We start from the raw sequence: 72,089 nt of genomic DNA, 5'->3' as shown, positions 1-72,089 counted from the left end.
TTATTTATTTATTTATTTATTTATTTTTTAAACCCTAAACAAGATTTCTTCGACCTTATGTCTTACATAAGTTTTCTTCAACTAAACAGTTTTTCTTCGACCTTGTGTCAACTAACAAATTTTCTTCGGCCTTTTGCCAATTTAATATTTCTGTACTTCAATCATTGTCACTAATTTCTTGGATTTCGTTTTCTTCTTCACTACTATCATATATGTCAATAACAGGTGGAATTACTAAGTAAGTCCACTCAGGAGACTTGTATTTTTGGTTTGGTCTTACTATTCTCTTCCCTTTTCTCGATATCACTTCAATTTTTCTTCCAACTCCAACTTCTTTTCCAGGACTCTTTTGACTACTGATTTCTTCAACTTGTTCTTTTGGTTTCTTGATTAATCTGACTCTCAATCTTCCACCAGGCCAGTAGTCTGCTTTTCTCACGTACTTCTTCTTTGGTTCAGAATTATTTGATTCTGACTTCCAAGTCCTTTTCTTTCTGTTTTCACTTTCACCATCCACGTCACTTTCTTCAGTTTCGTAGTCTGAAATTTCAATTGACTCAGGAACTTCTCTATTCGGCAATTTCACTCCTTCAGGAACTTCACTTTGTCTTCCATCACTGGTACTCGGTAATTCGTCTTCCTCCTCTTCCTCAATTACCCCCAACTTCCCAGATTTCGGATTTCTGTTCCTTACTCCAGAGTTTGTTCTCTGCCTTTCGATACTCTCCTGGTCTGAAACTTCTTTTTGTTCTGCTTCTTTGTCTTCAATAGAGACAACCGAATCCTCAGTTATCTTTCCTTTTAACAGATTCTCTTCACCTTCAGAATCTATTTCAATGATTTCTAAGTCTTTTCTTGTCAAATTTCCATTCACTGGCACAGTTTCCAGATGTCGACTTCCTTGTCGATCTTCAGAATCTGGGATTATTTCACCTTCTGTTTCGCCTTCTGCTTCAGAATCAGAATCATCTGTGGTATCACTTTCAACATCAGAACTCTCAGGAGTTGGTACTGGAATAGTATGACTAGGATGAATCCAACGTTTCAATCCTCTGCACTTTACAGCATTAGTAGTGATCAAAATTATCTGCCTAGGTTTCTGCCATCTAGGAGCTAGACAATTCCTTCTCCGATGTACTTTCGTTCTCACCCAATCGCCAGGTCTCAGATCATGTGTCAAAACCTTTTCATCTGATTGTGCTTCAGTTCCCACCTGATTAGACACAGAAGTTACCATATCAGATAACCTTTTACAGTAATCCAAAATAGCACTGTCATTTATGCTCAACAGTTTACCTACAGGTACAAAAGCTTGCCTCATAACTCTTCCCATTAAAATTTCATGAGGACTCAAACCTGTCTTTTTATCTGGTGTACTTCTTAATGACATCAAAACAAGTGGAAGAGCATCAGTCCACTTTACACCTGTTTCAAGACACATTTTTCCAATTCTGTTTTTAATTGTTCCATTAATTTGTTCAACCACTCCTGATGCCTCTGGTCTGTATGCACAGTGTATTTTCTGCTCAATGCTCAAAGCTTCGCAAATTAATTTCATTAGTTTGTTATCAAAATGGCTTCCTCCATCACTCTCAATAGTGACTGGAAAACCGTACCTTGGGATGATTTCTCTGAGCATTAGTTTTGCTACTGTAATTGAATCACAATGTCGTGTAGGGAAAGCCTCTACCCATCTTGAAAACAAGCAAACAATTACAAGCACATATTTCAAACAATTGTGTAAGGGCATTTCAATGAAATCCATTTGTAACCTGGTAAAGGGACCACCCTCTCGACCAATTATTCCTGTCCCCACCACTGATTTTCTGTTTGGATTCATTTGTTGGCATGACAAACACCTTTGACAAAAAGATTCTGCAATAGTTCTAAACTTAGTATTGAACCATGTTTCTCTGAAAAGTCTAACCATAGAATCTCTTCCCAGATGTGCTGGACCATGATATAATCTGGCCATGTCAGCAATCAAGCAATTTGGTAAGACTACTCTGCCATCTTTGTAAACCCACACTCCATCTTCTTCACGTGGTCTACAATCTGATCTTAACCACAAGTCTTTTTCTTCATCTTCTGCTTCATTTTGTAAATCTCTAATCTCATGCCATGTTTCTACAACTGTTGTTAGCATTAATGAATTTGAATCAGTTTCTTTACTCCTCTCCCGATTGTAAGAATAATTTTTCCTTGCGCAGTATTTAGCTGTTTCATCTGCGAAGGCATTTCCCTTGGAAATATAATCAATTCCTCTAGTGTGCGCTGCACACTTAACAATGGCGATTTCTTTTGGCAATTGAATTGCTTCAATTAATCTCCTAATAAAAACTGCATTTTTAATTGGTGATCCTGCTGATGTCATGTATCCTCTCTGTGACCAGAGTTGTCCATAATCATGCACAACTCCATATCCATACTGACTATCAGTAATGATGGTAACTCTTATATCCTTTGATATTTCACATGCACGAATTAAAGCAATTAATTCAGCTACTTGTGCTGAACGAACTCCTTCAAGACATGATGCTTCTTCGACATCTGTGACTGTACAAACTGAATATGAAGCTTTTAAGACACCTCCTTCGGATCTTAAGCATGAGCCATCTACAAAGTAGACAAAATCCGATTCAGACAAAGGTCTGTCTTTGATGTCTTTTCTTGGTTTAGTGCAGAATTCCATGACATCTAAACATTCATGTTCTGTTTCAATGTCATCAACAATTTCAGAATCAGGCAATAATGTAGAAGGATTCAGATTTAAACATCTTGAAATCGAAACATTATCTGCTCCTAGTATGATTTTCTCATACTTTGTCAATCTGCTACTTGTTAAATGCTGAGTCTTACCTCTTGTCAGTAATATTTCTACTGAATGAGGCACAAAAACTTTCACAGGAAATCCCATAATGATCCCCTCACTTTGTTCGAGACTAATACTTGTAGCTGCAACTGCTTTTAAGCAACCTGGTAATGCTTTTGCAATTGGATCAAGAACTGCAGAGAAGTATGCAATAGGTTTCTTTAAATTTCCGTGTCTCTGAATCAACACAGATAATGCACATCCTTCTCTCTCACTGCAATACAGTTCAAAATCTTTCTCATAATTTGGCATACCTAAAGCAGGAGCTTGGCATAAGCTCTTTTTCAGGTTTTCAAAAGAATCCATCTCAGCATCATTGAGAATAATTGGATCTTTTACATCTGACTTTGTCAGTCTTTGTAGTGGTTTTGCAATTACTGAAAATCCACTTATCCATTGTCGACAGTAACCAACCATTCCCAAGAACATTCTGACCTGTCTTTGTGTTCTTGGTGGTAACATTGCTTGAATCATTTTTATTCTCTCTATTGTTACTTGTCTTTTTCCCTTTGCAATTCTGTGACCAAGATATTTTACTTCTTGTTTGCAAAACTGTAGTTTTGCTGGGGACACTTTATGTCCTTCTTCTGCAAGGCGATTTAACAGAATTATTGTGTCTGTCACACAATTTTCTCTTGTCTTTGCAGCTATTAACAGATCATCAATATACTGCACTAGCGTAGATCTACCAGGTAAGTCTAGGTCTTCTAATGATCTTTTTAACAGTTCATTAAAGATTGAAGGACTTTCTGTATAGCCCTGAGGGATTCTTGACCATCCGAGGGTCTTACCTTGGAATCTGAAAGCAAAGATTTCATAACTGTCTGGATGTAAGGGAACAGTAAAGAATGCATTGCAAAGGTCAATGACTGTATACCATTCAGCATCATGTGGAATCTGGAATAGAATTACTGCTGGATTTGGGACCACAGGACAACATGGAACGACAATTTGATTAACCTTTCTCAAATCTTGTACGATTCTAAATGTTCCGTTAGACTTTTTAACTCCCATAATTGGTGAATTACAAGGACTACTCTCCATTTCTTTTAATACACCTTGCTTGATTAATTTTTCAATTATTGGTGTAATACCTTCAATTGTTTCTGTTTTCATTTTATGTTGTGGAATGTTTGGAAATTCTATTCCCTGTTTCAATGTAATTTTTACTGGATCTACGTTTTTCATCAGACCCATCTCATTTCCATTAAAATCCCATATTTCAGATTTCACTGTTTCCTTGAGTTCTTCAGGTAAATCCTTTTCTTCAAATGCAGGAAATAATTTTGTTTCTTCTGCTTCCATCATCATCATTGTCATTCTGTATAAACCATCTTCCTCCATTGTTTGTAACTCAACTCCATCAGGAGAACAATATATTCTACAATTCATTTTACATAGGATGTCTCTGCCCAATAGATTCACTGGACTACTATTACAAACCACAAATCTGTGTTTGTCTCTGTAATTTCCAATTTCAACTGGTACTGGATCAGTTAAGTCAGTTTTAATTTGCTGATTACTTACTCCGACAACTTGGATGGTATCCCCAGAGAGAGGTAGGTTTTCAATTTCCACTGATCTAACAGTAGAACGGGTAGCACCAGTGTCCACTAGAAAAGTGATGTCTACATCATTAACTTTCCCGTTTACAAAAGGACCAGACTGGTCAACCTCAAGAGTGGCTCCAACAACACACTCTTCCTCCTCTCTCGGGCACCGTCAGCAATAATCATCAGAATCGCTGTCTTGACTTTCTGTTAATAAAAACTGTTGTGAAGCATTTTGCATTTGAACTCTTTGCTGCTTTTGCTGTTTTTGTGGTTTTATTACCTGTTCACTTCCCTGAAATCCCACGTTTGGATTATATTTTTGGACTCCCCCACAATTCGGAAAAGGTGGTTGTGGCAATTGGTCTTGACGATTATTCACCTGTTGCTGTTGCTGTTGCTGCAACTGTCGCTGAATATTTAATTCGTTTAACCCCTGTTGCATCTGTAGCTGTCGCTGCAGGTCAACACCATTCTGCATCTGTGGATTCAATAAGGGATTCTTTAAGTTTTTAGGAGGATGAGGACACTCGTCTCTCCAATGTCCAATTTCGCCACAATTAAAACAAGGTAATCTTTGTTTCAACTCCTCAATCTTTGGGCTAAATTTCTTTGGGAAATTATTACTTTTAAACTTTCCTTGTATCTGGTTTGTATTTCTAGTTTGAACAAAATTAGTGTTCTTATTACCCATGCTGGCAATCTGTTGATCAGCCACTTTTACCTGAGCCCACATGGCTTTCTCCTTGAGCTTCTTCTGTTTTACTTCTATTTCATCACTGCAATATTTAGCCTTTCTTAGAATATCATCTACAGATAGTGATTGCCATCCGACAATGCTATTTCTGATCATTTCTCCAATTTCAGGTTTTAGTCCATAAACAAATCTATAGACAAAATGGCTCATGTCTTTTTCGTCTAGTTTTTCATAACCACTGTATTGTTTAAAGATTAACAGTAGTCTTTCATAAAAAGAATGAACTGATTCTTTTGTTTCCTGTTCTGTCCTTTCTATTTTAACCCAATCAACTTCTTTGGGTGGAATTTTGTTTTTCATCCAAACAATCACTTTTTCATAAAAATCCATTACAAGTGGATTTGGAGCACCTGTTTCTTTGATTCGCTCAGGTTCTGTTTTTGGCCAACTAATCGATATCTTGCATTCTGTCCAAAGATCTGATGGAACGACAATATCAAAAAATCCATCTAAATCAATCCACAGAACTTTTGACACTTTGATAAATCTATCGACTTGCCTGTACCACTCAACTGGTTTTTCCCTCAATTTCGGAAAGTCATTTGTAAATAACAGAATGTCCTGTCTCGACCAAGGGACATGAACATATCCTCCACCTGCAATTTCTCTCATTGGAAATTGTTTTGACAATTTTTCCAATCTTTCATCTTCCTTCTTTTTCGTCCATTTTACTCTCCATTTATTCAGTTCTCCTAGCTTTTTGATATAGACAATCAAATCTTTTATATGTACTATTCTTCCCATTGAGTTCAAACTCTCAATGTCACTTTCTGAAAAGTCTAATCTGTAATGTTTCGCAAAATTCTTTTGTTTGCTCACATCAATTTCAAGTTCTGCTGCTAGATCCTCTAGTTGATCATATTTATTTTTTGTTTTCCATTGTATGCTTTTGCAAATGAACAGTAGTTCATCATCTCGATAGTAATTTAAACTATCTGGTCCGATTGTTCCAATTATTAATTCTTCGATATTCGCTTTTAATTTGGCCACATCAAGTTTTGGTGTGGTTACCCTGACTTCAGGACTCCCTATATCTGATATAGCACCCATTGGTGTTTTTGGAGATAAATCCTCATTAAAGGTTAAATCAGGCATTCTCGATTTAGAAGAGTTTATTTCAGATAAGTCTGAATAAAATTTTTCAGCAACCTTTTGAATTTCTGCATTTAAAGGAATAGTTAATCCTGTCTTGTTTGTTTCTTTTTGGTCAAATACAGGCTGAACAGGACCAATCGTTACTGGAACTGTCACAGCTTCCATGCCTTTTGTCATTCTTTTTATTAATTCTTCTTTAGATCTTAAATATTCATTATAATCAACATCTTCAACATTTCTTGCCTCTCTTGTATAATCTTTTGGAGCTTCTCTTGCCCTTGGAGCCATTGTAAAATGTCTACCTTCATTTCGAGCATTATCAAATTCTGGTCTTCTAGAAGTTTCAATGATTTCACAATTATTTGGATAAAGTTTAGGAGCTTCATTAATTGGAGGTGCACTCGGTGAAGTTTCAGTAGAAACCACCGGAGTAGACCATGATCTAGGAGGTCTCAAAGGTTGATTCTTTCTAGCTGTTGTATATATTTCTTCCATTACTGCATCCTCAGATTCACTTTCCATAGATTTCCCTGTAGGAGTACCCATTACCATTTCCTGAATTAAATACAATCCTTCACTCATGTTTCCCTGTCTCCACATTCGCAATCTATCTTCATGAGTTTCTCTTCTCCAAGGTGGATTTTTAGAAGGTCTTTTAATTCCACTAGCTTCTCTTTGTAACTGATACATCTCGTCTTCCCACTCAACTAAAGCTTCAAATTGAGTTGGTCTCGGTTTCGGAACAAGAGCATTCATTTTCTCTCGTAAATTTCTCAAGACTTTTACATTAAATGAACCATCATCAGGCCAAGTTAAAACACCGTCGTTCTTAGTATAGCGTTTCCAACTATCGAACCATAAGACAGTATGATATCCATATTCACCTTCCATATACGCTGCAGGTGTTTTATACTTATGAAGTAGTTTACCACCTCGCGTTTCGATTTTCTTGTCAGGTGAAAATAAATTCTTAAACTTCTGAAATAATGTTGGCTTTTTCTCAACATTTTTAAAATGATAACTCATTTTTAAGAGTTAAATCTAATTCACAAAATCGTTCGTAAAATATTTCCGGGATGTTCCGCAAAACAACCAATCCGTGCGCGAAACACACCAACAAGCCAATGACAGTTGAGCTACGTCACTTTTCTGCTCAACCAATAAATTTGGAGTTTTTCTGAAGGACCAATCAGCTCACAGGTCGTCAGAGACTCAAGAGCCAATCAGAATATAGCTTGTGACGTAGGTCACCCAATCCCAGCGCGGCTCTGTGACGTACACAGCGGCTGCGGTTTCTCGTTTCTCACTCCTGGCGCTTACCCCTCCTTCACAAAATCTTTTCACAGCGCCATTTTAAGAATACTTTTCAGTGTAAATTAATTCTTAACAATGACTATAAGGACAACATCTGTTCGTTTCACTATTTAGGATAGTTTACATACATTCAAGTATCCACACTTCGGAATAGACGGCGCTATTCACACTAAGGATAATATTCAATTGTCAGTAGAGTAACCCTTACCCCACCCTTCTAACACGTATAATTATGAACTCGCTTTGCTCTGAACCCACCGCGAAGTGACAGTTCTAAGAGTTCCACTTGAACATAAAATACAAATCAAACTCGCACTTTCACACTGAAAATTCCCTAATTTCAAATACACATGAAATCCGTACAGGACTCTCACCTGTTTATAGAGATCATGCACCGTTAGCAAAATAACGACGTTATCCGTACAGGGCTCTCACCTGTTTATAGATATGAAACATGTACCCGTACAGGACTCTAACCTGTTTATAGATAATCATGCACCGACGCTAATTTACCCTTCACTCAAGCTCGGATATAACTAATACTCTTATCACAGTGAGTTTTATGGAAGGCGCTTTGTCCCTATTTTCATGCTGCTTTAATTTCTTAGAAAACCCTCACTATACAAGATTCACACCTAGCCCTAAAACTGTGCTGCTCGGCGACAACACTATGGTACACGGCGATACCTCTTGTGATACTCGGCGATATCACTACAAACAGAACAGATGGCTTGCGTGACTAATTTCTCGCCACACAATCTATACCGGTATAGCTTACAGATAGCACGAAAAACTAACTTAACATGTGTTAAAACATCGATCCTATTTCCATACCATAACGCTTTAGTAACCCTTAGCAACCAACATATTACCTTGGTTACCCTTAGCAACCATCAATTTCTGCTACCAGAGAATTGATCCAGCGGCCTATAGAAAATATATCATAAACAACGCTACCCAACTTCATAACCTATAAACAAAATTCTATACTAAATTATGGACCCATTTATAAACCTGACATATTTTGGGCCTACTGAATCAGGTGGTCAGATTAAATCTATATATACATTATCTACAAAATATATACAATTTTATACATCTGCGGAAAGAATATTGTCATTAGAATAAAACCTAACCATTTAAACGACCACCATTGGCGACGTGATCTAGCTAATAGTAACCTACACTTCTGAATAACCAAGACCAGCTTGTTTGTCAAAAGTAAGATTTCATTTACTAAATTATGGTATATAAGTTGATAGTTTTATAAATGAATTTTATTAGCATTGAAGCAAGTATGATTGTAAAGAAACGTGAGAAAAATACAATTTAAGCAAGTGAATCAAATTAAAGTGAATATTTAAAGTTTAGCATTTCTAAAACCTAAGTCCCTAACTAAGCTAAATAGATAGAAATTAAAGTAAAGTTCTTTGAGGATTCTTACGTGCTCCACGCAATGTCCGACAGCACTTCACCCTCATCAGAAAGTCAGAAAGCAGCAGCCAGCCCATCCCTAGGGGCATGACTTTTTATACCTTTCTACGCTAACTAAACTACGCAAAGGAAAGTTTTCAGAAATCTTCGACGTCCCATTGGCTGAGAGTGACAAGTGACATGTCACCCACATTTCAAAAGTTCCATTAGGTCACTTTTCTTAAGGACCATTGTCTTTTCTGTATGCAACCAGGAGCTTCCTAGGTTTGCTACAAATGTCTCATTGCTTCCAATTGACTTCCGCGGATGCCAAGTTAAGGGCTGACAAAATGTTCTTTTTCGACCTTGGCCATGTCCGACAGAATGATGATAGCACGTCAGTTTTTGCTTTGTGAACGCAGCTTTTGACGAACATTTTATTTCAGAATGGGCGTCTCGTGACTTTTGCAGAAGTAAAATTCATCTTTTTGTAGCTCGAGTAAACTAGGCCCAAAAGCAGGCAACTTATGCTTTCTAGTATAAAACAAACACAAGAAAAGTATTAATGTAAGAAATAATGTAGATTCTGTATCCACCCCAAGATTTACTAATTAATTAACCCACCCGATTAATCAAATGTTACCTAGCCAATGCAAACAAATAAAGCAGCGTTTATATCTACCAGTCTTCGTTAATCCATGAGACTTATATGCACCTAGAATAGTAGAAATGACATCACACAGACAAGGAAAAGCAAAACAAGCACATGCTTCTTTTAAGTTTGCAGCAGTTAGTAATGACAAAAAAACGAAAACAATAAATTATTTTATTATTTTGCACGAACAAAAAGATGCAACAATTATGCACGTTTATGAGCACACATGTTAGTCCCCCCATGTGTAAAGTTTAATCTAAGTTGTATTAGCACAACATATCACAAATCATTAATATTATTATTCATGTTATGGAAATGTGACTTCACGAGTTTAAACAAAATTTTGTTTTCTATCTCGCTCCATCAACTCCCTCATCTGGTGATTAACAAATCACCACACCAGCACTCAAAATTTTGGTAATTTAAATTTCTAAGAAATCGATTCAAATTCATTTGTATCAGTAAACCTAAAAGTCTGTTTCTGCATAATCTTTGGAATTAGCATAACGCTCTCTATGTAACTCCTGTAATTCGATCTCCCTTTCTTCTTCTTTTCTAAGTTTATAGATTCTTTTCTTTTCTTTCAACTGTTTCTTTCTTTTATGTAACAAACAACCTATTTTGGTCAAAATAAAAATGAATATTATTATAATCAAAGGTGCCAAAATCTTGCCAAGAATTGAACTTCCGATATCATGAAACCAGTTTTTAATTGCTTGAAACCTTTTTGAAAGTTTCCCTGTAAAATCATCTTCTTCTAAAGGAATTATCTCTGAATGCATTTGTGTAATATTCTTAATGTACATTTCAATATTCTTACTTTCGTCAGGTATATATGTACAACAATGTTGTACATGTAAAATGCCACAGACTCCTCCCTCTTTTGCTAGGAGTATGTCTAAAGCAAGGCGATCTTGAATTACCATGGATCTAATTGCAATAACTTCAACATTTACTAATTGAAACCCATCAGCTGTGTCAGTTGATAATCTATCAACTATAGTGGATAATTTTCTAATTCTCCCTGCATTTAAGGTTATACCAACAAAAGGTATTACTGCTTGAAAAATATCTCCCAGAACTTCAGTAAAAGTTTCTCTTTTAACTCTATTTACATAATTATGAATTTTAAACAATCCTTCTGAATCTCTGTCAACATGAAACACTTTAGGAAAAACAATTCCCACATAACAAGTTCCATACCAGTGGTCTGGAAGGTTGTAGTAGGCTTTGTCACCACAAACAAAATAAATCCCAGGAAAGATTGGATCCTTTCCACCTTTGAATCCCCAACCTCCCAAAATCTGATAAGTATCTTCACAGTTACTTGCACCTACAAAGTAATTATCAAAAAGTGTATTATCTCTTCTAATGCAAAGCTTTCCACTAATTGGTTTGTCTATGTGAATTGCAATATTTTCAAGCATTTTGCCATTTAATTTCTCATCCTCTTTCTGCCAGAAACTTGACTTAGTCTGCTTGACTAATTCATTCCTCTTATAAATTGCTCTTCTCTCCTCAACCATATTCAAAAATTTCTTTCCTTCAGCACTTAATTTGCAAGTTAGATTATTTTTATAAGCATACTCATAAGTAAGTTCGTTAGTAACAAGGAAAAATTCTCTCATTTGCTTTGCTTTCTTATGCTTATTTAAAGCATTTTCAATTTTAATATTTGCAAAAATTTCATCATAATTTGAATAATAATATTCTAAACGTCCAGTTTGATAAAATAAACTAGTTAACACACTACATGTTACAGCATAAGTGAGAGGAAGCATATTATATGTTACTCCCTCAGAAACAGAAGCAGGTAACTTAACGCAGACGTAGCAGTCTTTTGCATCCATTACCTTAACATATTCACTCAATAGCTTTGTGAATGTATTACTTGAAAAATCACCAATTGATTTATCTTGATGAATGTTAGGCTGATGATCAATAACTTTTGCAGACGCACTATGTTTAGTTTGGCTAACCAGAGCTTTGCTTGTTATGTTAACTTTGTGTAATTCTCTATTCATCTCCAAAGGGATAATCACAGCTAAAATCAACCAGAGCAGAATTAAAATGAGCAGACACACCAGAGTCATCTTACAGCATCTTTTAAAAACAGAACACTTTGAAGTGCTCTCCTTAACATAAGGCATTTTTGGTTAGTTTTAGCCTCAAAATAAAAATAAAATAAATTTTAAAATTCTAAATTTATATTTACACCCCCCTTTTAAAATATTTATTTATTTATTTATTTATTTATTTTTTAAACCCTAAACAAGATTTCTTCGACCTTATGTCTTACATAAGTTTTCTTCAACTAAACAGTTTTTCTTCGACCTTGTGTCAACTAACAAATTTTCTTCGGCCTTTTGCCAATTTAATATTTCTGTACTTCAATCATTGTCACTAATTTCTTGGATTTCGTTTTCTTCTTCACTACTATCATATATGTCAATAACAGGTGGAATTACTAAGTAAGTCCACTCAGGAGACTTGTATTTTTGGTTTGGTCTTACTATTCTCTTCCCTTTTCTCGATATCACTTCAATTTTTCTTCCAACTCCAACTTCTTTTCCAGGACTCTTTTGACTACTGATTTCTTCAACTTGTTCTTTTGGTTTCTTGATTAATCTGACTCTCAATCTTCCACCAGGCCAGTAGTCTGCTTTTCTCACGTACTTCTTCTTTGGTTCAGAATTATTTGATTCTGACTTCCAAGTCCTTTTCTTTCTGTTTTCACTTTCACCATCCACGTCACTTTCTTCAGTTTCGTAGTCTGAAATTTCAATTGACTCAGGAACTTCTCTATTCGGCAATTTCACTCCTTCAGGAACTTCACTTTGTCTTCCATCACTGGTACTCGGTAATTCGTCTTCCTCCTCTTCCTCAATTACCCCCAACTTCCCAGATTTCGGATTTCTGTTCCTTACTCCAGAGTTTGTTCTCTGCCTTTCGATACTCTCCTGGTCTGAAACTTCTTTTTGTTCTGCTTCTTTGTCTTCAATAGAGACAACCGAATCCTCAGTTATCTTTCCTTTTAACAGATTCTCTTCACCTTCAGAATCTATTTCAATGATTTCTAAGTCTTTTCTTGTCAAATTTCCATTCACTGGCACAGTTTCCAGATGTCGACTTCCTTGTCGATCTTCAGAATCTGGGATTATTTCACCTTCTGTTTCGCCTTCTGCTTCAGAATCAGAATCATCTGTGGTATCACTTTCAACATCAGAACTCTCAGGAGTTGGTACTGGAATAGTATGACTAGGATGAATCCAACGTTTCAATCCTCTGCACTTTACAGCATTAGTAGTGATCAAAATTATCTGCCTAGGTTTCTGCCATCTAGGAGCTAGACAATTCCTTCTCCGATGTACTTTCGTTCTCACCCAATCGCCAGGTCTCAGATCATGTGTCAAAACCTTTTCATCTGATTGTGCTTCAGTTCCCACCTGATTAGACACAGAAGTTACCATATCAGATAACCTTTTACAGTAATCCAAAATAGCACTGTCATTTATGCTCAACAGTTTACCTACAGGTACAAAAGCTTGCCTCATAACTCTTCCCATTAAAATTTCATGAGGACTCAAACCTGTCTTTTTATCTGGTGTACTTCTTAATGACATCAAAACAAGTGGAAGAGCATCAGTCCACTTTACACCTGTTTCAAGACACATTTTTCCAATTCTGTTTTTAATTGTTCCATTAATTTGTTCAACCACTCCTGATGCCTCTGGTCTGTATGCACAGTGTATTTTCTGCTCAATGCTCAAAGCTTCGCAAATTAATTTCATTAGTTTGTTATCAAAATGGCTTCCTCCATCACTCTCAATAGTGACTGGAAAACCGTACCTTGGGATGATTTCTCTGAGCATTAGTTTTGCTACTGTAATTGAATCACAATGTCGTGTAGGGAAAGCCTCTACCCATCTTGAAAACAAGCAAACAATTACAAGCACATATTTCAAACAATTGTGTAAGGGCATTTCAATGAAATCCATTTGTAACCTGGTAAAGGGACCACCCTCTCGACCAATTATTCCTGTCCCCACCACTGATTTTCTGTTTGGATTCATTTGTTGGCATGACAAACACCTTTGACAAAAAGATTCTGCAATAGTTCTAAACTTAGTATTGAACCATGTTTCTCTGAAAAGTCTAACCATAGAATCTCTTCCCAGATGTGCTGGACCATGATATAATCTGGCCATGTCAGCAATCAAGCAATTTGGTAAGACTACTCTGCCATCTTTGTAAACCCACACTCCATCTTCTTCACGTGGTCTACAATCTGATCTTAACCACAAGTCTTTTTCTTCATCTTCTGCTTCATTTTGTAAATCTCTAATCTCATGCCATGTTTCTACAACTGTTGTTAGCATTAATGAATTTGAATCAGTTTCTTTACTCCTCTCCCGATTGTAAGAATAATTTTTCCTTGCGCAGTATTTAGCTGTTTCATCTGCGAAGGCATTTCCCTTGGAAATATAATCAATTCCTCTAGTGTGCGCTGCACACTTAACAATGGCGATTTCTTTTGGCAATTGAATTGCTTCAATTAATCTCCTAATAAAAACTGCATTTTTAATTGGTGATCCTGCTGATGTCATGTATCCTCTCTGTGACCAGAGTTGTCCATAATCATGCACAACTCCATATCCATACTGACTATCAGTAATGATGGTAACTCTTATATCCTTTGATATTTCACATGCACGAATTAAAGCAATTAATTCAGCTACTTGTGCTGAACGAACTCCTTCAAGACATGATGCTTCTTCGACATCTGTGACTGTACAAACTGAATATGAAGCTTTTAAGACACCTCCTTCGGATCTTAAGCATGAGCCATCTACAAAGTAGACAAAATCCGATTCAGACAAAGGTCTGTCTTTGATGTCTTTTCTTGGTTTAGTGCAGAATTCCATGACATCTAAACATTCATGTTCTGTTTCAATGTCATCAACAATTTCAGAATCAGGCAATAATGTAGAAGGATTCAGATTTAAACATCTTGAAATCGAAACATTATCTGCTCCTAGTATGATTTTCTCATACTTTGTCAATCTGCTACTTGTTAAATGCTGAGTCTTACCTCTTGTCAGTAATATTTCTACTGAATGAGGCACAAAAACTTTCACAGGAAATCCCATAATGATCCCCTCACTTTGTTCGAGACTAATACTTGTAGCTGCAACTGCTTTTAAGCAACCTGGTAATGCTTTTGCAATTGGATCAAGAACTGCAGAGAAGTATGCAATAGGTTTCTTTAAATTTCCGTGTCTCTGAATCAACACAGATAATGCACATCCTTCTCTCTCACTGCAATACAGTTCAAAATCTTTCTCATAATTTGGCATACCTAAAGCAGGAGCTTGGCATAAGCTCTTTTTCAGGTTTTCAAAAGAATCCATCTCAGCATCATTGAGAATAATTGGATCTTTTACATCTGACTTTGTCAGTCTTTGTAGTGGTTTTGCAATTACTGAAAATCCACTTATCCATTGTTGACAGTAACCAACCATTCCCAAGAACATTCTGACCTGTCTTTGTGTTCTTGGTGGTAACATTGCTTGAATCATTTTTATTCTCTCTATTGTTACTTGTCTTTTTCCCTTTGCAATTCTGTGACCAAGATATTTTACTTCTTGTTTGCAAAACTGTAGTTTTGCTGGGGACACTTTATGTCCTTCTTCTGCAAGGCGATTTAACAGAATTATTGTGTCTGTCACACAATTTTCTCTTGTCTTTGCAGCTATTAACAGATCATCAATATACTGCACTAGCGTAGATCTACCAGGTAAGTCTAGGTCTTCTAATGATCTTTTTAACAGTTCATTAAAGATTGAAGGACTTTCTGTATAGCCCTGAGGGATTCTTGACCATCCGAGGGTCTTACCTTGGAATCTGAAAGCAAAGATTTCATAACTGTCTGGATGTAAGGGAACAGTAAAGAATGCATTGCAAAGGTCAATGACTGTATACCATTCAGCATCATGTGGAATCTGGAATAGAATTACTGCTGGATTTGGGACCACAGGACAACATGGAACGACAATTTGATTAACCTTTCTCAAATCTTGTACGATTCTAAATGTTCCGTTAGACTTTTTAACTCCCATAATTGGTGAATTACAAGGACTACTCTCCATTTCTTTTAATACACCTTGCTTGATTAATTTTTCAATTATTGGTGTAATACCTTCAATTGTTTCTGTTTTCATTTTATATTGTGGAATGTTTGGAAATTCTATTCCCTGTTTCAATGTAATTTTTACTGGATCTACGTTTTTCATCAGACCCATCTCATTTCCATTAAAATCCCATATTTCAGATTTCACTGTTTCCTTGAGTTCTTCAGGTAAATCCTTTTCTTCAAATGCAGGAAATAATTTTGTTTCTTCTGCTTCCATCATCATCATTGTCATTCTGTATAAACCATCTTCCTCCATTGTTTGTAACTCAACTCCATCAGGAGAACAATATATTCTACAATTCATTTTACATAGGATGTCTCTGCCCAATAGATTCACTGGACTACTATTACAAACCACAAATCTGTGTTTGTCTCTGTAATTTCCAATTTCAACTGGTACTGGATCAGTTAAGTCAGTTTTAATTTGCTGATTACTTACTCCGACAACTTGGATGGTATCCCCAGAGAGAGGTAGGTTTTCAATTTCCACTGATCTAACAGTAGAACGGGTAGCACCAGTGTCCACTAGAAAAGTGATGTCTACATCATTAACTTTCCCGTTTACAAAAGGACCAGACTGGTCAACCTCAAGAGTGGCTCCAACAACACACTCTTCCTCCTCTCTCGGGCACCGTCAGCAATAATCATCAGAATCGCTGTCTTGACTTTCTGTTAATAAAAACTGTTGTGAAGCATTTTGCATTTGAACTCTTTGCTGCTTTTGCTGTTTTTGTGGTTTTATTACCTGTTCACTTCCCTGAAATCCCACGTTTGGATTATATTTTTGGACTCCCCCACAATTCGGAAAAGGTGGTTGTGGCAATTGGTCTTGACGATTATTCACCTGTTGCTGTTGCTGTTGCTGCAACTGTCGCTGAATATTTAATTCGTTTAACCCCTGTTGCATCTGTAGCTGTCGCTGCAGGTCAACACCATTCTGCATCTGTGGATTCAATAAGGGATTCTTTAAGTTTTTAGGAGGATGAGGACACTCGTCTCTCCAATGTCCAATTTCGCCACAATTAAAACAAGGTAATCTTTGTTTCAACTCCTCAATCTTTGGGCTAAATTTCTTTGGGAAATTATTACTTTTAAACTTTCCTTGTATCTGGTTTGTATTTCTAGTTTGAACAAAATTAGTGTTCTTATTACCCATGCTGGCAATCTGTTGATCAGCCACTTTTACCTGAGCCCACATGGCTTTCTCCTTGAGCTTCTTCTGTTTTACTTCTATTTCATCACTGCAATATTTAGCCTTTCTTAGAATATCATCTACAGATAGTGATTGCCATCCGACAATGCTATTTCTGATCATTTCTCCAATTTCAGGTTTTAGTCCATAAACAAATCTATAGACAAAATGGCTCATGTCTTTTTCGTCTAGTTTTTCATAACCACTGTATTGTTTAAAGATTAACAGTAGTCTTTCATAAAAAGAATGAACTGATTCTTTTGTTTCCTGTTCTGTCCTTTCTATTTTAACCCAATCAACTTCTTTGGGTGGAATTTTGTTTTTCATCCAAACAATCACTTTTTCATAAAAATCCATTACAAGTGGATTTGGAGCACCTGTTTCTTTGATTCGCTCAGGTTCTGTTTTTGGCCAACTAATCGATATCTTGCATTCTGTCCAAAGATCTGATGGAACGACAATATCAAAAAATCCATCTAAATCAATCCACAGAACTTTTGACACTTTGATAAATCTATCGACTTGCCTGTACCACTCAACTGGTTTTTCCCTCAATTTCGGAAAGTCATTTGTAAATAACAGAATGTCCTGTCTCGACCAAGGGACATGAACATATCCTCCACCTGCAATTTCTCTCATTGGAAATTGTTTTGACAATTTTTCCAATCTTTCATCTTCCTTCTTTTTCGTCCATTTTACTCTCCATTTATTCAGTTCTCCTAGCTTTTTGATATAGACAATCAAATCTTTTATATGTACTATTCTTCCCATTGAGTTCAAACTCTCAATGTCACTTTCTGAAAAGTCTAATCTGTAATGTTTCGCAAAATTCTTTTGTTTGCTCACATCAATTTCAAGTTCTGCTGCTAGATCCTCTAGTTGATCATATTTATTTTTTGTTTTCCATTGTATGCTTTTGCAAATGAACAGTAGTTCATCATCTCGATAGTAATTTAAACTATCTGGTCCGATTGTTCCAATTATTAATTCTTCGATATTCGCTTTTAATTTGGCCACATCAAGTTTTGGTGTGGTTACCCTGACTTCAGGACTCCCTATATCTGATATAGCACCCATTGGTGTTTTTGGAGATAAATCCTCATTAAAGGTTAAATCAGGCATTCTCGATTTAGAAGAGTTTATTTCAGATAAGTCTGAATAAAATTTTTCAGCAACCTTTTGAATTTCTGCATTTAAAGGAATAGTTAATCCTGTCTTGTTTGTTTCTTTTTGGTCAAATACAGGCTGAACAGGACCAATCGTTACTGGAACTGTCACAGCTTCCATGCCTTTTGTCATTCTTTTTATTAATTCTTCTTTAGATCTTAAATATTCATTATAATCAACATCTTCAACATTTCTTGCCTCTCTTGTATAATCTTTTGGAGCTTCTCTTGCCCTTGGAGCCATTGTAAAATGTCTACCTTCATTTCGAGCATTATCAAATTCTGGTCTTCTAGAAGTTTCAATGATTTCACAATTATTTGGATAAAGTTTAGGAGCTTCATTAATTGGAGGTGCACTCGGTGAAGTTTCAGTAGAAACCACCGGAGTAGACCATGATCTAGGAGGTCTCAAAGGTTGATTCTTTCTAGCTGTTGTATATATTTCTTCCATTACTGCATCCTCAGATTCACTTTCCATAGATTTCCCTGTAGGAGTACCCATTACCATTTCCTGAATTAAATACAATCCTTCACTCATGTTTCCCTGTCTCCACATTCGCAATCTATCTTCATGAGTTTCTCTTCTCCAAGGTGGATTTTTAGAAGGTCTTTTAATTCCACTAGCTTCTCTTTGTAACTGATACATCTCGTCTTCCCACTCAACTAAAGCTTCAAATTGAGTTGGTCTCGGTTTCGGAACAAGAGCATTCATTTTCTCTCGTAAATTTCTCAAGACTTTTACATTAAATGAACCATCATCAGGCCAAGTTAAAACACCGTCGTTCTTAGTATAGCGTTTCCAACTATCGAACCATAAGACAGTATGATATCCATATTCACCTTCCATATACGCTGCAGGTGTTTTATACTTATGAAGTAGTTTACCACCTCGCGTTTCGATTTTCTTGTCAGGTGAAAATAAATTCTTAAACTTCTGAAATAATGTTGGCTTTTTCTCAACATTTTTAAAATGATAACTCATTTTTAAGAGTTAAATCTAATTCACAAAATCGTTCGTAAAATATTTCCGGGATGTTCCGCAAAACAACCAATCCGTGCGCGAAACACACCAACAAGCCAATGACAGTTGAGCTACGTCACTTTTCTGCTCAACCAATAAATTTGGAGTTTTTCTGAAGGACCAATCAGCTCACAGGTCGTCAGAGACTCAAGAGCCAATCAGAATATAGCTTGTGACGTAGGTCACCCAATCCCAGCGCGGCTCTGTGACGTACACAGCGGCTGCGGTTTCTCGTTTCTCACTCCTGGCGCTTACCCCTCCTTCACAAAATCTTTTCACAGCGCCATTTTAAGAATACTTTTCAGTGTAAATTAATTCTTAACAATGACTATAAGGACAACATCTGTTCGTTTCACTATTTAGGATAGTTTACATACATTCAAGTATCCACACTTCGGAATAGACGGCGCTATTCACACTAAGGATAATATTCAATTGTCAGTAGAGTAACCCTTACCCCACCCTTCTAACACGTATAATTATGAACTCGCTTTGCTCTGAACCCACCGCGAAGTGACAGTTCTAAGAGTTCCACTTGAACATAAAATACAAATCAAACTCGCACTTTCACACTGAAAATTCCCTAATTTCAAATACACATGAAATCCGTACAGGACTCTCACCTGTTTATAGAGATCATGCACCGTTAGCAAAATAACGACGTTATCCGTACAGGGCTCTCACCTGTTTATAGATATGAAACATGTACCCGTACAGGACTCTAACCTGTTTATAGATAATCATGCACCGACGCTAATTTACCCTTCACTCAAGCTCGGATATAACTAATACTCTTATCACAGTGAGTTTTATGGAAGGCGCTTTGTCCCTATTTTCATGCTGCTTTAATTTCTTAGAAAACCCTCACTATACAAGATTCACACCTAGCCCTAAAACTGTGCTGCTCGGCGACAACACTATGGTACACGGCGATACCTCTTGTGATACTCGGCGATATCACTACAAACAGAACAGATGGCTTGCGTGACTAATTTCTCGCCACACAATCTATACCGGTATAGCTTACAGATAGCACGAAAAACTAACTTAACATGTGTTAAAACATCGATCCTATTTCCATACCATAACGCTTTAGTAACCCTTAGCAACCAACATATTACCTTGGTTACCCTTAGCAACCATCAATTTCTGCTACCAGAGAATTGATCCAGCGGCCTATAGAAAATATATCATAAACAACGCTACCCAACTTCATAACCTATAAACAAAATTCTATACTAAATTATGGACCCATTTATAAACCTGACATATTTTGGGCCTACTGAATCAGGTGGTCAGATTAAATCTATATATACATTATCTACAAAATATATACAATTTTATACATCTGCGGAAAGAATATTGTCATTAGAATAAAACCTAACCATTTAAACGACCACCATTGGCGACGTGATCTAGCTAATAGTAACCTACACTTCTGAATAACCAAGACCAGCTTGTTTGTCAAAAGTAAGATTTCATTTACTAAATTATGGTATATAAGTTGATAGTTTTATAAATGAATTTTATTAGCATTGAAGCAAGTATGATTGTAAAGAAACGTGAGAAAAATACAATTTAAGCAAGTGAATCAAATTAAAGTGAATATTTAAAGTTTAGCATTTCTAAAACCTAAGTCCCTAACTAAGCTAAATAGATAGAAATTAAAGTAAAGTTCTTTGAGGATTCTTACGTGCTCCACGCAATGTCCGACAGCACTTCACCCTCATCAGAAAGTCAGAAAGCAGCAGCCAGCCCATCCCTAGGGGCATGACTTTTTATACCTTTCTACGCTAACTAAACTACGCAAAGGAAAGTTTTCAGAAATCTTCGACGTCCCATTGGCTGAGAGTGACAAGTGACATGTCACCCACATTTCAAAAGTTCCATTAGGTCACTTTTCTTAAGGACCATTGTCTTTTCTGTATGCAACCAGGAGCTTCCTAGGTTTGCTACAAATGTCTCATTGCTTCCAATTGACTTCCGCGGATGCCAAGTTAAGGGCTGACAAAATGTTCTTTTTCGACCTTGGCCATGTCCGACAGAATGATGATAGCACGTCAGTTTTTGCTTTGTGAACGCAGCTTTTGACGAACATTTTATTTCAGAATGGGCGTCTCGTGACTTTTGCAGAAGTAAAATTCATCTTTTTGTAGCTCGAGTAAACTAGGCCCAAAAGCAGGCAACTTATGCTTTCTAGTATAAAACAAACACAAGAAAAGTATTAATGTAAGAAATAATGTAGATTCTGTATCCACCCCAAGATTTACTAATTAATTAACCCACCCGATTAATCAAATGTTACCTAGCCAATGCAAACAAATAAAGCAGCGTTTATATCTACCAGTCTTCGTTAATCCATGAGACTTATATGCACCTAGAATAGTAGAAATGACATCACACAGACAAGGAAAAGCAAAACAAGCACATGCTTCTTTTAAGTTTGCAGCAGTTAGTAATGACAAAAAAACGAAAACAATAAATTATTTTATTATTTTGCACGAACAAAAAGATGCAACAATTATGCACGTTTATGAGCACACATGTTAGTCCCCCCATGTGTAAAGTTTAATCTAAGTTGTATTAGCACAACATATCACAAATCATTAATATTATTATTCATGTTATGGAAATGTGACTTCACGAGTTTAAACAAAATTTTGTTTTCTATCTCGCTCCATCAATGCTGACGTAAAAGTGTACTCGAAAATGCTTGCCAAAAGACTCTCGGGGGTTGTTGAGTGTCTGGTAAGTCCCAAACAGCACGGGTTTATTCCAGGTAAAGGGACGACACAACATGTCAGACAGGTGATTACTATGTTTGATGCAGCAGGTACCCTGGGAGACCCTATGGCAGCGCTTTTTTTAGACGCAGAGAAGGCGTTTGATAGGGTTTCCTGGGGCTACTTATGGTCGGTGATGAGATGGAGTGGCATAGGGGAGGGCTTTATAAAGGCCATACAGACTCTATATAAAAATCCGACGGCTAAGATGAGGGTTAACAATGGGCATTCGGCAGCAGTTAAGATTAGCAGAGGTACCAGGCAGGGCTGTCCGTCATCTCCCCTGCTATTCACGCTGTATCTGGACCCGTATCTGCGCAGGTTAGAAAAGAATCCAGAGATTCCGGCAATGAATGTAAATGGCTCCCGGATAAAAACGTTGGCATACGCGGATGATGTGGCCATTCTGACACCCAACCCCACAATTGCTATCAGGGCGACGTAAGAAGAGGCACAATGTTTTGGACAGGTTTCGGGTTACAGTCTGAATAGTTCTAAAACACAGATTGTGGAAAATAGTTACTCTAGATGTAATGATGCTAGGGTAGTTGGGTTGGCGGTATACTTGGGGGTGGCAATTTCAGCAAATCTTGATGCGGTGGTAGAAATTAATATGGCTCCACTAATATCAGGGGTAAAAACAGATTTAGATAGGATGAACAATTTACATCTGTCGCTGGTGGGTTGTACTAATGTAATCAAGATGATGATTCTCACCAAGTTTCTTAATTTTTTCCCTTTATTCTTTGAAGCCAGTTGATTTAATGCATTGGAAGCAATCTGCAACAGGTTTATTTGGGCGCAGGGCTTACAGGTTTATTTCCATTCCAAGAGAAAGGGGTGGATGGGGAGCCCCTGATTTCAGAATTTACTACATGGCAGCAGCTCTGCAATATATGCAAGGGTTAATAGGAGGGACTGACCTTGATGAAAGAGTTAACAACTTTTCTACGCAAGTGTATGCAGCAGTATTAGGGGCAGAGGTGGGAAACTGTTTTTTTAAACTGCATTGATTTTGGATATTTTAAAAGAACAAGGTTCAAGACGATTACGGCTGCGATCAAGGTCTGGAATACATTCTTGAAGAAGTCTAAGTTGGGGAGATACAATAGATACATCAGATTGTATAAAAATAGGTCATTCCCTCCAGCAATTTTTGCAGATCAAACCATGTCAGAATGGACAGAAAGGGGGATTGCACAAATTGGTGATTTATTTAATACTGAGGGGCTAGTACAGTTTATAGATTTAAGAAATAAATACGGTATTGATAGCAGAGGTTTTTTTAAGTACCTCCAGATTAGGAGCTTTTTGAACAACAAACAGGGAGGACCAGCTGGTTTTAATAGGAATGAGATTCTGGAGAAAATAAGACTATTGGGGGATCGTACGATCCGGTCCTTCTATGCAAGCTTGGTAAAAGAGAAAACTGATGATTTGGAAAAATATGGCAACAAATGGGCGGAGAAACTTAGGGGCATATTACCAACAACTAGTGATAATTTTTGTCTCTAACTTGTTTAGAGACAAAAATTATCGCCGCACATCGGCGATTTTTATCGCAGATAAACCTTGCTATTAGCAAGGTTTATCGCAAATGCGATAAAAAACGGCCGCAATGCATTAATATCGCTGAAAAGTCAGCGATATTCATGCATTATCGAGCAAATGCTCTTAGCCATGTTATCCACCTCCCATTGGATAACATGGTGAAGAACTGCTCAGGGCAGGTGTTAGCTTTTGGAGATATTCGCGCTTAGCGCGAATATCTCCAAAAGTTGGTAATAGGAGATAGCGATGTTAGCGACTGTTTCCAGTCGCTAACATCTTGGCACACCCACTTTGCATGTCATTAGTGATAAATATCACTGACATGCAAAGCGGGGCCCAAGATGGTCGCTATCTCCTATTAGCTGTCACTAACTGGTGTTAGCGACAGCTTGGTAATAGGGAGATAATTTTATCTCTGCTTTCTTGGCTTTTAAAGCCAAAAAAGCGGAGATAAACCCCTTGATAATATACCCCTTGGTGGGGAAACAGGTTGCTTTCAGGAATCACTGGACCGAGGTCGAAGAATTCTGTGCTCATCCCCCCTACAGTCCCAACACTATAAAACCCTATATTCACTTTATTTTACTCCAGCCAGGGTAGCAAAATGGGGCGGGACTACGGGTACTACCTGTCCCCGCTGTAATGCCCTTGAAGCTGATAGTGTACACATATTTGCTACTTGTCCCCAAGTGCATACACTGGTCAGAGACAGAGAGGGCTTCCTCAGGACAGGAGGTCACTGGGGATTAAAACTAAACTCACTCCAACATGGATACTTCTAGGGGTTGGTCCGGACGGGGTTGATACATTGTGGGAATTTATGTTTGTAGCAATGGCAGTGCTCAGACTAACCATTGCTAGGGCATGGCTGGATAAAAACCAGCCGGCAATGCAAACCTGGCTGGCTAACCTACTGGCAGCATACAATATGGAGAAGAATATTTATGCACGGAAAGGCAGAAGAGGAAGGATTCTAGGCCTGAGAATATGGGATCCCATAAATAGATGGAAGGAGGGATTCGGGGTATATAGAACCTGATGGAAGGAATTTATGGTTTCAATGAAATTATAAATTAGTTTGCTGAACTTTAATGAACCATGTTGAACTTTGTAATGAAATGTACTGTTTACGTATAAATGATAGGAATTGATGGAACATAAAGTAACTTTTGATGTATAATGTATAATGTGTGCGCAACACGGAAAATAAAAATATATTAAAAAAAAAAAAAAAAGGAAACCTGAATTTCTTTTTTGGAGCCAACAGCTACACCACTGGAAGAATCATCTGATTCTGATCATTTTGTTGCTGAAGAATTGATAATCATCGATGGTACTTTTTTTCCCCCCCTCAAAGTACATGCATTCCAGTATGCAACAGTCAATGCTTTGAGTGCAGCACGTTCAGACCACGCATCATTGCAGGGTGAGCACACGCTATACACCAGACGTACCACTAACTCAGTACACCATAAATAATTACCAAGAGGCTTTATTAGGGCAAAACTCAGTAGTCAAAAAACATTACCCCTCAGTGTGGCCTGTCCGGACCACGCATCATCACAGGTTATGTACATACTCAGTCCCAAAGGTACTACTAACTCAGTGCACCAAAATTCATCGCCACATGACATTCAAGCAGAATTCCACTGACTCTTCATTCAATATTTATAGAGTGCAGTACCAAAGTATAACGTCCCTCAAACCTACACAATATCCCTTTAGTAGCCTTCCTTCTTAAACTTCTTTCATATCAGTTCTCAGTTTAGTTGAAAAACTAAATTCACACTGCAAGTGCAAAGGCACACTCAATGGTAGTCTACACTGTGGACACCACAGGTCACAACTTGAACTATAATGTCCCTGAAACATACATATTTCAAACAATGTATTCCATACATGTTTCATCTATTATTTCAATCATCATTACAAATGAAGCAGTCCAGTAGGTAACACGCTAAGCACTATACGTACCATTAACTCAATGCATCATAAATAATCGCCACTTTGCCTTATTAAGGCAAAATTCAGTTGCCAAAAGACATTCTTACCAGTGCGCTCTGCCGGAAACACGCATCATCGCAGGCTCCACGCAAACCGATCCTACATTAGTGCACCACAACTCATGAACCCTTTACGATAGAATCTTTTGTGTATTATTTCACATATAGTGCTCCTACCTTTGTACAGCAGAAGTCATAAACCGTTTATGATTGAATATCTGTGTTTGATAACATGATTACTATTCTACTTGTTACCAACAGCAACGTAATAGAATGGAGTCAAGCACACGTGCCCGTACCCACTTCAACTATCTATCTGTGTCAATGTACTTATTATGTTTGTAAAATGCTGCTCCTGCGCCCTACCACATTTTATTGTGCTGTAAACAGCGTATGCAACCATCTTACCTCTGCCAATAACAAAAACTTCGATTATATACCTTTCTCTCGCTCATTCTACAAATACGAACGTACAAAGTGGATCATAACAATACTGAAAAGAAACTGAATAGTCAATTTATAAATGTGTAATAATCCTTGTTTTTTTAGCATATTTATACAGCGTGAAGTCGACCCAAAACTATATCAACAATTTACATGACAACCGTATTTACAGTACATTTTCAGGCACGCAATGATTACGTTATTACTCTACAATAACCGGATGTGGACGTGACTCTGACCCTCGAACAATGATTTCCAGCACCAAGTTCGACAGCATACCTGAATGACCACATACGTATATATATTATCTGCCCTTCATGTTCCAAAAACTGCAACCTAAACCTTTCACAGTCCTGTATTACTACAGCTACAACACTCCACTGAATCTACAACAAACATTCATATTCGCAGAAATGCATCATCTTTTATGTGTGCAACTATGGATAAATATGAGGTCAATGATACCCCGTACCTTCCATGTTAGCCATATTGTGGGACTTTACAGGCATTATGACACATTTGCATGTAAGACCCGGGTGAAAGCAGCATTACAACATGGACACTTGAATCAGTTAATTTTTCATATAGCTCACGACGGAACCCTGCCCATGGCTCCGGAGTCATCGTTCACAGCCTCGTGCAGCACTGGCATACGTCAGTCCAGTGTATACACAAAAAGAGAGGGGGGACGGGGAGCTTACATAAGAACAAAAATAATAGAAAAAGTAGTCGAGGTCTAGTGCCCTTGCTCCCAAGATAAAGGTTTAAACACACAAGGGGGCATCAGTTCCTCAAGGGGAGTGAACCATAATCTGGTTCACTCAGTAGTGCAGATTAAAGGGAAGAATATTCTGAGTGATGTGGTCGTATGCTCTGTCTGAAAACTAAAAGGAAGGGAGAGAGGTGTGTGGAGGGTGGTTTCTCCTCGGTGACCTAGTGCCCTCAGAAGACCGTCCGGGCGCCCTAAGTCATCATTGGGCGTTGCTCCTCGTGTGGGTGGCGCTGCAGTCCCTCACGGGCCCCACAAGGGGGCTCTTTTGCGGAGTTCTTTTGATGGAGATGCCGCAGTTGTGCATGCGGGTCTGGGGACCAGGTGCAAAAAAAGTTTAGGGTGAGTGCAAATTTAAAATGACCAGACAGTATCTGTCAATTAGTTTATTCAAGGGTCTGGATAGCCAATTAAAAGAGGTGAACCCTGGAATGTCCCTATATAAACCAAATAATAGGGGGACGTCTATAGTACTAGACGTTGGTCTCAGGGTAAGAGTGTGGATATGAAAAGTAAAGGAATATATATATAGTTATTAGGTCAACATGTTTCGCGCATCGAGTGGTCCCTAATGGATCCAATTGCGCTTCTTCAGGACCGAAAAAATGTAGATCAAACCAATAAGTTGGTTTTGAAAAAGCAGGTTCTAGGCCTAATGCCTATGAGCCTGCAATACCTTTGTCATCAAGGTGTCCAGGGTCTTAGCGCTATCCGGTACGTTCAAAGTGTGTACCTTAACCCAACCTGTAAAGAAAGAAAAATATCAACACAGAGCAAAACGACTGCAAATTTTGTTGAAAAATAATTATAATAAAATAATAATGTTCATCTAGATGATGGTGGTTCAAGATCCTAACATATTTCTAGATCTGAGTTCAATATGTGGCTGATATACATGACTGGTGTCGTGTATATTGGTGGTCTCACATATATGGAGACGCCATCTCTCAAGCCTTTGTGGCGACCGCCTGAGAACGGCCGGAAGTATTCAAGGACACACTGTGATCGACAATCTAGTATTCGCTGGTGACGGTTGTGTCAACAGAACCTTCTGTTTCACACTGCGTGTCTTAAATTGGTAATGTTGGCAACCATTAATTTATGAAAAAGGCACGTGTTTGATCTAAAGTGGAGTCTCCGTAAAACACTGGTGTTCCCAAGTATGGGGCAAGCATGTCGGTGACACAGACAAAACACACACAAATTTGTAATTCAACATACCCCAGTAGTCTCCGTAAAACACTGGTGTTCCCAAGTATGGGGCAAGCATGTCGGTGACACAGACAAAACACACACAAATTTGTAATTCAACATACCCCAGTAGTCCTAGGTATTAGCCCCCTCGGCAGCCACTTGCCCGAATAGCGAGGGAGTGCTGAAAAAACAGAAGGGAGAGAAGCAGTAGTCTTATAGTATTATACATTCTGGCATGCCTTTGCTGCTGAAGTACAACATGTAGTGACTATGGCCCGCCGTCCTCAGCCCGGTATATGGGCTCATGGACCTTAACTAGCTCGATTGGGTGAGCAGCGCAAAGGGCGGGTCCGTGTAAGCATGCTCTATTTCGTCTAACGAACAAAAATGTGCCGCAAATGGAAAGCAGCAATGGTAACCGTAAATTCATATATTTTGAAGCGGGGACAAAATTCTCCTTCTGGAGTACTCACTGTTTTCTCCCTCTGTAAGTATCATTGACTCCTACCCTCGGCAAAGTGCTGCGCGGTATGGAGCCGGAGCATCTCCCGACTCATTCTGTTATACCGTTCTATTGCTTAACGGAGCCGTATGAGTAGTTCCGGGTGCCCTCAGAGCTCAGGGCGGAAGTGGTCGCGGTGTCTGGGACCCGTGAAATGGGGCGGCCATCTTTGAGTGGTGAGCGGTTATTCTTTCTCGATTGAGGAGAAAAATATAATGCAACTGATCTGAGTATTTATATATCTACTCTGGCATAACAGAAGCATTCTGTGCTATTTGTCGGGTGAGGAGGAAAGTGTGATGTAACTGATGTGGGTGAATCTATTCTTGCATAACAGAAGCATACTGTGCTGAATGAGGTAGTACAGACACTTAATCAGTCGAAAACATTTGAGCCCCTCTAGTTTTAATGGTGTAGAGTTCACTCACATCTAAGCGTATGGTTTTTGACATCTCAGTGTGTGTATCTTGATTCTGTTCCTTAAACTATGAAGTGTGGCTGACATCCCGAGACACCAGATCCCATATGATCAGATTGGTTAGGTATGGGATTGATTCGTATTATGACACTGTGAATACCCAAGTTGTTTAGTGGTAGTATACCCATATTATAATGGTCAGTGTCGTCAGTGGCGTCCATGGATGGGGTGATTAAAGCAATTCAACCCAGGGGATGTCCTCATTCAAACCCTCTTTGTCACATTTCAAACGGTAGACCCATCTTTGTTCATATCTGAATAGGGTTTTTGTGGACCACATGGGATTGGAGTCTATCACTGTCCACTTCAAGCTGGTTGCCAAGTGTTTCTTCTCTGCAAAGTGGAGCGGCATCTTCGTGTTGGTTTTGCCTGTGCGTATTCGGCTCTTGTGTTCCCCTATTCGCACTTTGACCTGACGTGTCGTCATCCCGATGTATCTCAACCCACACGGGCAGCGGATCATGTAGATGCAGTTACTGGTGTTACAGTTCGTATGTCTCGTTTGTCGCCATGGTGTTGTCAGTCCAAGGTCTATTTCTTTAGTTGTCTGTGTCTCTGGGCATGAAGTGCACGTCCCACACGGGTAATGACCAAACACAGGAGGCCTTGTCCACAGTGTGGGTTGTTTTGGCGTTGATTGTCTCGGGCGAGTGTGGACCAACTCATCTTTCAGGTTCCGTGTCCGTTTGAATGCAAAGAGTGGTGATGGTACTGCCGAGAAGGTGCCGGTTTTCAAAATATCCCAATGTTTCCTAACTATTTTCGTTATGGCATTGGAGCTGGGTGTGAAAGTCGTAACACACGTAATGATGTCTGTTTGAGGTTTGGCATTTATCTCCAGTAGGGCCTGGCGGGGGTTATTTCTGGCCCTTTTGTGAGCTTGATGTACAATTCTTGTGGGGTAATGACGGTTCTTGAGGTTGGTGGTCAAAATCCCTGCTTGTTTCTCAAATTCGCCCAATGTATCACAATTCCTGCGCAGGCGGAGGAATTGACCTATAGGTAAGTTGTCCCTTAGTGCCTTGGGGTGGTGGCTCTCGTATATTAAGAGACTGTTCCGATCAGTGGGTTTCCTGTAGTTTGTCGTGTGTAAACTGCCGTTGTCATTGGAGATTAGGAGGTCCAGAAAAGGGATCTCTGTTCGTGATCTAGTACATGTGAACTTCAAAAAAGGGTCAAGGGTATTGACCCAATTGCAGAACCGGTCGCACACATCCTCCTCTCCTTTCCAGAAGATGATGACGTCGTCGATGAATCGACGCCATAGGAGCACATTCTCTCTGAATGGATTAGATTCTTCCAGTATGTATTTGCCTTCAAAGTCCGCCATGTATAAGCAGGCCAGACTCGGGGCAAATGTGCTGCCCATGCTGGTGCCCTGTGTTTGATGGTATAACTGGGTCTTGAATTGAAAAAAGTTTTCTTTCAGTGCAATGGATGCACATTCGCATATGAAGGAGACAGGTGTTTCATATGGCCAGGGCATGATGTTAAGCAGGGTGGCCTGTAAGACCTCCAGGGTAGCGTCTTGCGGAATATTTGTGTATAACGCTTCCACGTCCATGGTGATGAGGAGGTCAATGGTTTCCGGACACGGGAAATCTTCTATGAGATTGAGTACCTCCGTGGTGTCCCTTAAATATGTCGAAGTTTGACTTACTATGGGCCTCAGGTAGAAGTCACAGAATTTGCTCAGGGGCTCGAGAATAGAGTCAATGCCCGAAACGATTGGGCGCCATGGCGGTGGATTCACACCTTTGTGAATTTTTGGTAGTGTGTAGAAATATGGCACACGTGGATCTGTGTGCGTCAAAAAGGCAGCTTCTTGCTTGGAGATCCTTCCTTCCGCGGTGGCCTCAAGTATAATGCCTTGGATTTGTTTAGTTAAACGTGCGGTCGGGTCCACGGAGATGGGTTGATAGTATTTCCTGTTGGACAACTGTCGCGCACATTCTGCATCGTAGATAATTATATCTTGGATTACGGTGGCTCCGCCTTTACCCGCGGGCTTCAAAATGATGGTTGAGTCCTCAGTTAGTGTCTTAAGAATCCTCCTTTCTTCATTCGACAAATTATTGTATGGATGTCTCTGTTCCAGTGCAGCCACGTCCTTCAAGATGCCTTGTTCAAACGTCAGAACTTCCTTGGGCGTCATGGCTGCCGTGGGCGTGAAAGTAGAAGGTCTCTTCAGGCCAGTCTCTGTTGGTTGCGAATCAGGTTTGTTCTCAAAAAAAGCTTTAAGTCTAACTTTTCTGAAGAACTGATGTAGTTCCTGTTGTCGGCGGAAAGGATCTTGTTTGGGAGTGGGAACAAAGCCCAGTCCCTTTTCCAATAATCTAGTTTCTCCTGGCGTTAGGGCTCGGGAAGACAGATTGACTACTAGAGTCTCTGTCCCCTCGTCGTGTTCAGTTGTCCCGTCTGACCCTGGTCTTGCCACTTTACTGTTTTCGCTCCTCCTCTTCTTCTCCCTCTTCCTCTGCCCCTCCCTCTGTTGAAAAAAGGGGGGTTCGGGTATTGATTGTAGAAGGGTTGCATGGGGGGTCCTGGTGGCATGTTCCACATTGATGGTGGTCCCATCCATTGGCCCTGATATCCTGGTAGCTGGTATGGTGGTTGAGGGAAATGGGCTAACATTGGGCCAGGTTGGTAACTTTGTCCCCCCCTAAACTGTGAGGTGTGGTCTCTGGACCCATTACTGGAGTTACTCGAATTGCTCCCTAGCGATCCTGACCGGTTGGAGCTTACACTGCTTACGTCATCAGAGGTAGTATCTTAATTTGGGACTTCATAGTCATCTTTTGTGTAAGGATACATTTTCTCTTGGCTAAACCGCTTTACATCTTTCTGTAATTTTGTTATTTTCTGTATCGTAAGGAATTCTTTGTGTTCATTCAAGTCTCTGTTTATCTCAGATAATCTTGATTTGAAGGATGTTATTGTGATCGCTGCCTTTAGTCCATTCTCTGCTAGTGTGATCTGGATGAGGAGTTCATCAGACAAGCGTTTGGCCGTGTTAATTATTAAAATGAGCCAATCTTTAGTACATTTCCACGCTATCTTGGACCATTCTATGCGGAAGGTCTGATCCTCTAAAAAGATCCTGGGTGATAGTGAGACTAGGAGGCCGTTGGGTGCAATATTGGCCCTTAAATACTCAGTCATTATTATCCCATGTAGTGCAGTTTTAATCTGGAGTTTTCTCAGGGATTCTAGTTTTTTCCAATCCTCATCTTTGCTGCCTGAGGCAGCACTACCATCGGCCGATAGTAGGGACGGTGCCCTCAGGATGTCAGCCACCATCTCATCGTCAAAACTCAAGCCTACGTTGTCCATGTTCCTACGTTGGTGATTGAGTCCCTATGCTGATAAGAGATTGGTATCCCTCCCACTTCGTATAGTATATCAGATAGTGCGGGGTTCCAAAGAGCAGGAGTTTAAAATCTAAAAAGAGGAAAGACAGGAATAGACGTCCCACGGCTGTCCTGCCTTACTTAAATGTATACACAAAAAGAGAGGGGGGACGGGGAGCTTACATAAGAACAAACATAATTGAAAAAGTAGTCGAGGTCCAGTGCCCTTGCTCCCAAGATAAAGGTTTAAACACACAAGGGGGCATCAGTTCCTCAAGGGGAGTGAACCATAATCTGGTTCACTCAGTAGTGCAGATTAAAGGGAAGAATATTCTGAGTGATGTGGTCGTATGCTCTGTCTGAAAACTAATACGTCAGTCCAGCCCACTCCGCTTACGCTTCCAGGAAAACACAAGAACGCTACATGGCCCAGATTTCCATTGTAGTGATTACTTACTTCCAGGTCTAGTTGTCAGATGGCACACACACACCCCCTCAAGGCTGGTATACACCCACACCACACCCATCCAGCACATGCGTCCCTACACATGTGACCCTTCCAATAAAAAATACGGGGCACGCGTGCCCTATGCCATTTTAGAGTTGCTGCCATTGCAAGCGCTGTGAAGGCCCGTCCTCGTGGTTCGGACGCCTCATGTAGGCCCGAACCACCGAGCAGTGGGGCCCACCACTATGTGCATGGCCTCTTTGGTCACTGAGGTAGTGGTACCACAAGGACTCAGCGTGTGAGCAACCTGCGATGATGATGGAAGCACGAGTATGTCCTTAGCCATAGCGATATCAAGACTCAGCACCATATGTGAGACTTCTTGGTGGCAGAGCGGGACTGCATGATGTAGAAGGTGCCCTGTCCATGAAAAGGTGAGCAGTGAGGCCTGGGTGCGCATTGGAGGGAGTAGTTGGGGTACAGCAGACTGCATATAAAAAGGCTACACACCGATTTAGGCGTACACAGTCCTACATACGGTTTCTTATGCATTTGCATTTTTTTCCAATAGCAGGAAAGTTTTTATAATCGGTCAAATGTCCGTCACTCGTGATGATTGAAACCACATGTATCACTGCGCACCACTTGCTTTCACAACAATGCGGAGAGGGAAGGTGTGTGAAAGGGGGATGTTATTCTACTCCACATTAAGATAGTGACAATTACCAATCATAACATCTTTCTTTTACTAACTTTTAGATATAGAGCTTCAGGGTACACTATGTCCTGGCACGTGGTGGAAGACACACCAGCGACCGAAAGATGAGCTGTGAATATTCTTTTCAGTCACTCTCTCACTTCCTCTCTCCTTTGATAAAGAAATGGTGCACAATCTTATCTTCCTTTTTATCGAACACCAATTTGTGTTTCACAAATTGTCGTTCCCCCGTCAAATCTCAACATTTGAGGATTCTGTGATGGTGCGTGGCCATCGTAACAACGTCTGAAAAGGCTGCTACGACATGTGGTGCACCCTCTTTGAATCACGCCAATGGCACAAGGTGAGCAAAGAAGCTTGTTTCCGAAGCAACGAGAAGTCATCTCTGGGCGGAGAGAGTGGATAGTGTGCAGCAGCTTGACTGCGTAGGAATGTACAATTACCTCCGGGCAGTGAGAATGGAAAGGTTGAAACAGTCTGGGAGCGCAAGAAAAGGCACTCACCTCCGGACTCTGGGAGTCAATTGGGTGCAACAGTGTGGGTACGCAGTAATGAGAACTCACCGCTATGCAGTGGGAGTGCATGGGGTATAGTACTCTGGGAGAAAAAGAGAGCACAGACACCACCTTGCAGTGAAAGTTGATGTAATACAGTATCCTGAATCTTGAAAGACATTAAGCAGAAATATACTTGTGCAGTTGTATGTACTCTGCTATTACTAACTCTATACTATCTTTCAGATCACTAAACTTGAGGGTGCACTATGAACCGGCAGGTGCTTGGAAACACAACATAGGCAAAAAGGTGAGCTACGAAGATTTTCTCCAGAATTAACACTATCTCTTCTGCTCCATCTATTACTTTCTCTCTCTGACACCTTTAATGTTGTTTTTTCTCTTTCTCTCAGTCTCTCTCACATTGTTTCTCTTTCTCTTTTAAAGTTATGGACGCTGCTATCCACTCTGCCAATAGAAAAATCAAGGCTGAATTTAATACAGTCTGCAGTGTAGAACCAAAGCAAAATTCAAGATGTGAACTCTGTTCGCCACAGTGTTAACACAAGGTAAGCAGAGTGGCCTACATACACAATGCCTCCAATTAAATGTGTTTAAAATAAACTATATTGTCCTGCATAATGACTCTCACCTAATTCTGTCTCATCTCTGAATCATTTTAAAGACCTGCTGGTCCATACTGTAAATCTGACCCAGTAGGCACTTCCCTGCAGACACCTCTTCAATGTGGGTCTATAAGAGAAGTGGAATGTATCAGGCACACTGCAGACGTGCAAATAAGCAAATATTTCCAAGTGTTACCTTAATTTGTGATCTTTGATCTCATTCAGTCACATCGATCTAATTTTAAACACTTATTTTCATTGTTGTTTTGCAGGTTACCTACAGTCTTTCCATTGCAGTCCATCTCACATTTTGTTTGTTATATTGTTTTGTTAAAGTTATGTTTCTAGTCATTTATTATATTGTTATATTAAAGTTACGTTTCTAGTTATTTATTGTTGTTTTAATAAAAGTTAATTTAAAAAAGTATATACGTCTTCTTTTTCTAACAACATTTCACTAATATTTAGTTTGATAATCATATGCTTACATAACATGAAATAATTAACAATAGAACTGATGTTTATAACTAGAAGTACAATACTGAGGCTAACTCTTTACCAGCTCTTTACCAGAGTCTGTAGCTGCGATTAATGGTTCCTATGGAAAATTTAAAAAACCTAGCACAGTAACTGTTTGGATTAGCAACATTGTGTGGTGAACTTGTAACCTATGTGCTCACTTAAGTATTCCATGAACTCTTACTACGGTAACAGGCAGTAAGCAGTTTGAGGGTAGGGTCGAAAGGTACTGGCTGTACAGAAACCGGTATATTTACCTAGGATCCACTACATGACAGAGAGGAAAGCAAACTAAGACAGAACACTGTGTAGCAGATTTTCAAGCCCCTTGCGCCACTTTCGCGTCCCTTTTCCCATGTTAAAACAAAAGTGATGCAATAGTGGCACAAGGGACTTGTAAATCTGCCCCATGTACATTACAAGCAAAAGAAGTACACAACTCTTTGAATTCGATCACAATTAGACAGTGTTGCTTCACGATTCACAATGCACTTCACTAAATACTTCGTGCCTATTTAAATGGGAGACGGGATTGTCGACATGCTAAACTTAGGGACATATTTACAAGGGCGGCAACAAACTACTACTAAAACGACGATAATAGACTTCAAAATCCTTTGTTATCTAATCGAAGATTTTTTTCAACATTGCTGTTTGCTATGCAAGAGTGAGAGCCGAGGCTCTCCCCATGCCATAGCAAACTTTGGGGCATATTATCAAGGACAGCGTTAAAATGTTCTGGTGTAAACCTGGGCTTCTATTGGAATTCTCAAAAGCCTGTTATTAAGCCATTATGGCCGCTTTAATGATACTTTTCTAACGCTAAAGCGACAATAATTTTAACGTTGTCCTTGTAAATATGCCCCCAATATCGCGAGAAATACAGTGATAATTTATGTTTGCCAGTGAAAAGCTTGTTAATATAAGAATGTGGACTTAACATATCAATCCACCTCGCATATTAAACATGCTTAAGTCTACTTCAGAACAAATGTTAGGATCCAACATAAACCGCAATTAGCGAAAGTTTTGCTATCGGTCCTCAAATCCAGGGCCGCCTTGTATATACAACGCTATTGTCATACCTCCCTCTTCCTTTTTATACTCTCTTAGAAACACCTACCTTGCCACTGAGAACACCTACATTGCAACTCATATGAGATGCGAGGCGAGCCCTTAGCAAACCGGCTGCTAACATGCATTAATGCATCGTAGCTTCACCTAGTAAATAGGGCAATATAATTTGCACCGCATTTTTGGCTTTTTTTTTTTAAATTGTGGCAAAATGGCACTTGTTAATATGCCCTCAAGCTTGCTATGACACAGCGGGAACCTCGACTTCGGCCCTGCCGTAGCAAACAGCAGTATCCTGGGGGAAGACACCTTGAGACAGAGCAGGAGCCGCTACTGGGGGGTGGTGTTCCCCAAGGCTTTCGACTGCTCCCCAAGGGAGACCACGCGGCCCCCTCTCAAAATATAAAAGCCCCGGAGGGTAGTAATCCCTGGAGCTTAGACGGACCTTTGAGCTCCCTCACTCATTTATTTTGTAGCACCGAGGAATGGCGGTCCCCGGGCTACAGGCCACTCTGGACCCCATCAAATGTAATATTTTAGACCCCGAGATTTGGCCCTTCCAGGTAGCTAATTTTTAAACAAGCAAATTCTTATTTTTAATATGGCGGATCCATGCACCCAGGGCACATTTCTCAGTTTTCTTTCCCCCAAAAAACAACATTTTTTTGGGAACCAAGGGGCCCTTATGGGACCCACTAAGCAGATCTAGATGATCAAAATATTTCTTACATGCCCCATTTATACGTGTTGAACACTTGTCCCACTATTTTCTAGATCATCGCTTCGACCGAGGCACAAAATGACTGCCTACACTTCCTGGTTTCGAATCATGACACCCACTTGACAGTCAATTAACGCGAGATCGGGACAGTGCGCTTAAAGTGCGCACAAGAGACGCGGATCCACCGAGGCCATAGATATATATTAACTTTTAATTGTAATTTTCTCATGAACTACTGAATGGCTTTACACAATTTAAGCAAAAGGCATGAGTCTGAACCAAAGACTATCACTTTGTCAAATTTGGCATAATTCCGTTCAACCGTTCGGGCTGTTGCCGCGATGAACATTTTCTATGGAAAATAGCATGGGGAAAACACGTTTTGGGACTCCCTTTTTTCTCCGCCCCCGCTTCAAATGCAATATTTTAGACCCTGAGATTTCTCCTTCCCACGTAGCTAATTTTTAAACAAGCACAGGAGCCCGCGCTTCGTTTTTATTTTTTTTACTGCAGATCCATGCACCCAGCGCACATTTCTCAGTTTAAAAAAAATAATAATTCTTTTTTGGGACCTAGGGGTCCTTGTGGGACCCCCTAAGCAGGTCTAGAGGGTCAACATATTTCTTACCTGCCCCCTTTATACGTTTTGAACACTTGTTCCACTAATTTTTAGATCCTCTCTTCTACCGAGGCACAAAATAGCTGCCAACACTTCCTGGTTTCGAATGTTGACAACCACTTGACAGCCAATCAGCTACTTGCGCATGATCGGGACGGTGCGCTTATAATCCGCGCAAGATGCGCGGATCCACTGAGGCCATAGATATATATGTACATTTAATTGTAATTTTCGCAGGAACTACTGAACAGATTTACACCATATAAGCAAACGGCATAATTCTGAACCAAGGACTGCAACTTTGCCAAATTTGGTGTAATTCTGTTCAGCCGTTCGGGCTGTAGCCGCGATGAACGGTACCTGTCGAAAATTGCATGGGGAAAACACGTTTTAGGACCCCCCTTTTTTCTCAGCCCTCGCTTCACAAATCACCCCAAGACTTTCAGGATAGGAGCGGACCGGAGCGCCCCACCGGTTTTGAAAGTTTTGCAAAGATTCGTCAACAGGCGCCAAAGTTATTCCAAATAGAATGTTGTGGATTTCCTATGGAAAATAGGTCCTAACTATAACTACCTACTGGCGACCGCCAGTAGGTTATATATATAAATGTATGTATATACATATATATATATATATATATATTCACAGAAAAAACCATAGGTTATAGACCATATATAGTTAGGAATTAGCATTTACAAAACCTTGAAAATTCACTGAAAAAACCATAGGTTATAGACCATATATAGTTAGGAATTAGCATTTAGAAAACCTTATTTTACTCACACAAAACCATTGAAATTCCATATATAGTTAGTTGCACTAACTATATATCGTGCACCCGCAATCCACTGCTGATCATGTCACATATTACATCATTCATGACATGGTCAGTGACATCACTGATGACATCACTGATGACATCTCAAATGACATCACTGATGACATCACTGATGACTACATCCAGTGACTGTATGTTTCTGTAAAGTTAAAATATGTCTTACATATTGAAGAATGAATGGATGTATAAGTGTCTGGATGAAGGATTTAGTAGGTGCGTGACTGACTGTATGAGTGAGTGATTAAATGTGTCTCACTGAATGCATGGGTTAGTGACTAAACTGTCTTAATTTGTGCATCATTATGTCTGTTGTTCTGTAAACTGCTGCATGTGTTGATCATTAGCTATACGAGAGGCTATATGTGTTATTAATTGGTTGCCCAAGTATTTCTATGGGAGATTGAGTTTGTGTGGGGGTGGCTGGAAGGTGTGTGACTCTATGCATAGATGTGTGAGCAGTTTATTCACTAGGTGTATGAGTTCAAGAGTGCATGTGGAAACAGCTACATAGGCAGTTGACTGTGTGCATGAGTGTATTGATGAGTGAATGGATATCTCAATGCTACATGTCATAGTAAGTACATATGTAAAACACAGTACATTTGAGAGTTGGCATATATAAATAACTGTGCATGAGAGCCACTGAATGAGTGAGTGGTTGTATCGATCATTGTGAACTTGTATCAGGGATTGTATAAGAGAGTAAATATGTGTTAGTATATGTTTCAATAAGTAAGGTGTGTTTAACTGTATAGTTCAAGAAATGGAGGTGAGATTGTTTCTTTGCATGACTGACTGGGTGTGTGAGTAACTCCATGGATGAGTGGCAGTGTGTGAGTGTCTGTATACACTGAGTGTATCTAAGGTTATATCAGAGTCTGAAGAGGTTTATCGTATTAGCACAAGAATGATGTCAAATGAGATGTCATCAGTGATGTCATCAGTGATGTCATTTGAGATGTCATCAGTGATGTCATCAGTGATGTCACTGACCATGTCATGAATGATGTAATATGTGACATGATCAGCAGTGGATTGCGGGTGCACGATATATAGTTAGTGCAACTAACTATATATGGAATTTCAATGGTTTTGTGTGAGTAAAATAAGGTTTTCTAAATGCTAATTCCTAACTATATATGGTCTATAACCTATGGTTTTTTCAGTGAATTTTCAAGGTTTTGTAAATGCTAATTCCTAACTATATATGGTCTATAACCTATGGTTTTTCTGTGAATTTCATTGGTTTTTTAACAGCTAATATCTGTAGCTGTAAAATGTATTCTTCTTTAAATCCAAAAATATATTTTATATGTTTATGAATAATTTTTTTTTTAATATTTTTTTTTCTTCGTTCCCGCTTCGCGAATCGGGAAGCTTCCCGTTAGCTGACCTTGATGCCGCGAAATAGACCGCGAGCCGGTAAACGTTTCTTTACCGCAAGTGCCGCGTTAGAAAACAACATCGTGACGCCTCCCGTCCGCATGACGTTTCACGTTGTCGCGTGATACGTCATATGACGTGCTACGTTAGCGAACTGGTACGCGAAGCGAGTCGCAAAGCGCAGGTTTCTGGAAGCAAACCGGGAGGCCCTGCAAAGCGCTTAACGTAAACACAGCAAGTCATGTGACTTGGTAATAACACTTTTCATTGGTTCATTTCACTTTTGGTTTCCTAATGATGTAAGACTAGGTCATATAATCTAAAATGAACACTTTTGATTGGTTGAGAACTCTTGTTTTTCCCAAATGATGAAAATCCCTCCTTCTTTCCTCACTCTGACTTTCATCATTGTGAGAGAAAGACCCTTTGTGATCACTGAGCAATGGCTTCTTTAGTAGCTTCAGCTGGTGCTTCCCCACCACCTCCACCACATCCAAGGAAGAGTGGACCACCTGCTCAAGTTGTAATTCAACAAGAAGAAGAAGAAGAGGAACAGGAGGACGAGCACGAAGAGAGGCAGTTTTTGCCTGAGCAGCCCAGGACGTCTCACCGGAAAGAAAACTTCATTTGGCAATTTTTAAAAATTCCCAAAGGTCAGAAAAAAGTAAATGCAAGATACGTAACTTGCCTTATATGTCAAGATAGACTGTCCAGAGGGACCGACAAAAAATACAGTTTCGGAAACTACACAATGCATCGCCATATGACTAGGTGGCATCCTAACAACTACAGTGCTGCACAGTTTCGGAACGACCTAGATAATCTCCCTATTATGGCCAGAAGATCTGTTGTACCGGAAGTAACGGGACCAGAGGGCAGGGAGATGGTGCCAAATATACAAATGAGATTTGGTGATGTAAAACACATCTGCGCATTTTGCGATGGATTCATTTCCTACGGAGAAAAAAGCATCACTCTGATCAACAGAGCTATTGACTATCATATGCAAGTTTGTCCGAAACGCCCAAAATAATAAATACTTCTTTTTTTTGTTTTGTTGCTCCTGTTGAGCCCTTTACAATGAATCGTTTTCATTGCCCCCTCCAAGAAAAACCCAAAAAAATATAAAACTGTTCCGAAAAATTCAAAAACAGTAAAAAAATGTTCAGAAAAATAAAAAAAAAAGTTCTTTTCAGAACTACCTCCCCGTTATTAAAAAATTGGTACAATATTTGGAACTGTGCCAACCTCTATTTCTCTTAGTTCGCTTCCCAGTTCGCTCGCGGGTACGCGAACCGGAAGCGACCCAAAAACAGTAAGTATAAGGGAAGGAAACAGACACTTATGTTAAAAGAAAGACAGCTATAAGGGAGTAAACTAGAGATACCATTACCCGTAATCCACTGCTAATGATGTCACATATTACATCATTCATGACATGCTCAGTGACATCATCAGCAGAGGATTGCGGGTTTTTTGGCAACATGCCTTATCCACGGTTTAATAACGCTGCCTTTTGCTTTATATAAGTTTTCAAATTGTATGAAATATATACCAATAGGTCGTTATGAACCTTTAGGTAGTGCTTTTCTTCATGAGGTCTGGTCGCTTCCATACACATACAGATGTTTCAAAGATGATCAAGAAGTTTATCTGAATGGAGAGGAATGCACTGAGACGCCAGATCATTCACTAATGTGTAGGCACATACAGTTACACGGTTCATGCAACAAACACCGACCAAATATGGCTTGCGTGTTGCAAGGCACGCCAGTTCCTGCTATCATCCCCACGTTCAAGTTGTTGGAAAATGGTAGTTATTTGATGCTCAATAATGAAGATTGTTCTGGGTTAATTAAAAGTATTCCTTTTATCGTAACAGTAAGTGAACGGGTTATTTGCTGCAGAAATGTTCTATTTCCTCCCACACATGAACATAGGGAGTTTTCAATCTGGCCACAAATACCAACCTTGAGACACGTTTCAACGGCATGGCAAGAATAAGAGCTCTTTTGTCTCAGAGAGAGGTGGCCTTGAGTTCGGCCCGTGAAACTTTCGTACTTCACATAGCGAACACCCATACAGAGGTGCAAAACCTTTTTCAATTAACATTTGCCTTTCAATTTCAGCAACATGTTTCCGACTATCTGTAACGCATCCTCCACAAAGTCCCTGGTGCACTTTTTTAAAGTTGTTACCAGTGGTCTCGTGACTTCATTTGAGAAAATCTTTGGAGTCATCCCTGCTTCCTTTCATTGTATTTTCTGCACTCTGGTTCGTGGATTGGCATTTTTACTTGCATTACCAGCGGACGCTCTTGTGCTTTTTTACATTTTTAAATATGGATGTCCCTCCTATGCAACCTCCGACCCTGCAGCTGCTGACACTGTTCCGCAATCGCATGCTAGAATATTATGGCACAATGCCGTTGGCGATATTAAGCACGGCATATGGATTATCTTTTCGGTTCTCCTACTTCACCTGTGTCCAGCCTGTATTTCACTGCCTGACCTGTGATTTCGATTGGGCCATTGATTTGTGTCTCTGCGGACCGGTTTCTCCTGACGTCGACTTTAATCAGCTGATGACTCCTATCATTACTCACGAGTTGGTTTGTCCTGGCGAAAGGATTATGGCTGTGGCATTGATGCATGGACTACTTGGTCCCTGGAATTTACTGGCGGCAGCACAGTCTTTCTTGGAACAGAGCTTTCTTGAAAACCCACCGAGCTGTCCTCTGATGGTGATAGAGGATCCAGTGCTGGGAGAGCACGTATGTTCTTTTCCGCTTTTAAATTGGATGGCTGAACTGTTTTCGGATGAAGACGGTGACTTCCTATTGGAGGCTGTTGCAGCTTATTTTGCATACACAGTTATGTCATAGACCTTTTTCATGTTTGATATGCTGAGTACTAGCATTTCATTGACAATTCATTGACTTATTTGTCAAGTTTTTATTATTTACCTTGCCTATTGGCTTAAGACTCGATAAAGTACTTGGCTGTTTTATTTTTCTTTAGCATTACATTTTCCTAGTTTTTAATGCTTTACCTTGCGGACCGTCCACATATAAACTTGCAATCTGCTCTCATGAGATGGCACTTCTATTATCTTATTCAGTTCGTTTCCGGATCATGAGGAGGTGTCATCTAGGTCCTGGATATCTTTACACCGTGTTAAGTTAGCATGGGCTCATTACTGGTTTAAACGCCATTTTTCCTTTTTTGCAACTTCTGCACACGACACTTAGTTGTTGCTTTAGCTTTCCACCTAGTAGTTCATCGTGGTTTACATGAGAATAATATGTTATTGGTCTACTATCTGCTTTACTTGTTAAACTATATCTGTACAGCGAGTGCTAAAGTTTCAAGAACAACACGATACAGAATTGTTATGAGGTCTGATCTCCACGACTTCATACTCATAACATAAGTGCAACTTCTGCCAATTCTGGGCATGAGGCGGGTTTTATATTGCTTTGCCGAACACACATACACAACAGTTGATGCGGTTCACATGAAGAGAGAGCTGGTGTATGCTGATGTGATTCCTTCAAATCTAAGACACTAAAGTATGGGCACGCCCTAAACCAACACAAAGAGACCTTCTTAGCAAATAATATAATATGTGTATTAGGGAGGGTGAGATATAAGCAGCCGCGGGCCGTGGAGGGAGTTACGATGGGGCAGGGAGGCGGGGAGGGGGAGAAGCAGGGTGGAGCCCTCTCTACCTTGCCCCTCCCCCTCCCCGCCTCCCTGCCCCACCGTAACTCCCTCCACGGCCCGCGGCTGCTTATAAGTGTTGCTAACTCTTATTCATTTACAGCATGTTAACATACTGTCACCATTCGCTTTTTATGTACTAGTAACTATGCTGGTAATTTTGCTACTGATAATATGTGTACTTGTATTCTCCACCCTGCTTCTCCCCCTCCCCGCCTCCCTGCCTCACCGTAACTCCCTCCACGGCCCGCGGCTGCTTATAAGTGTTGCTAACTCTTATTCATTTACAGCATGTTAACATACTATCACCATTCACTTTTTATGTACTAGTAACTATGCTGGTAATTTTGCTACTGATAATATGTGTACTTTTATTATCTAAGGTACTACGCCTGAGAAGACGGCATTAGTAAATAAACATTTCAAATACACATCTGTTCTTCTTAACTCCATGTTCTGGTTTCTAAGAAATCTATAACGACCGACTGTTCATGAGTTCCACGTATCCTGATCCTGAGGTACTATAAGTTCATATTCTGGATTGTCTAAACATTGAGAGTTTGTTATATCCAATGTGACACTGTACCTAGCTTGCTAAATAGTTTTTGATTACTAACGTGAGTTTTGGGACACCCTAATTCGCCGAGGTTCCAATCCTCTGTCCACAGTTCTGTGTGAGAACAGAAACCCTGCGACAGGGGCACCCCCGACCCTTGCTGGAGCTTCATCACACTTGCGATACAACTCCAGCAATGCATTCGCCGAGGTTCCAATCCTCTGTCCACAGTTCTGTGTGAGAACAGAAACCCTGCGACAGGGGCACCCCCGACCCTTGCTGGAGCTTCATCACACTTGCGATACAACTCCAGCAATGCGCCACCTTTACGGCACAGATACATCACGCATCTGTGCTGTTTTTGCCCCATGATGCGCCGCATTGTAAATGCAGCACACCATAGGTGACGGAACAGCGGCACAGAATGACTAACACATCCCTGGTGATGCGCCAGTCATCATAAATGTATCCCTATGCTTCTTATCTTGTTAGAGATGAACCGCCATATGTATCATCAAAGTTATTTGCATTTCCTAAATAGCGAACTTTAAGGAATAAATAGCGATTCTTTACCATTCCTAGTTTGCGATGAGCTATTTGCTAATTAGCCGAATGTAGCCCAATGAAGCCCAATGTAGCCCAAAGATGGCCGCCAGACACACAAAAAAACAAATGTAGCCCAAATATCAGCCAGATGTAGCCCAACTATAGCCCAGTGACAGAATGACCAATCAGCTTCGCAAACCTCCGTTACGCGAAGCGGAGCGCTGTTACAGATATATATCTTTTTTTGAACGTTAATTTCTCAAAATCCACTGGAGCACATATATTGAGACCTAGCAAAGGCACATCGGGCTACCAGTCCCTAATATTTTGCCAAGTTTCGTGCAAATCCATTCAGCCGTTCAATTATTATTATTATTATTTTTTTTTGCCCCGCGGGGCCCTTTTAAAACCTCCACATCAAACCTAGGGGGTCAGCGAGGATCTACTATGCCCCCTTATAGTTATTTCCCCCTTTGTTTTGACCTCCTCTTGTCTCTCGATCCTACCGAGAGACAAGATGGCGGCCGCTACGGACTGTTTGGAATGTTGACAGACGCCGGAGAACCAATCAGCTTCGCTTCACAAAGCTCCGTTGCGCGAAAAGTCCGCGAACCAGTGCGCTGCCCGGTCCGCTGTTACAGATATATATCTTTTTTTAAACGTTAATTTCTCAAAATCCACTGGAGCACATATATTGAGACCTACAAAAGGCACATCGGGCTACCAGTCCCTACAATTTTGCCAAGTTTCGTGCAAATCCATTCAGCCGTTCGGGCTAAAAGTGAGGCCAACCGCCCTATGGAAAACTCAATGTTAAAAACACGTTTTGGGACTCCCCTTTTTTCTCGGCCCCCACTGGACGAACCCCCCCCAAATTTTCAAGGGCTGCTCAGAAACAAAATGTGCCATTTTCCTGAAAATTTCAGCCAATTCCGTCCACAAACGCCAAAGTTATTAGACATAGAATTTTCAAAAAACCCATAGAGAAAAAATCCTAACTATATATACCTACTGGCGACCGCCAGTAGGTAATATATATATATATTCATTGAAAAAAACATAGGTTTCAGGGCTTATATAGTTAGGAATTCGCATTTAAAATACCTTTAAAATTCACTCAAAAAACTATAAGTTTTAGGGGTGTTATAGTTATCTGGACATTTCACTCATACAAAACCATTGAAATTGCTCCTATATAGTTAGTTGTACTAACTATATTTCGCGCACCCGCAATCCACTGCTGATGATTTCACATATTACATCATTCATGACATGGTCAGTGACATCACTGATGACATCTCAAATGACATCACGGATGACATCACTGATGACATCTCATTTGACCTCACTGATGACATCATCCAGTGACTGTGTGTTTCTGTAAAGTTTAAATATGTTTTACATATTGAAGAATGAGTGGATGTATAAGTGTCTGGATGAAGGATTTAGTAGGTGCGTGACTGACTGTATGAGTGAGTGATTAAATGTGTCTTACTAAATGCATGGGTTAGTGACTAAACTGTCTGAATGTGTGCATCAGTATGTCTGTTGTTGTGTAAGCTGCTGCATGTGTAGATCAGTAGCTATATGAGTGGCTATATGGGTTATTGATTGGTTGCCCAAGTAGTTGAATGGGAGACTGAGTGTGTGTGTGGGTGGCTGGGAGGTGTGTGACTCTGTGCATAGATGTGTGAGCAGTTGATTCACTAGGTGTATGAGTTCAATAGTGCATGTAGAAACAGCTATATGGGCGGATGACTGTGTGCATGGGTGTGTTGGTGAGTGAATGGATATTTCAGTGCTACATGTCCAAATAAGTACATATGTAAAACACAGTGCATGTGAGAGTTGCCATATATAAATGACTATACATGAGAGCCAGTGAATGTGCGAGTGGCTGTATGGATCATTGTGTACTTGTATCAGTGATTGTATAAGAGAGTAAGTATGTGTTAGTATATCTTTAAATAAGTAAGGTGTTGTGTGTATAACTGTATAGTTGAGGAAATGGAAGTGTGATTGATTCTTTGCATGACTGACTAGGTGTGTGAGTAACTCCATGGATGTGTGCCTGTGTGTGAGTGTCTGTATAGGTGTATGAGTGCATATGATAGTGTTGTATTGATGAGTGACTGTATGTATGAGTGATTCTATGGGTGAATGAGTGAATGTGTGTGTAGACCTAGGAATCAGTGAGTGCATATGTAGTAACTGGTATTGGTGTGTCAATGGTTTCAAGAATGGTAGTCTGTATTTAACACTGGGTGTATCAAAGGTTATATTAGAGTGTGAGGAGGTGCATCGTATTATCACATGAATGATATCATCAGTGATGTGATCAGTGATGTCAAATGAGATGTCATCAGTGATGTCATTTGAGATGTCATCAGTGATGTCATCAGTGATGTCACTGACCATGTCATGAATGATGTAATATGTGACATCATCAGCAGTGGATTGCGGGTGCGCGAAATATAGTTAGTACAACTAACTATATAGGAGCAATTTCAATGGGTTTTTAAATGCTAATTCCTAACTATATAAGGCCTGAAACCTATGGTTTTTTAAGTTAATTTGCAAGGTTTTAAAAATGCTAATTCCTAACTATATAAGGCCTGAAACCTATGGTTTTTTAAGTGAATTTGCAAGGTTTTTTAAATGCTAATTCCTAACTATATAAGGCCTGAAACCTATGTTTTTTAATTGAATTTGCAAGGTTTTTTAAATGCTAATTCCTAACTATATAAGGCCTGAAACCTATGTTTTTTTCAGTGAATTTGCAAGGTTTTTTAAATGCTAATTCCGAACTATATCAGGCGTAAAACCTATATTTTTTCAATAAATTTCAAAGGTTTTGTAAATGCTAATTCTATTAGCGGATAACGTTTATATATGTTATTATCCTTCTGGGACCACCTGAGCAGCCATCTTGTTTCTCAGGAGAAGTGAGGCACAAGAGAGCACAAAACAAGAGTGGAAAACGCAAAAAGGGGGCAAGGTAGAGACCACCTGACCCCCTAGCTCTTCTCAGGGGGTCCCAGAAGGACCACCAAGTGCCAATTTTTTTTTTTAAATCGCGGGGTACGAGCAAGGTACGCGTACGGTGCGCGTACCCCACGATTTTTTCGAATTTTTTTATTTCTTTTTTTTGCCCTTGGGGGTCCTTTTGGGACCCCCTGAGAAGGGCTAGAGGGTTGGGGGGTCTCTACCCTGCCCCCTTTTCGTGTTTTTCACTCTTGTTTTGGGCTCTCTTGTGCCTCAGTTCTCCTGAAAAACAAGATGGTGGCCAACACTTCCTGGTTTGGACAGTTTAGAATGTTGACAGTCGACTGCCAGCCAATCAGAAACTCGCTCGGGCACGTAAGGGTACGCGTACGGTGCGCCTACGGTGAGCGCATATAGAATAGATATATAATTTGCTCAAATTCAATTTTCTCAACAACTACTGGAGGGATTCTCACCAAACATAGCAAAGGCACATCTGCATACCAGGCCCTACCATTTTGCCAAGTTTGGTGTAATTCCATTCAGCCGTTCGGGCTGTAGCCGGGTCTAAAGGTCCCTATGGAAATTAACATGGGGAAAACATGTTTTGGGACCCCCCTTTCGGCCCCCACTTGATGAATCCCCCCGAAACTTTCAGGGAAGGAGCGGAGCGGAGCTGGCCAAAATTCTGGAAAATTACACGCAGATTCCTCAATCGGCGCCAAAGGTATTCCCAATAGAATGTTGAGCGCATTTAGATATATAATTTGCTCAAATTCAATTTTCTCAACAACTACTGGAGGGATTTACACCAAACATACAAAAGGCACTGCTGCATACCAGTCCCTACCATGTTGCCAAATCTGGTGTAATTCCGTTCAGCCGTTCGAGCTGTAGCCGTGTCAGAATGTCCCTATGGAAATGAACATGGGAAAAACATGTTTTGGGACCCCCCTTTTTTCTCGGCCCCCGCTTGACGAATCCCCCCGAAACTTTCAGGGAAGGAGCAGGGTGGAGCGAGGTCAATTTAAGGAAAATTACAAACAGATCCCTCAATCGGCGCCAAAGTTATTCCCAATAGAATGTTCGGAATTTCCTATGGTAACTAGGTCCTAACTAATATATATATAAGACTTACCTGTTGCATGCTGGGACCTGCAGTTCAGCCACTGCGGGACCAAGTCCACCTGGAAAGTAATTGGACACACCCTCCTATGATTAAGGCGGAGTAACGCTGAAACGCGTCAGGACTATTTTGTGTCACATGCTGCAGTGTTCGAGACCATTAAAGTCAGCCTTTGGCGGTCAGACGAAGTTGGGCTCTGGTGCTTTTTTTTTGTTTTGTTTTTTGGAAATTACGAGTGGCAGGATCTCCATTCCTGTCTTTAAGAGCCCGCCCTGCAGGGTCGGGGCCCCCGGCAAATGGAACTCTTTGGAAATACTTACGGAGGGGGATGACTCGCTTACAACGCTGCCAGCCACATCGGATTTCCTGGGCTATTTGGCACAACGTTGAAGAAAGGGAGAGGAGAAGGGCGATGTCCTCTCTCCTACAACTTCGCAGCTGAAGCATACATTTTGTGAACACGGCAAGCTTCACGTCAGTATTTTACTTAGCGAAAGCACTTGGCTTCAGAAATGACATGCAGTGTAAAGACGGCACACATCACTGGGTGCAACACCGCATTGAGCTACAGACACGAGTCCAGTGTAACCTGCTAAGACTTACCTGTTGCATGGTGGGACCTGCAGTTCAGCCACTGCGGGACCAAGTCCACCTGGAAAGTAATTGGACACACCCTCCTATGATTAAGGCGGAGTAACGCTGAAACGCGTCAGGACTATTTTGTGTCACATGCTGCAGTGTTCGAGACCATTAAAGTCAGCCTTTGGCGGTCAGACGAAGTTGGGCTCTGGTGATTTTTTTTGGGAAATTACGAGTGGCAGGATCTCCATTCCTGTCTTTAAGAGCCCGCCCTGCAGGGTCGGGGCCCCCGGCAAATGGAACTCTTTGGAAATACTTACGGAGGGGGATGACTCGCTTACAACGCTGCCAGCCACATAGGATTTCCTGGGCTATTCGGCACAACGTTGAAGAAAGGGAGAGGAGAAGGGCGATGTCCTCTCTCCTACAACTTCGCAGCTGAAGCATACATTTTGTGAACACGGCAAGCTTCACGTCAGTATTTTACTTAGCGAAAGCACTTGGCTTCAGAAATGACATGCAGTGTAAAGACGGCACACATCACTGGGTGCAACACCGCATTGAGCTACAGACACGAGTCCAGTGTAACCTGCAAAGACTTACCTGTTGCATGCTGGGACCTGCAGTTCAGCCACTGCGGGACCAAGTCCACCTGGAAAGTAATTGGACACACCCTCCTATGATTAAGGCGGAGTAACGCTGAAACGCGTCAGGACTATTTTGTGTCACATGCTGCAGTGTTCGAGACCATTAAAGTCAGCCTTTGGCGGTCAGACGAAGTTGGGCTCTGGTGCTTTTTTTGTTTTTTTTTTTGTGGAAATTACGAGTGGCAGGATCTCCATTCCTGTCTTTAAGAGCCCGCCCTGCAGGGTCGGGGCCCCCGGCAAATGGAACTCTTTGGAAATACTTACGTAGGGGGATGACTCGCTTACAATGCTGCCAGCCACATCGGATTTCCTGGGCTATTTGGCACAACGTTGAAGAAAGGGAGAGGAGAAGGGCGATGTCCTCTCTCCTACGACTTCGCAGCTGAAGCATACATTTTGTGAACACGGCAAGCTTCACATCAGTATTTTACTTAGCGAAAGCACTTGGCTTCAGAAATGACATGCAGTGTAAAGACGGCACACATCACTGGGTGCAACACCGCATTGAGCTACAGACACGAGTCCAGTGTAACCTGCAAAGACTTACCTGTTGCATGCTGGGACCTGCAGTTCAGCCACTGCGGGACCAAGTCCACCTGGAAAGTAATTGGACACACCCTCCTATGATTAAGGCGGAGTAACGCTGAAACGCGTCAGGACTATTTTGTGTCACATGCTGCAGTGTTCGAGACCATTAAAGTCAGCCTTTGGCGGTCAGACGAAGTTGGGCTCTGGTGCCCTTTTTTTTTTTTTTTGGGGGAAATTACGAGTGGCAAGATCTCCATTCCTGTCTTTAAGAGCCCGCCCTGCAGGGTCGGGGCCCCCGGCAAATGGAACTCTTTGGAAATATATATATATATATATACATATACATTACTACTGGCGATCGCCAGTAGGTAGCTATAGTTAGGACCTAGTTTCCATAGGAAATCCGCAACATTCTATCGGGAATAACTTTGGCGTCGGTGGATGAAACTTTGTGAATTTCTCAAAGAAGATGGCCCGTTATGCTCCGTTCCTTCCCTGAAAGTGTCATGGGGATTCGTGAAGCGGGGGCCAAGAAAAAAGGGGGGTCCCAAAATGTGTTTTCCCATGTTAATTTCCATAGGACGATTAGACACGGCTACAGCCCGAACCGCTGAACGGAATTACAAACTTGGCAAAATGGTAGGGACTGGTACGCAGTAGGGCCTTTTCCATATTTGGTTAAAATCGCTCCAGTGGTTTTTGTGAAAATTAACGTAAATTTTTTTTATATATCTATATGCGCGCTCCGAGCGCTTTGGGTACGCGTACCGGTAAGCGCACCCGGCGCACCATGGAAGTGCGCGAGCGGAAAGCTGATTGGCTTTCGGGTGTTTGTAAACATTCCAAATGGTCCGGAGAGTCCGCCATCTTGTGTCTCGGAAGAACCGAGACACAAGAGGTGAAAAACAAAAGGGGAAAACATTAAAAGGGGGCAGGGTAGAGACCCCCTGACCTCCTAGGTTTTCTAAGGGGGGCCGAGAAGGACCACGAAGAGTAAAAAAACTATTATTTTGTTTGAAAATTTCTCGGAGTACGCTCAGGGCGCGTGTACATGTATGCTTACATGTGCGTTTACCTGTACGCGTACCATGAGCGTACCACAGGGAAAAACAGTGAAAAACAATAGAGTAAAATAAGAATTTAGAGTGCTTAGAGGTAGGGTAGCTCTAAAAAGAGCTGTTGTGTTATGTGAGTGATTTAAGTACCTACAAGTAGGTACCTATGCAGAGTCTAAAATTCAAAAGGAAGACTCTATTCCCCTCATCTGTAAAATGTACACCATCTCTCCTATAGATGCCTTGCATGTTGTAACGCAAGTTGGTGTGGTATATAGAACCCATGCTATAGTCCTTTGTTCAGCTCAGCCGCACTCAGCAATACTGCCAAAATCAGTAATGAATCCGACAAATTAATTCGCCTTAAGAAGAAGCAAATTCGTACTGATCTACACAGACATTACCTTATTCAACATCTAAAAGTTGGCACGATTCCAACTGGACTAATCATCCGAAATATTCCAGTGATCTTCACTGAAGACCCGCTTTACAAAAAAGGTTATAGTTTCATAGAAACTAAATGCAGTAGGGACCTGATGGTCCTTACTGTAGAAACAGCACAAAGATTATCAAAAGTTCAGCTTGAAGAGATAGCAGCATTAGAGAGTGAAATTCAATCTAATCAACTTATTACTGATGCAAAGGCACTCTTAGATAAAGTTGAAAAAGAGATTAGTGATTTTAAAGATTACACCATCAATCAGAAAGAGAACAACTTTGAGAAAGATAAACGGAACTTTACTTTTGAAAAGGCTTACCCTTATCTTGACGACCCCAGTTGCTATCGCAAAATCGACAAAGATCCTACAAATGATTTACAAAGCCAACTTTTTGTGATTATCCAGGAAGGTTTTGATCAAGGCTTTGTTGGCAAGAAAGAATGTGAGTACCTACAAATTAAACACCCAAAGGTACCCTGGTTCTATGCACTGCCAAAAGTGCATAAAAATCAGAGTAATCCCCCAGGGAGACCCATCGTGGCAGGATGTGGTTCTCTCTTGGAACCTATTGCGAAGTACGTTGATTGTTTTCTCAAACAATTTATGAACCAAGTTGTATCATACTTACAGGACACAACCGACTTTATAAACAAGTTGGAAACTATACCTTTTCGTGAAGGGACAGATTTGCTAGTCACTCTCGACGTGACATCACTATACACGCAAATCCCCCAGGATGAGGCAGTGGCAGTGCTCTCTTTCTTTTTAGATTCAAGCCCTAGACCTATGCAAGTTCCCACAAAGTTCTTGGTCGACTTAGCTTCCTTCGCTTTGAAGAAGAACTATTTTTGTTTCAACAAAGAATTCTATTACCAAGTAAAGGGGGTGGCAATGGGGTGTCCTTTTGCCCCAGAGCTGGCAGTTTTTTTTACGTCGATGTACGAGGATATGTACATACATAACAATAACCCTTTCGGAGAATATATTGGTAAATGGTATCGTTTTATCGACGATGTCTTTATGGTATGGACTGGAGGAATCAACAATCTGACCTTGTTCCATCAATGGCTCAATACCAGAACATCTGACATTCAATTCAGTCTTTCCTACTCCGAAACCCAAATCGCCTTTTTGGATGTTGAGGTGTTCCCCAAAGCTGGCAAGTTGGCAACGACTCTGTTTATAAAACCCACAGATCGCAATAAGGCGTTACTTTTCCATAGCAATCACCCGAGAAGCTTAAGAGAAAATCTGCCCTATGGGCAGTTTCTGCGTGTGCGCAGAAACTGCACATATGAGAACGACTTCTCCCACCATGCGGAAAAACTTGTTTCAAAGCTTTGCGACAGAGGGTACCCCAAAAAACTGGTGAAGGATTGTATGAAAAGAGCTAGGTGGACCCCCCGTGAAACATTACTGGAGCGCAAAAAGAAACCAGAACAGAAGCGCCAGGTTTGTGTCACCACCTTTTGCCCGAATGCCAAACCAGTTGAAACGCATCATTGGACAAAACTGGCACTTGGTGAAAAATTTAGATGAAAGCCTGAGAGATCCACCTTTGTTTGCGTTTAAAAGAGAGAACAGTGTCGCAAACCATTTGGTAAGAGCCTCCATGCCAACTCAAATCCAACCATCACTCCGCCAAACGATGGGACTGGCACCCATACTAGGTCACCACAAATGTGGTACATGCCTATGCTGCGAAACCACCATACAGGGCTCTGTTTTCCAGCATAAGGGCATATCCTGGAAACATGAGGTATTTAGTAATTGTAAATCTAAATTTGTAGTTTATGGCATAAAATGCCCTTGTGATTGCCTGTACATCGGCAAAACAGAACAAGAAGTGCGTCAACGCATATCACAACACAAGTCGAGGTTGAAGAGAAATGTTGAAAACGCCCCGCTGGTAAATCACTGGACTAGAATGCGACATGGACTCAATGAGTTCAAATGGGCAGTTATTTCCAGGATAGAAAAAGACCCTCGAGGAGGCGACTTGAGCCTCCAACTATCAAAAAGGGAAGCAATGTTAACTGTGAAATTCGACACGGCCGTGTCAGGTCTAAATGAACTATCCGAAATATTCAAACTATGAACCATCTTTGGCTATAATATATCTGCCATCCTGCACTACCGCTGAGGTTCACTCATCGCCAAGCACTTGAGATCTAATTTTAATACATTCCTTAGTCAGCTTTGATTTTCTTTCCCGTTTTCTTAATTGTTTGCCCTTTTGCATGTATGAAACCCTACCTTTGGGCCTCATTTTTATGCATTATATGCATTAAATCCCCACCCTCATGGCCATTTTACCCATGTTTGGCTCCCCTGCTTGAGTCAGCCCACGTCCGTAGAACCGCCTCCTTCCTGAGGCGTCAGTGCTCTCTCAGCGATAAAAGGGAGTGTTTCACTCGGCAGGGTAACGCGCCTGCGCGAGTGATCAGTGTCTATTCTGACGCCGCCCGGCTCCAGCGCGAAGAAGAAACCTTTGGACTCCTTCCTCCTGGTAAGAGTTAGTATTAGCTTCCCCGTGGGCCCCGGTCTCTTGCTTGTATCTGACAGGGCCGTAGTGAGACCTTCCCCAACCTTTGTTTTAATTTTAACCGACTGTCGTTCCTCTCCTCTACAGCACACGCGATTCAGTCTGCATGTGCTGACGCTGCCACCCCTTCCTTGCAGCTTGGATTAAATCGGCTGAAGCTTTTCATTTTTGACCGCTTCACCTAGGTGATGTACACTTTTGATTTGATACAAACTTTTGGTTAAACTTCCTACAGGACTCGGAGCGTATGTGAGCAAGTACGAAACGCCGCCATATTATGACCACGATGATCCCATTCATCTCATAAGTCGACGCCCCCTTTTATGGTTGACTCGACTGTGGCATATATTTCACTCCAAGGTAGCCGACTTTGTCTGCATTATGTCTACCCGATTTTTCCTATCTGCCCTCACATTGTGTGTTTAGGTTCCCATTAAAAAGGTTCTCCATTTTCTTATAGATTGCTTACTTGGACACACTTATTCCTTTGCCGCCTGTGTTCACCGATTTTCACAGAGCGGTAAGTTACCTTCCTAGGCCTTTGTCTGTTAGAATAGTAGTTAAGTTATTTCTTACTGACCCATTAGACTTCATTCTTTATTCTCAGGCTTTGTACCATAGAGAAGCTCTATTTATCTGGACCCCCATAGGCTCTCTGTTTAGCCATTTTGGTGGTAAGTAATACCCAATCTTATGATCTCTCGTGTTGCATTTAATACCTCCAGTTTAGTGCAGGGGTCCCCTTGTCATCTAAAGACCACTATGCAGTCTTTTCACGACCAGATGGTTTACAATAGTGTCCCTCCAGCCTAGGGACATTCTCCAGTTTTTGATTCACTAAGTTTTGAGACTCCTGGTGTGCAGTACTTTTCAACAATGTATGCCAATGCCTTCTTTCAACAGTGTATGCCATCGTTAATTATAACAGTGTATGCAATGTTTGCATTTGTTTCTTGTTCACATGTCACTATTGCTTTAAGTCTTTTCTAAAAAAACACCTCTGTGTATGTTCTTCTTCTCTCTTTTCAGTTGCCTGAGGCCCTGATGAGAATCTCCGACGAAATAAAGGGGATTTGAAACGCGTAGGCCTAATATCTCACTGGTCTGCTTATGTGTATAGGAGTTACGTCTACCTGCATACTCCTTACAATTTCCTGTACATTACCTATTTGTATCAACTCGTAATGAATGTCCAAAAATGTAAAAATTTACGGTTCTGTACGATTTTCAAACAAATGTTTGGAATTTTCGCTTAATTGACGCAGACCAAGTTTTGTATTTTTCTTCTCTTGCAGTAGTAATATGTGGTATGCTTGAGTCAAGTCTGAATGTGTTGAATGTGTTGTGAATGTGACATGATTGAAGTTTTGAATGTTTGATGTGTTCAATTGAATGTCATTTGATGTGTCCGTTCTTTTCTTGATTTTTTTCAATGTTTTCTTCTCTAATGTAAAGATAAATTTTATAACAAATTGTAGATTTTCTACAAAATAAAATTGCGACTAAACAGCAGTACCCTTTCTGGAATTAATTTTCTGTCTGTGGAGGACTAGTCCTAGCCCTAAGTAAATATTATCAGCACTGGCATCTTCTTTTGTTATTTGCTATATAGGCTCAGCCTTGCTGATTAGAGCCAGCCCTATTTTGTTTCCACTTCATTATAGCGGACGCTTGTCCGCGAGGTAATTGTGTGATTCCATTTAATTTGGATACTGTGTGTATTGTATACCACTAATATATGAAACTCCAGATCTAAGGTTGATCCTGCGACGGCTTTTAGATCGTTTTTGATTGCTTCTTACTTTTGTTCTTTAGCTTTTTATTTCTTCTCAGTTATCGCTCGCACTTCCTGCCTCCCTGTCTTTTGTCTCACTAAACTATTCACTTATCCACTCATTTTCTTCTTTGGAATGGCAGATAAGGACACATTTGCATACAGCGAAGAGCACATCAGGAGTCTCCTTAGTGATCTCCCAGTTTTCTCTTCCGTCTCCTTGAGTGTGTCTGCAACTTCGCAGAACGAATCAGAAAGACTCTTGCGTCTCAAAAAGAAGCAGATTAGGACTGACCTGCATGGCCACTTCCTTCTACAACATCTGAGAGAAGGGACTATCCCAGGTGGCCTTCAGATCAAAAACATCCCGGTAATCTTTACCGAGGATCCCTTTTTAAAAAAAGGCTTTTCCTTCATTGAAACAAAGTGTAGTAGGGACCTTATGGTCCTTACTGTTGAGACAGCTGTTAGACTCTCCAAAATTGAATTAGAAGAAATAGCCAAATTGGAAGCTGAGATCAGCACTAACCCCACAATATCGGATGCTAAATCACTATTGGAGAAAGTGGAAAAGGAAATCCAAGAGTTTAAGGACTACACTGTAACACAAAAAACTAATCAATTCGAGAAGGACAAGAAGAATTTCTCACTGGATAATATATATCCTTATTTGCAGCCTGACTTTTACACCAAACAGGAATCTAGAAGATACTTACCAGATAATCAGGGTAGATCTAGAAAGCACTTCATTTCTTTCGGTGAGACTTCCTCTTCTTCAGGCAACGATAGTGACACCAGTGGTAATACCAATCAGTCGAATAGGAATAGAAACTGGAACTCCAACCAGCAAAATCGAGGATAGGGTCAGAATTCTTTTTTAGGCAGAGGCCAAACGAGACCCAGAGCCCGAGTGAGATATACGATTCCATGGGAAATGAAGACCCGTCGACAACATTACAAGAACTGAAAATATCCCCAATTTTTAATCTCTCACAGAGAGCATTAACCAAAGCAGAATAGGATATCTTGTCTAAGGGACTATCCTTTGTTCCTTCTAAAAGAACCGATTTTGTACGTATGAAAACAGAATTTATAGAATTCTGCAGAAAACTTAGGCTAACAATGTTTTTTCTGGAAAATCCTATACCACACGCCACTGAGGTAACAGGCTTACGAAATAAGTCAACATTCTGCCCCTCTGGTAATATGATTCCCAAAGAATTGATAATTTTCGAAAAAAAGTGTACTTTCTGCTATTTCCAATATGGAAAAAGAAAAAAAGTTCGTTAAATTCAATACAACGAGAGACGAAATGTCAGCCTTAGCGGCCCTAAAAAACGACCCCACAATTGTGATAAAGCAAGCCGATAAAGGCGGATCTATAGTACTATGGGATACTGTAGATTACACCAACGAAATAAGAAGGCAACTTGACGACCCCAGTTGCTATCGCAAAATCGACAAAGATCCTACAAATGATTTACAAAGCCAACTTTTTGTGATTATCCAGGAAGGTTTTGATCAAGGCTTTGTTGGCAAGAAAGAATGTGAGTACCTACAAATTAAACACCCAAAGGTACCCTGGTTCTATGCACTGCCAAAAGTGCATAAAAATCAGAGTAAACCCCCAGGGAGACCCATCGTGGCAGGATGTGGTTCTCTCTTGGAACCTATTGCGAAGTACGTTAACTGTTTTCTCAAACAATTTATGAACCAAGTTGTATCATACTTACAGGACACAACCGACTTTATAAACAAGTTGGAAACTATAACTTTTCGTGAAGGGACAGATTTGCTAGTCACTCTCGACGTGACATCACTATACACGCAAATCCCCCAGGATGAGGCAGTGGCCGTGCTCTCTTTCTTTTTAGATTCACGCCCTAGACCTATGCAAGTTCCCACAAAGTTCTTGGTCGACTTAGCTTCCTTCGCTTTGAAGAAGAACTATTTTTGTTTCAACAAAGAATTCTATTACCAAGTAAAGGGGGTGGCAATGGGGAGTCCTTTTGCCCCAGAGCTGTCAGTTTTGTTTATGTCGATGTACGAGGATATGTACATACATAACAATAACCCTTTCGGAGAATATATTGGTACATGGTATCGTTTTATCGACGATGTCTTTATGGTATGGACTGGAGGAATCAACAATCTAACCTTGTTCCATCAATGGCTCAATACCAGAACATCTGACATTCAATTCAGTCTTTCCTACTCCGAAACCAAAATCGCCTTTTTGGATGTTGAGGTGTTCCCCAAAGCTGGCAAGTTGGCAACGACTCTGTTTATAAAACCCACAGATCGCAATAAGGTGTTACTTTTCCATAGCAATCACCCGAGAAGCTTAAGAGAAAATCTGCCCTATGTGCAGTTTCTGCGTGTGCGCAGAACTGCACATATGAGAACGACTTCTCCCACCATGCGGAAAAACTTGTTTCAAAGCTTTGCGACAGAGGGTACCCCAAAAAACTGGTGAAGGATTGTATGAAAAGAGCTAGGTGGACCCCTGTGAAACATTACTGGAGCGCAAAAAGAAACCAGAACAGAAGTGCCAGGTTTGTGTCACCACCTTTTGCCCTAATGCCAACCAGTTGAAACGCATCATTGGACAAAACTGGCACTTGGTGAAAAATTTAGATGAAAGCCTGAGAGATCCACCTTTGTTTGCGTTTAAAAGAGAGAACAGTGTCGCAAACCATTTGGTAAGAGCCTCTATGCCAACTCAAATCCAACCATCACTCCGCCAAATGATGGGACTGGCACCCATACTAGGTCACCACAAATGTGGTACATGCCTATGCTGCGAAACCACCATACAGGGCTCTGTTTTCCAGCATAAGGGCATATCCTGGAAACATGAGGTATTTAGTAATTGTAAATCTAAATTCGTAGTTTATGGCATAAAATGCCCGTGTGATTGCCTGTACATCGGCAAAACAGAACAAGAAGTGCGTCAACGCATATCACAACACAAGTCGAGGTTGAAGAGAAATGTTGAAAACGCCCCGCTGGTAAATCACTGGAATAGAATGCGACATGGACTCAATGAGTTCAAATGGACAGTTATTTCCAGGATAGAAAAAGACCCTCGAGGAGGCGACTTGAGCCTCCAACTATCAAAAAGGGAAGCAATGTTAATTGTGAAATTCGACACGGCCGTGTCAGGTCTAAATGAACTATCCGAAATATTCAAATTATGAACCATCTTTGGCTATAATATATCTGCCACCCTGCACTACCGCTGAGGTTCACTCATCGCCAAGCACTTGAGATCTAATTTTAATACATTCCTTAGTCAGCTTTGATTTTCTTTCCCGTTTTCTTAATTGTTTGCCCTTTTGCATGTATGAAACCCTACCTTTGGGCCTCATTTTTATGCATTATATGCATTAAATCCCCACCCTCCTGGCCATTTTACCCATGTTTGGCTCCCCTGCTTGAGTCAGCCCACGTCCGTAGAACCGCCTCCTTCCTGAGGCGTCAGTGCTCTCTCAGCGATAAAAGGGAGAGTTTCACTCGGCAGGGTAACGCGCCTGCGCGAGTGATCAGTGTCTATTCCGACGCCGCCCGGCTCCAGCGCGAAGAAGAAACTTTGGACTCCTTCCTCCTGGTAAGAGTTAGTATTAGCTTCCCCGTGGGCCCCGGTCTCTTGCTTGTATCTGACAGGGCCGTAGTGAGACCTTCCCCAACCTTTGTTTTAATTTTAACCGACTGTCGTTCCTCTCCTCTACAGCACACGCGATTCAGTCTGCATGTGCTGACGCTGCCACCCCTTCCTTGCAGCTTGGATTAAATCGGCAGAAGCTTTTCATTTTCGACCGCTTCACCTAGGTGATGTACACTTTTGATTGCTTTCATGCTTTCTTCCTTCTATGAATTCCATATCCACCCCCAATACTTACAAACTTTTGGTTAAACTTCCTACAGGACTCGGAGCGTATGTGAGCAAGTACGAAACGCCGCCATATTATGACCACGATGATCCCATTCATCTCATAAGTCGACGCCCCCTTTTATGGTTGACTCGACTGTGGCATATATTTCACTCCAAGGTAGCCGACTTTGTCCGCATTATGTCTACCCGATTTTTCCTATCTGCCCTCACATTGTGTGTTTAGGTTCCCATTAAGAAGGTTCTCCATTTTCTTATAGATTGCTTACTTGGACACACTTATTCCTTTGCCGCCTGTGTTCACTGATTTTCACAGAGCGGTAAGTTACCTTCCTAGGCCTTTGTCTGTTAGAATAGCAGTTAAGTTATTTCTTACTGACCCATTAGACTTCATTCTTTATTCTCAGGCTTTGTACCATAGAGAAGCTCTTTTTATCTGGACCCCATAGGCTCTCTGTTTAGCCATTTTGGTGGTAAGTAATACCCAATCTTATGATCTCTCGTGTTGCATTTAATACCTCCAGTTTAGTGCAGGGGTCCCCTTGTCATCTAAAGACCACTATGCAGTCTTTTCACGACCAGATGGTTTACAATAGTGTCCCTCCAGCCTAGGGACATTCTCCAGTTTTTGATTCACTAAGTTTTGAGACTCCTGGTGTGCAGTACTTTTCAACAATGTATGCCAATGCCTTCTTTCAACAGAGTATGCCATCGTTAATTATAACAGTGTATGCAATGTTTGCATTTGTTTCTTGTTCACATGTCACTATTGCTTTAAGTCTTTTCTAAAAAAACACCTCTGTGTATGTTCTTCTTCTCTCTTTTCAGTTGCCTGAGGCCCTGATGAGAATCTCCGACGAAATAAAGGGGATTTGAAACGCGTAGGCCTAATATCTCACTGGTCTGCTTATGTGTATAGGAGTTACGTCTACCTGCATACTCCTTACAATTTCCTGTACATTACCTATTTGTATCAACTCGTAATGAATGTCCAAAAATTTAAAAATTTACGGTTCTGCACGATTTTCAAACAAATGTTTTGAATTTTCGCTTAATTGACGCAGACCAAGTTTTGTATTTTTCTTCTCTTGCAGTAGTAATATGTGGTATGCTTGAGACAAGTCTGAACGTGTTGAATGTGTTGTGAATGTGACATGATTGAAGTTTTGAATGTTTGATGTGTTCAATTGAATGTCATTTGATGTGTCCGTTCTTTTCTTGATTTTTTTCAATGTTTTCTTCTCTAATGTAAAGATAAATTTAATAACAAATTGTTGATTTTCTACAAAATAAAATCGCGACTAAACAGCAGTACCCTTTCTGGAATTAATTTTCTGTCTGTGGAGGACTAGTCCTAGCCTTAAGTAAATATTATCAGCACTGGCATCTTCTTTTGTTATTTGCTATATAGGCTCAGCCTTGCTGATTAGAGCCAGCCCTATTTTGTTTCCACTACCCTTATCTCCAGCAGGATTTTTATTCCAAACCAGAATCAATACGTTACCTTTCAGACAATCAAGGACGTTCACGCAATATTGTTATTACTTTTTCCGATACATCGTCTTCCAGTGGAAGTGATTCAGAAAACATAAGTCATAGACAAAATTTTGGAAGGAGAGGAGGATATCAGCCAAATTATCAACAAAATTTTCAGCAAAATTACCAATAAGGCTCGCCTCAACAGCAACAACAACAGCAGCCTTTTTTAGGACGTGGTCAGCCGAAAAATCGAGGCAAGACCCGTTTCCCAACTCAACCATGGGAAATGTCTACAAGGAGGCAAAACTACAAAAACTAAAAACACCGGAAAAATCTCCTATTTATAACTTATCGAATAAGGTTTTATCTTCTACTGATATTAGTGTCCTTGAAAAAGGTCTCACGTTCAGACCAACTGATTTTGTCAGACTAAAAACTGAATTCATCGAGTTTTGTCGAAAAATCCGATTAACCACCTATTTTGCTGGCAGTCAAACTGAAACCCAAATTGAGACTACTGGACTACGTAAAAAATCAGAATTCTGCCCTCCGGCTTATAAAGTACCTAGAAGTTATTACATTTGAAAAAACTGTCCTCTCTGCAATAGCTGAACAAGAAAGGAAAAGAGGTAGCTTTGTGAAATCCAACCTAACAAAATCACAGAAAGAAGTGCTTTTCGCTCTCAAAAATGATGAAAATGTGATCATAAAACAGGCCGATAAAGGCGGATCCATTGTCATATGGGACAAAACAGCATACATAGCAGAGGCCAATCGACAACCTATGGATCAGGAATGCTAGAAAAAAATCAACAATGATCCAACTTTGGAGCTTCAGAGGGAATTATTCTCAATATTGAACAAAGGTTTTGAACAAGGATTCTTGGGCAAAAAGGAATTTTAATATTTACAAAACAAGCACCCAATAACTCCATTGTTCTATGTGCTTCCTAAAGTACACACAGACGACAAAAAAACACCTGGACGACCGATTATTTCAGGTTACGAATCCTTATTTGAGCCAATATCGAAATTCATTGATTTCATTCTAAAACCATTCATGTCAGATGTAAAATCATATCTGCAAGACACAACAGATTTCATCAACAAATTACAGACTCTACCTTTTACTGAACAAAGTGACTTCCTAGTAAGCATGGATGTAGTGTCTCTATACACTCAAATTCCCCAGGAAGAAGCTCTAGAGGTCTTACACTTTTACCTAGATACCAGGGATAGACCAATGAAAGTTCCCACTGAATTTATTTTGGAGCTAGCAAAAATGGCTGTAACAAGACATTTTTTCAAAGTCATAGACAGTTTTTTCTACCAAAACAAAGAGGTGGCTATGGGCTTCCCCTTTGCTCCAGAATTGGCTGTATTGTATATGAGCCAATTTGAGGAGAAATTCGTATATAAAAACAATCCATTTTCACAGCGGATCGGTGGATGGATCCGCTTTATAGACGACGTCTTTCTCACCTGGACAGGTGATGAACAAGAACTTATGGAATTCCACACGTGGTTGAACAATCGGACTTTGGACATCAAATTCAGTGTACAACATTCAAAACAAAAAATAGCATTTTTAGATGTGGAAGTTTATTGTTCAAACGGAGAATTGGTGACTACTCTTTTTTTTTAAATCAGACAGGAACAAAGCCCTACATTATTCCAGCAAACATCCAAGGAGCTTAAAAGATAACTTGCCATTTGGGCAGTTCCTTCGTATCAGAAGGAACTGTGTATTCAAAGATGAATATATGGAACACGCCAATATCCTAAAAGAGAAAGTCCTGAACAGGGGATATCCATCTAAACTTTTCAGACATGCCATAAAAAGAGCTTGGTGGACACCACGCGAAACTTTATTGCCTATAAAAGAGAAAAAGACCCAGACTCGCATCGTATGCGTATCCACTTTCTGCCCTACATCCAACTGGTTAAAGAAAGCTATTCAACAATATTGGCACTTGATCAAAGGTTTGGACTCACAACTGACTGAAGTACCCCTTTTCGCTTTTAGAAAAGATAAAAGTAGTGCGAATCAGATCATAAGAGCCGCACTACCGAAAAAAAAAATGCCACCTTACGTGATTATGTTAATTTACCACCAATCCTTGGCCACCATAAATGTGGTACATATCCATGCTGTTCCTCCACTGAGGAAGGATTTCTTTTTCAACACAATGGGATCTGTTGGAAACATGAACGTTTTACGAATTGTAAAACGAAGTATGTTGTGTATGGGATAGTGTGTCCATGCAACAAACTCTATATTGGCAAAACAAATCAAGAGATTAGACAACGTATCTCACAACATAAATCGCGGATTCGCAAAAACGTCCTCACCGCACCTCTAGTTCAACACTGGAATGATTGTTAACATAGCGAACTTGATTTGAGGTGGACAGTAATATCCAAAATTGACCCAGACCTTAGAGGTGGTGACATTGAAGAAAGACTGTCCAAACATGAGGCATTACTGATTTCGAAATATAATACTGCTACCAACGGACTGAATGAAATGTCAGAGCTTTATCATCTGTAATGTGACATTAAAAGGATCTTGCAGAAGATATTATGTGGTTATACCATAAGTGGATAGTCTTTCATCATAAGCATTAATTTTGCCACCCGGGTACCCATCGTTAATTTGTGGGGTTTTCTAAACCAATTCATGAAAGCATTATGCCATTTTTCTCGATGTCGCATTAACATAAGCGCATTTTGTTTTCGTTTCGGTAATTTCTGGTGATTTAAAAATCGATCCATTTCAGCTATTGCAGGTTTTTATCATTCCAACCCGCATTTTTGTGTTTAATTATTTGTTTACGGCTTTGCTAGCATGGCAAATCATATGATATTGAGGAGGTGTCGAATCGGGATTACCAAATTAAGGACCACAACTCTCAGCATGCCGTCTTGGTCTCGCGCTTCTTCAAAACACGTTTTATCCACCAAGATCCTTGCAATGAGAGCCATACAACACCGTCGTGTTTAGAGCAAACCTGCATTAGGAGGAAGGTAGGCTAAAAGACCTAGCCTGTCCTCAAATTTTAAACACCATGAGTCTCGCTGGACACTGCCTTCACAGCATCAAATTTAAAAATAATTACCGATTCATTGTGTAACAACGCTATTTGGTACAATGGTTCAAGTAAGCAACTTTTGAGCAACAGTGTGTGTCCGAGGTTCTCCGAGCCCGCCCAGTATATTCTTAGTTTGTTTTTGTTTTCAAGCGCGTACTAATGAGAGCCGTCGACCGATTCCAAACAAATCCTAAAGGACATTATTTATCTTTTAGATTTCTTCACCTCGTGCAGATTACAAATGAAAAATAAGGGGAAAAAGTGTTAAAATCATTTCCTCCCCTTCTAAAAAACGGAACTTGGCATTTTTTAAACTTTATTGAAGGACTCTCACTCCTCAACCAAACAGTGAGTACTCAAAGACGTCCACTCTTATATTTACAGCTTGTTGCAACGTTTTTTGAGCAATCTGATTGTCCCCCTCTTTTATCTCTGATACAATCCACAGATTCCATGCAGACAACTAAAGCACCGCAGGTACTTTTTGAGTGTTGGACTGTACTGAGCATTAAGTCTGAAGATCCCTAAGTGCATTTTGGTAGTAAGAACTTGTTTGTTTTCATTTTCAGAATTATTTTCTACTGAGGTCCTGAGGATAATCCCCACATTCTGGGGATTTGAAACACGTCGACCATATGTGTGTTTTTGTCTAATGGCCAATCATAGCACTATGGATTTCTTACAAATGATGTAATTGTGATGGCTGTTCTAAAAGTTATTCATATTTGATTGTTTATGTATTAGTTGCCCCCACCTGATCTAAAAGAATTAAAACAATCAGGATAGGGACACGTTCACACACACATTTAATTTCCTCCAAATTTTCTTGAATTCTTCCTATTTTTTCATTCCCTCCTTCCCTTTTATTTTATAGTTTAGGTTGTATGAGACATGAATTGAGAGTGAATGAGTTTATTTTGAATGATCTCTTTTCCTTCCTGTATTATTGATTTTTTTCCTTCCTTGTTGTATATAAAAGCACATATAAATATTAGCTCCCCTTGTACATAAATCCAATTAGTTTTCACTTAATTTAGTGGTAAATATTAATAACTTTGTATAAAGGAAAAACTTTGAACAATAAAAAAAAATGTTGTCAGATCATTTCAGACTGAATGACTGGTCTTTGCAGGACATTATTTTGTTTATTGTCGTTTGCTAAATATTTGTATTGATCGAGCAGTACTGGCAGTTGTTTTGTTTATTATATATATATAGTCTCTGAGGAAAGCAGCAACAGACTTATTCACATGTTTCCTTGCTTCCTCAATCTGTGGACAATATTGGTTGGACCAGTTCCATTTCTGCCTTTGGCATATATTAGAATATACAAAGGCAGTTTGAGGAAAAAGTGACATCAATTTCACAAAGGTGTCCTTTAGAAGCATTTCCATACCTACCCAAGTCAATGTGCCTAGGTCATTTCCACCACAGTGCACAACTATGAGGTCAGGGTGTGGGAGATGCAAAAAGGATTTTACCAATGGTATCAATTGGTGACATCTCAATCCTCTCTGGCCAATCCACATAATATGCACATTTGGTAAATCAAGGTTGGGAATACCTCTGTTTGCTGCATACCTTTCATTCCAGTAAGCATAGCTATGTCCCACAATCCACACATTAGGCATCTTGAAGGGAGATATTGTTGTACTCAGATGGGCTCTGGAAATAAAATGGCAGTTTGAAAAGTAGGAGTTTAAAAAAAAGTAGATGAGATTCAGTGCACTTGAAGAATAAGAAATGATTGGTGGTTTCTGAAAATTCAACACTGAAAATTAGGGTGCCTGCTTCTGTTTTTTGAAAGAAGTAATTCTAATGGTTGAGAAAAAGTCATTGAAAGAAACATTGCACAGGATAAGCTGGTATATTGAGAAGTCAAACACCCTTTCTGGGTTCATTTGCAACATAGAATGATGATCTTTTCACCTGTTTGCTCAGTTAGGTGATGTGTGGAGTGTTACCATGGTAACAGGCAGAAAGAGCAGTGGGGGATGGGTGAATATTATGTGAGTTTGAAAGTGTTGAAATGTACAACCAATTAAAATGTTAGTTTGGTTTTGAATTTGTGTGGGAAGAAATTTGATTGGTTATACACAGGCATATGTGTGAAAAGTAAGAGGGAATCAGGGCCATTTTGAGGTTCCAGTGTCTGAGGTGCATTTCAGAGATTCTGCTTAAGAAAATCTTGTTTGTGTGACTGACACCGTTCTAAATCTTAAAAAGCATTTTTAAAGGTGAGTAATGATTCATTTAATATAGCTAGAGTGCTGTATGCACTATGGGGAAGATTAACAAGCATATTGCGCTTCTTTATTCTTGCATTGTGTCTCATGTTTTTTGTAAGGCTGGTAAAAATTTTATGGTGCATATTGGAAATGTATTTTGGAAATGAGTCAGGTTTCTGCACTGTAATGTAGTGCTTATTTATATGGGTTGTGCTCTGTCTTTTAAATGATTTATTGTGGTACATGTTTTTAGGTAAAATGATTGTTTTTAACATTTTTAACTAGGATCACACTGAGTGTCTGTGTAAATTAAAGAATTATATTTGGACATTTTTTATAATGTCTCCTCACAATTTGCATCTGTTTGCTTATAGGGTACTGTTTCTTTTTGCATTGTGTCTCATGTCTGTATGTAATGCTGGCAAAAAACGAATGGTGCATATTGGAAATGTATTTTGGAAATGAGTCAGGTTTCTGCATTGTAAAGTAATGGTCATTTATATGGGCTGTGCTCTGTGTCTTAAACGATTTACTATGCTAAATGTTTTGTGGTAAAATGTATGGCTTTAACATTTTTGACTAGGATCACACTGAGTGTCTGTGTAAATTAAAGAATTCTATTTGCACCTTTTTCTATAATGTCACCTGTATCTCCTCACAGTTTGCATCTCTTTGCTTATAGGGTACTCTTTTTTTTTTAGATTGTTTCCCATGCTTTCATTCAATGCTGGTATAGAGATAGTGCCATAAATTGGAAATGTATTTTTTGACTGCACAAGCCCTCTCCCTCTGCCTGTACCATTTCACCCTCTGCTGTGTCACCCTCTTCTTGCATCATTTCGCCTTCTGCCTGTGCCATCTGACTCTCTATCTGTGCCATCTCACTCTAAGTCCCTGCCATCTCTCCCACTGCCTGCGTCATGTTACCCTGTGCTGGTGCCATTTCTTCCTCTGCCTACGCTATCTGCCGTGTGCCTGCGTTATATATCCCCTCTGTCTGCACCATGTCTATTTTGCCTGCACCATCCTTCTCTTTGCATGTGTCATCTCACTTTCTGCCTGCACCATCTCTCTCTTTGCGTGTGTCATCTCACCCTCTGCCTGCAGCACTATCTCCCCACTGCCTGCATCATGTCTCCCTCCGCCTGCGTCATCTCTCTCGTTGCATGTGTCATCTCACTCTCTTCTTGCACCATCTCTCTCTTTGCGTGTGTCATCTAACTCTCTGCCTGCGCAATCTCTCTCTTTGCGTGTGTCATCTTACTCTCTGCCTGCATCAGGTCTCTCTCCACCAGCGTCATCTCTCTCTTTGCGTGTGTCATCTCCCCTCTGCCTGCATCATGTCTCCCTCCACCTGCGCCATCTCTCGCTTTGCATATGTCATCTCACTTTCTGCCTGCACCATCTCTCTCTTTACGTGTGTAATCTCACTCTCTGCCTGCGTCATCTCTCTCTTTGTGTGTGTCACCTCACTCTCTGCCTGCACCATCTCTCTCTTTGCGTGCGTCATCTCTCTTTTTGCGTGTGTCATATCACTCTCTGCCTGCACCATCTCTCTCTTTGCGTGTGTCATCTCTCTCTTTGCGTGTGACATCTCACTCTCTGCCTGCATCATGTCTGTCTTTGCGTGTGTCATCTTACTCTCTGCCTGCGCCATCTCACCCTCTGCCTGCATCATGTCTCTCTCCACCAGCGTCATCTCTCTCTTTGCTTGTGTCATCTCACCCTCTGCCTGCACCATGTCTCTCACCACTTGCGTCTCTCACCACTTGCATCTCGTTGTGTGTGTCATCTCACTCTCTGCCTGTACCATCTCTCTCTTTGTGTATATCATCTCACTCTCCACCTGCATCATCTCTCTCTTTGCTTGTGTCATCTCACTGTCTGCGTGCGCCATCTCACCCACTGCCTGCATCATGTCTCCCTCAGCCTGCGTCATCTCTCTCTTTGCAGATGTCATCTCACTCTCTTCCTGCACCATCTCTCTCTTTGCGTGTGTCATCTCACTCTCTGGCTGCGCCATCTCTCTCTTTGCGTGTGTCATCTTACTCTCTGCCTGCACCATCTCTCTCTTTGAGTGTGTCATCTCACTCGCTGCCTGCGCCATCTCACCCACTGCCTGCTTCATGTCTCTCTCCACCAGCGTCATCTCTCTCTTTGCGTGTGTCATCTCCCCACTGCCTGCATCATGTCTCCCTCCACCTGCGCCATCTCTCTCTTTGCGTGTGTCATCTCACTCTCTGCCTGCACCATCTCTCTCTTTGAGTGTGTCATCTCACTCTCTGCCTACGCCATCTCACCCTCTGCCTGCATCATATCTCCCTCCACCTGCGCCATCTCTCTCTTTGCGTGTGTCATCTCATTCTCTGCCTGCACCATCTCTCTCTTTGAGTGTGTCATCTCACTCTCTGCCTGCGCCATCTCAATCTTTGCCTGGATCATGTCTCCCTCTGCCTGCATCATGTCTTCCTCCACCTGCGCCATCTCTCTCTTTGCGTGTGTCATCTCATTCTCTGCCTGCACCATCTTTCTTTTTGAGTGTGTCATCTCACTCTCTGCCTGTGCCATCTCTCTCTTTGCCTGCATCATGTCTCTCTCCACCAGCGTAATCTCTTGCTTTGCGTGTGTCATCTCCCCTCTGCCTGCATCATGTCTCCCTCCACCTGCGCCATCTCTCTCTTTGCCTGCAAAATGTCTCCCCTCTGCCTGCATCATGTCTCCCTCCACCTGCGCCATCTCTCTCTTTGAGTGTGTCATCTCCCCTCTGCCTGCATCATGTTTCCCTCTGCCTGCATCATGTCTCTCTCCACCAGCGTCATCTTACTCTCTGCCTGCACAATCTCTCTCTTTGTGTGTGTCATCTCACTCTCTGCCTGCACCATCTCTCTCTTTGAGTGTGTCATCTCACTCTTTGCCTGCATCATGTGTCTCCCCACCAGCGTCATCTTTCTCTCTTTGCGTGTGTCATCTCACTCTTTGCCTGCATCATGTCTCTCTCCACCAGCGTTATCTCTCTCTTTGCGTGTGTCATCTCCCCTCTGCCTGCATCATGTCTCCCTCCACCTGCGCCATCTCTCTCTTTGAGTGTGTCATCTCACTCTTTGCCTGCATCATGTGTCTCCCCACCAGCGTCATCTTTCTCTCTTTGCGTGTGTCATCTCACTCTTTGCCTGCATCATGTCTCTCTCCACCAGCGTTATCTCTCTCTTTGCGTGTGTCATCTCCCCTCTGCCTGCATCATGTCTCCCTCCACCTGCGCCATCTCTCTCTTTGAGTGTGTCATCTCACTCTTTGCCTGCATCATGTCTCTCTCCTTCAACGTCATCTCTCTCTTTGCCTGTGTCATCTCACTCTCTGCTTGCGCCATCTCACCCTCTGCCTGCATCATGTCTCTCTCCACCAGCGTCATCTCTCTCTTTGCGTATGTCATCTCACTCTCTGCCTGCGCCATCTCTCTCTTTGCGTATATCATCTCACTCTCTACCTGCGTCATCTCTATCTTTGCGTGTGTCATCTCTCTTTTTGCGTGTGTCATCTCTCTCTCTGTCTGCACCATCTCTCTCTTTGCGTGTTTCATCTCTCTCTTTGCGTATGACATCTCACTCTCTGCCTGCATCATGTCTGTCTTTGCGTGTGTCATCTTACTCTCTGCCTGCGCCATCTCACCCTCTGCCTGCATCATGTCTCTCTCCACCAGCGTCATCTCTCTCTTTGCTTGTGTCATATCACTCTCTGCCTGCGCCATCTCACCCTCTGCCTGCATCATGTCTCTCACCACTTGCGTTATCTCTCTCTTTGTGTGTGTCATCTCACTCTCTGCCTGTACCATCTCTCTCTTTGTGTATATCATATCACTCTCCACCTGCATCATCTCCCTCTTTGCTTGTGTCATCTCACTGTCTGCGTGCGCCATCTCGCATAGAGAGTGATGCAACACCAATCAAGAATTTGGTGCAGAACGCAGGGGGTTCCCTTAGTTCAACATTTCTTGGAACATGGGCATAACGAAACTGACATCAGATGGTCGGTGTTGCTGGTGGTTAAACCCCAGAATAAAGTGACCCTTCAAATGTCATTTGAGATGTCATCAGTGATGTCATCAGTGATGTCACTGACCATGTCATGAATTATGTAATATGTGACATCCACAGTGGATTGCGGGTGCGAGAGTTACAGTTAGTACAACTAACTATAAAGGAGGAATTTTAATGGTTTTATATGAGTGAAATGTCCAGCTAACTATAACTCCCCTAAAACCTATGTTTTTTCAGTGAATTTCTACGGTTTTTTAAATTCTAATTCCTAACTATAACCTGCTTGAAACCTATGTTTTTTTCAGTCAATTTCAATGGTTTTTTAAATGATAATTCCTAACTAAAACCTGCTTGAAACCTATGATTTGTTCAGTGAATTTGAAAGATTTATTCAATAACAATTTTTAAATCTATTAATTGTTTTATTTATTTCTTTGATACTGATTTACAAATTTATTTTAAATATATTCATTTTTAGATATCTTATTTTTAAGATTACATTACACATTTTCAAAATATATATTTTTTAAAATATTTTTATAATATTTAACTGTTTTCTTTTTGTTTACAATTGTTTGAGCAGTCCAGCACCCAAAGCGCAACTCTCTCGATTGCTGCATGGAACGTAGCCTCCATTTTACAATTGTTCTGTAGAACCAGCATGGAGTGTGCAATGAGTACATATTTTCATGTGCGATTGCTACGCGACCCGTACATGACTTGAAGCGCATACGCAACATATACGTATCACGCCACACTATGCGCGTGCATTTCCGCATGACGTCATGTACGTGTTCAACACGGTGAGCGTGCGACTTCTGTGAAATGTTTTGATATAAATAAAGATCTATATATGTATTTAATATAAATATTAAGGGGAAAAATATTATTCTTTTAGTGTTAATAAACTTTTATTACTTTTAAATGCAATTTGGAGAAGTCGCGCTAGATGTGTGCTGCATGAACGCACCCAACGCAGATCCCTTGTGACCAAAAAAAAGAGATTTCATTGGTTTATAACACTTATTGTTCTAACTTTTGAAGAACCCCACCCATTTCAATTATTCTTCTTAGACCTTCCTTATGAGAAGACCTATCCTGAAAAGAAAGTCATTTTTT

This window comes from Lissotriton helveticus, chromosome 8 (genome assembly GCF_964261635.1).
Source record: "Lissotriton helveticus chromosome 8, aLisHel1.1, whole genome shotgun sequence".
Taxonomy (NCBI): domain Eukaryota; kingdom Metazoa; phylum Chordata; class Amphibia; order Caudata; family Salamandridae; genus Lissotriton; species Lissotriton helveticus.
This window is presented reverse-complemented; position numbering follows the sequence as displayed.